The 72,089-nt window shown below is 36.1% G+C and overlaps 1 protein-coding gene across 1 annotated transcript; it reads left to right on the top strand.

The window, feature by feature from the left end:
• The first annotated feature begins 45,385 nt into the window (after window positions 1-45,385).
• LOC143624991 (uncharacterized) lies at window positions 45,386-46,339 on the top strand. The gene has a single exon (XM_077095470.1). It carries the CDS (start codon window positions 45,386-45,388, stop codon window positions 46,337-46,339), a length of 954 nt encoding a protein of 317 aa, XP_076951585.1.
• Window positions 46,340-72,089: the final 25,750 nt, after the last annotated feature.

The raw sequence follows: 72,089 nt of genomic DNA, 5'->3' as shown, positions 1-72,089 counted from the left end.
CTCGACCTCAACCAACTCGCCCACAACTCAACCAACAAACCCCACCTACCACGAACCTCCGTGCCTGCTATGAATGTGGCAGTACGGAACACTTTCGGAGATACTGCCCCAATTTGAACCCGGGTGCAGTGAGAAGGCAGAACCAAGCACAAGCATCAACCTCCAACGCAGCTAAGGGACGCGCGTTTGTATTAGGACCGAGTGAAGCGCGTCAAGATCCGAATGTGGTGACAGGTACATTCTTAGTTTCGGGTCAGTATGCTTCAGTTTTGTTTGATACGGGCGCCGATAGAAGTTTCGTATCTGTTAATTTCTTACCTTTAGAAAATATGCCGGTTAGTGAACTAACAAAACCATATATTATAGAACTCGCTAACGGTAAGTCTATACTTGTTAACCGAATAGCCCGAAACTGTTCCCTTATCCTAAACGACCACCCATTCCTTATTGATTTACTTCCAGTAGAATTGGGAAGTTTCGATGTTATAGTCGGTATGGACTGGCTATCTAAGTATAAAGCTGAAATTGTCTGTAAGGATAAGACCATTAGGATATCTCTTTCAAATGATGAAGCTATGATTGTTCAAGGTGAGAAATCTGGTACGGTACTGCCTCTCATATCTCAACTTATGGCATTGAGATATTTACGCCAAGGTTGTACTTTATACTTGGCGAGTGTAACAGTTAAGGAACCCGAGGAAAAACGAATGGAAGACATCCCAGTGGTACACGAATATTCAGATGTATTCCCCGATGAGTTGATTGGTTTACCACCGACCCGACAAGTAGAATTCCGTATTGACTTGATACCAGGAGCAGCACCCATTGCTAAGGCACCTTATAGACTTGCGCCTTCTGATATGCAAGAACTGTCCAACCAGTTACAAGAATTACTGGACAGGGGTTTTATTCGCCCTAGTTACTCACCGTGGGGAGCACCAGTGTTGTTTGTAAAGAAGAAAGATGGGAGTTTTCGAATGTGTATTGATTATCGGGAATTGAATAAAGTGACTATAAAGAATAGATACCCCTTACCTCGAATTGATGACTTGTTTGATCAACTCCAAGGTGCGAAGTATTTTTCAAAAATTGATCTTAGATCTGGTTATCATCAAGTGAGAATTCAGGAAGAAGACATACCAAAAACAGGTTTCCGAACTCGGTATGGTCACTATGAATTTTTGGTTATGCCGTTTGGGTTGACAAATGCACCTGCAGTGTTTATGGACCTCATGAACCGAGTTTGCAAACCTTACCTTGACAAGTTCGTGATAGTGTTTATCGATGACATTTTGATATACTCGAGAAGTAAGGAGGAACACGAACAACATTTGCGGGAAATCTTAAAATTATTGAGGCAAGAGAAGTTATACGCAAAGTTGTCCAAATGTGAGTTTTGGCTGCAAGAAGTACAGTTTTTGGGACACATTGTGAACCATCAAGGGATCCAAGTAGACCCAAGTAAAATTGAGGCCATTAAGAATTGGCAAGTGCCTAAGTCACCAAGAGAAATTCGTCAATTCTTAGGACTAGCCGGGTATTATAGAAGATTTATTGAAAATTTTTCAAGTATTGCACAACCTCTAACCCTCCTAACTCAAAAAGATCGAGCATATGAATGGGGAGAAGAACAAGAAATGGCCTTCCAAACGTTAAAAAAGAAGTTATGTGAGGCTCCAATATTAAGCCTTCCAGATGGAACTGATGAATTGGTGGTATATTGTGACGCATCTCGTAAAGGTTTAGGATGCGTACTGATGCAAAGAAAGAAAGTAATAGCATATGCTTCCCGACAATTAAAAGTGCATGAAAAGAATTATACGACCCATGATTTGGAATTAGGAGCAGTTATCTTTGCATTGAAGATTTGGAGACATTACTTGTATGGCACTAAATGTACCATCTATACTGATCACAAAAGCTTACAACACATATTCGATCAGAAAGAGCTAAACATGAGACAAAGAAGATGGGTAGAACTGTTAAATGATTATGATTGTGAGATTAAATACCACCCGGGTAAGGCTAACGTAGTAGCTGATGCTTTAAGTCGAAAAGACAGAATCAGACCATTAAGGGTACGAGCACTCGGAATGATTGTTCAAAGTAGCCTAACCGAACAGGTTCGCGTTGCACAAGATGAGGCCTTGAAGACAGACCAGTTAGAAAAAGAAGAACTACATGGAAATGAAAGGAATTTTGAGAAGAAAATTGATGAAGTATATTATTACAAAAACCGGATCTGGATTCCAACACTTCATAAACTCCGAAAGCTGATTCTTGATGAAGCACACAAATCCAAATATTCTATTCATCCAGGTGCTGATAAGATGTATAAGGACGTCAAAGAATTTTACTGGTGGCCTGGTATGAAAAAGGATATAGCCGTGTATGTAAGTAAATGTGCAACATGTGCAAGGGTAAAGGCGGAATATCAAAAACCTTCGGGAATGTTACAACAACCCGAAATTCCACAATGGAAATGGGAACAAATTACCATGGACTTTGTGACACACCTTCCTAAAACCTCTAGAGGACACAATGCAATTTGGGTAATTGTAGACCGGTTAACCAAATCCGCACACTTTATTCCCATCCGTAACAACTACACCACCGAAAAACTCGCTCAAATTTACATCGATGAAATAGTATCTCGACACGGAGTACCTCTTTCGATTATTTCCGATCGAGACAGTCACTTTACTTCACATTTCTGGCAAGCAGTACAAGAAGCCTTGGGAACCCGAATCGACCTAAGTACGGCTTACCATCCCCAAACCTATGGTCAATCTGAACGAACCATCCAAACCTTAGAAGATTTCCTTCGTGCTTGTGTACTGGACTTCAAAGGGAATTGGGATCAACACCTCCCGCTCATTGAATTCTCTTACAATAACAGTTATCACAGTAGTATACAAGCAGCACCTTATGAAGCTCTATACGGGCGAAAATGTAGATCACCACTATGTTGGACAGAAGTGGGTGATACTCAAATTTCAAGATCCGATTTAATTCAGGAAACCACCGATAAGATCCACCAGGTTAAACAAAAATTGAAAGCTGCCCGTGACCGACAAAAGAGTTATGCCGATATTCGCAGAAAACCGTTATCTTTTGAAATAGGTGATAAGGTATTCTTAAAAGTATCGCCATGGAAGGGTGTTATAAGATTTGGAAAGACTGGGAAACTAGCCCCGAGATACATCGGACCTTTTGAGATTATCGCAAAAATTGGTCCCGTAGCTTACCGATTAAAACTACCCTTAGAACTGAGCACTATTCACGACGTGTTTCATGTATCGAATCTGAAAAAGTGTTTGACTGATGAAACGACAATAGTACCACTGGAAGATGTTCAGATCAACGAAAAACTCAACTTCGTAGAGGAACCGGTAGAAATTGTAGACGGGAAAACCAAACAGTTACGACACAACAAAATTTCATTGGTAAAAGTTAGGTGGAATTCAAAACAAGGACCCGAATATACTTGGGAACGAAAGGACGAATTCCGAAAGAAATACCCACACCTGTTCCCTAGAAAACCGATGACACATTAAATTTCGGGGACGAAATTTCTTAACGGGGGGAGAATGTGACATTCATGGCAAAACGAGGTACACTATATTCTTTACGTAACAAGAAAACGATAAATCGGTTAATTCGTAGTGCTTAAACGAGTAACCGACCGATACTAATTATGACCCGTATACATACTGAGGGGTCATATACGAGTTATATATATATTATAGAGGCTAACATATTGATATTTAGGCTCCAGTACGTTTAAAACTCTTTAAACGAAAAAGGTTTCGTTTATCGATACGCTATAAGCTTAAACGCAATCGTTAATGTCAAAACAAGCATTGTAGCATCCGTTAAGCCGAAAAAGATTTATAAAACACTTATATGACATGTTCTAAGCAATCCGTGAAAATATTTTGGAATTTTACAACGAGTCAGTACGTTTTTCTTATTTTACAAAAATAAGCTGAAAAACACGCGTTTTTGCGCTATCTCTCACACCCGAATTAATTTTCTTGCGAAAAACCGAACCCGAACTAAACTTGTAGTGGGCTTTTCATGTTTGGGCTTGTGTGATTGGAGTAATGGGCCAAAACAGCCCATTAAAGGGCTTCCAAGAGTTCCGATCGGAATCTGCCCCACCAAACATCACATTATTATTTTTCATATAACTTCACCCTTAAGCTCTTTTTATTCATTTTAACATACAAACTTTTCAAGTCCACAGCAACACCAGCTCTGTCCTTCCAAACCCTTGCCCAAAACCCTCAAGTAAGTCTCATTTACATGAATGTTTAACCATCCTTTAACTAAGTTATAATCTTATAAACATGTTTTAGTTAGTTTTAAACATGTTTAACCATCCAAAAACCCTAAAAATCAAGTAAAATTATGTTTTGATGTTAAACATGTTTACAAACCTGGAACATATATTTTTTTTGGTCAAAAACGCGGATTAGAACATGAATACAACGTTTTTACGGTTAGAAAGTTCGGTTTGAACCCAAAACCGAAACCCTAATTATCAAGACTGTTACATGGATGATTTATGCTTGGTTTGATGTTATATGATATGTAGATATACTGAGTTTGCAACCCGAGACCCGGAAAGTCGTTTAAGCTAGCAAAATTCATCGAAAACCGACAAGGTAAACCCGTAATACTCGTTTAGGGGCTGTTTAGTATTAGGTTGTGACGTGCTTGTTGTTAGCTTGTGAAAATTTGCAGGGACATTAGGGATCATATAAATGAGTCCCTGTTCAAATTTGGTAATTTTTCGATAAACGGAGAATATTTGGTGAATTTATTCCCGTTTATGAGCGTTTATTTGGGAAAAATAGCTAAACATATTGAAAAATTATGAAACTTGGTTTTGGAGTTTGATATGGGATGGTAAGATCACTGGTAAAGTTTGGGAATCATTGGAAATGTCTATGTATGGTTATGGTTTAACCGAGTTTTAACAGCTGAAAAACGCACAAAAAGGCATTTTGTCAAAAGAGTTAGGTTCTGGAAATTTTGTAGGGGCTATGTAATCACATTAAGGCCATTGGTAAAAATTATCGGATTTTTCGGAAGTCGTTTGATATAAACGGGCCATTTATTACACGATTATAACCTATTAAATGAATTTTTATAAATAAATAATTAATCATAAAATTTCTGGAAATATTTTTATAAAATTCTCCATGTCTTAATGTATTTTTACAAATATTTACATAATTTATATATAATTACATATTTAGTTATGATTTATCAAATATTTAAATCATAATTGTTTTAACGAAACCGGCAGTTTTGTGTTTAACGGACTGACTGGTATGTCAAAATATCAAAAGTGGTCAAATATCATATTTTTGAATGATATTAATAAAAACAAACTATTTACGAAAATTCCGGACAATTCGGGTGGATTGTGCGCGTTTTGTATAATCAAACCCGTGTGAAAACGGAAACGAGCCCTGCAATCAAACCAGATACCGAAACTTTAAAATTCTTTCATAAATCAACTTATTTTATCAATCAATATATTTACTTAAGTTTTATGTGATCTTACCTAATCCCGAAACGTATAAACGATCAACTGAGCTAGGCTCGGAAAACGGTGAAACTGAGCCAAATCCAGTTTTAAATATTTCATAGTACACAACGTCACAATCTAAGACTATGGTCATGTTCTGGGCCTAACAGCTATACCCAGATTATCTATACAGCCCGACTTAGCTTGAACACTGTACTGGTATTAACGATACGATACCGTTTATAGGAATCAGGCTATAAACGAGGCAATTGATTTACTGACACGTAATTTCTGTGCGAACTACAATAAGGTGAGTTTCACGACCCCCACTTTCTAAACTGTTTTACGAACTTTTGGGGTGAAAAGCATGTTTACATAAACTGTTATACTTGAAAACGTGTGATGATGTGGATTATCTAAGTACTAACACTTGACAAGTCCCCACAAACACAAGTGATTAACTTCGTGCCGGTGACGTGTGGATAGTACTATCGGTTTGACAAACCCAACTGACAGAGCCGGTGGGGTATGCCGGAACCTATGTAAACCCAGTTGCACATTGTCATTATATATTTACATACTGCTATGTGGTGTTAGACATAGTACATACATGGGGCAAAATTGGCTGTTAAATGCCAACAGGAGTGCATGGGCAGGAGAGGCCATGCAGTATAGCTCGTTTCGGTTTCACTTGTGGCTTAGTATAATGCATCATACACAGACATATATACATACACACTGTAAACTTTACGAACTCGTGTACTGATTTCATTGAAACTCGTGAAACTTGAAACTCACCAACTAAACGTAGTTGACCCGTTTTAACATGCTTTTCAGGTAAAGCAAAAGTGGAATGATTTGCTTACATGCTTGGTGTTAGAAAGACAAGTTGAATAGCTGTGAATAGACGCTGATATAATACTGTTTAAGAAGCTCGTAAACCGGTTATGTGTTTTTCACCTAGTTTGTAAACATAGTACCTACCCATGTAATATGATGTAAATTAGTTGTTGAATTTTCTTTATAAACAATGTGGTTGATACCAGTGTTATCTGTTACATTCCCGTATTACGCTTCCGCAACTACCTAGTCGGGGTGTGACATCAAACAAGTTCAGGTTTATCATATCTTCCAGTTATTCCCTCTTGAATCAGCAAAATCATCTTTAAAGATTATTTCTTTCAAATCACGACTATTCATTACAACTTTCAAAGTCTGAGCCACAGATGCATAAAATAGCTTCTTTGTTAGATCCACATCAGAAGATGGTCTATGTTGACTTGTAAGTTGAGGGCCTTGTAGGAACAGTTGTAGAAGCCATCTGTGCTCTTGAAATTGAGGGCCTTGTAGGAACAGCCTTTTTGGGTTGTGTTGCCCGCAAATATCCAAAGTTCTTCATAAACATAGACATGACCATCTCTACAGGCATGGCCAACAGATCGGTTAAGTTTTCACCTCTTTCATTTGCAAGCCTGTCAATCATAGTCAAGATTCTTTGATCACTAAGCTGACCTGCAGGTACAAACCTCACCCCACTTGGTCCAGCTTTTAAGTTTCTGGGATTTCTTTGTTAAGCTTCAATTCTTTCCCATTCAGCCTTTTTCTCATAGAAAAACTCTTTTAATTGAGCTTTTCCCAGAAGATTAAATATATTCTCATCCATGCCTTTGCTCATCATTATACCCTTTAGTGTCTTAATTCTATCTTCATTATCACAAGGGTCTTTATGTTCAGCAGGTTCATATTTGACTTGTACAATGATGGGAGTTTTAGTGGTCTTCGAAGCTTGAGCTCTCTCCTGATCATCTTTTTCAAGTTTAGACAAATATAGATCCACTTTTTCTTTTCTACTCAAACCTTGAATATCACTTAGTCTCCCTTTGCCTCCATCAGTCTATTCAACAGATTCAACTTTTCATCCTCCCACTTTCTTTTCTTCTCCTCCTTCTCTTTCTCGGCACAGTCATAAGTTTTGGTTTTTTCTTGTTGGTGATTGACTCATTTTGAATTACTATTGTCACTCTTTTAAATTCTTTTTCAGCCATATCTTTAGTCATAATTTCCACATCTTCAGTAGTTCTACCATGCTCTATTAAGAATCTGCACTTTCACCAATTTATTATAAAGCTTTTCAGCTTTTTCCATTTGGTTTGAAACTTTTGACATAAGTCTATCCCATTCCTCCTTATTCACAGCTTCTCTCATTGTTTTGTAAGCTTTTTCAAGTTCGTCATACTTAAAGTGACTCAAATCTTTTTCAGAGAAGTTGTGAAGTCTCAGATAATTTCGGAACCTTGGTGCTTCCCTATTCTTCATTTCCATCTTTTTCTTTGTTAACAATCCTCTCTTTATCCACCATCTTTTGTAACTCCTTATCGGTCAAAGAAGCCAGATCTTCAAATTTAGATCCATATCTAATCAAACTGACAACCAAAGTGTGATTTCTTCTTGCACCATCTAGACTCTGTTGTAAGTTCACCCTTTGTTCTTCAGTAATCTCAATCTGAGGGTGATAACATCAACTTTTTCAACTTTATCAGCTTGAACATCATCATTTTCATTGTCATTGTCATTATCTGCACTATCATCAATTTCAGTATCATCATCTTGTTCGGTTGAATTATCCAGTGCTTCAATTATCGGTTCATTTAGATCAGGTTCAGCTTCTGGTGCAACAACCTAAATAGGAACAACCATCATAGGGCTTTCATATTCCGTTGGGCTCTCAACAATGTATTCAGATTCATCATCCTTTTAGCCCTTTTTACTGATTTATCTTCTTTTTCATCAGTCTTTTTGTCCAACTTCCTCTTCCTTGTATAGATTTTTCCAAACTTCTTCTGAGGTTGTTCATCATAACTCCACTCATGTGGAGGATTATTCTCAAACTCCCCCTCAGCCTGTTTCACCCTTTTCTTTGAAGCAATTCTTTTTAATGATTCTCCAGCCTCATCAGTCACCATCTACTTACTTGAATCATCATCAGTAGGTTTAGCAGTGGTTGGAGATTTGGTTTTAGGCTGAGATTCATCTTGTGGCTGATTAAATTTGCTTAATACAAGTGTTAAGATATTATCAACCTCCTCAGCTTGTTTCAACTTGATTAGCACTTCAATGACATCCTGTTCAACTTCATTTTCTTGAACCAAAGTTTTGGCAATGTTAGCTTGTTCAATTAGTGTTTCTTGTTCACCAAACTCTTCTGTAGTCATGGATTGGGTAATAAATTCCCTCTCCAGAGTTTCATTCACAATATTAGCATGCCTTTTGGCAGCCAATTCATATTCATCTTCTTCCTCAATCACCAAATCCTGTGTATTAACAGGAGTTTCATCATCATCAGATTCAATTATTGTTTTCCCTTGCTCTTTTCTCCTTCTTTCTTCTTCTGACTGAGTTGGGAAGTTTTCAATATCATTTTTCAATTCAGTATCCTCCTTCCTAGCATCATACTCCTGTTTAACAATTTCAGACTGGTCTGCAAAGTAGTCAGTATCAACAGTCATTTTCTCTCCACTTCCCTCTTCATCATCACTATCATCATATAGACTTCATAGAGTCTTTAAAGCTCAGCATCAGTTTCCACTCTCACAACCTCCTCCTCAACTCCTACAGTGGCTTCATTGATATTCTCCCCCTGTTTTGGGACAGCTGAGGTCTTCTCAACCTCAGCTTCTAAAGCTTGAATTCTTTGTAAAGCTTGAGCCAACTGCATTTTCAATTCATGAAGTCCAGGTTTCTTTGAAACAGATAAGTGCCAGAGGGAGGGGTTTGTGGTGGTGAGTCAGAGAATATTTCAAGTAAAGGTTGAATAAGGTCAGTGGTTGGGTTTTGGGTACTGGTTGAGGTTACAGGGTTTATGGTTTGGAATGGGTTGGAGATTGATGTGGTTTGTTTGGGAAGTTTAGTAAATGAGATGGAACATGTTGTGGTATATAGGGTTCATGTATGTCATGGCTTTGGTCTTGAATAAAAGTTTGGGTTTGAGTTCAGGGTTGGTTTATGGTTTAGTCTTGGGTTTCAGGTGGGCTTTGGGTATGGGTAGGTGGTATTTGGATGGGTGGGGATTGGTTGATTTGGTTATGTTGTGGTGGTGGGGAAGGTGGTGTGGCTGGTGGTGTGGGTAATGGTATATTCTCCCTCTGAGCAATCCTTTTGTAAACATTAGGATTCTGTAGCACATGAGTTGTTCCCATCGTGGGCAGATCTTGTAGCACACGACTGAATATGATCTGGAGGAATCTGGGATAGGCTAAAAATTTATCTTTATTAGGTTTTCACAAGATACTTACCATCCCTTCAAAGATCATCCGTGAGAAGTTAAATGGAAGATAGTAGACCACGGCAACAGTTGTATTTGCCAAATCTCGACACATAAGAGTCCATGATCCCTTCCGAGGGGCAAACCCTTGAATAATGTGATAAATTAAAAACATATACAGGTTTGGGAACATGCCTTTTTGAAACTGTCCTTCTTTGATATTCCCTTGATAACCCATTGTTTGTTGAATAATCTTCAGTAAATGTTCAGTTGTGAAGTTGTGAAGTGAATGGGGTTATGGTCAGCATCGTTTAGTTGTAAGCATGTACGAATTAGTATTTCAGTAACCCTTATCTCATGAGTAGCTACGGTAGCTTCCAAACGCCTACCATCTTGATCATCAATAAGTTCAGCAGAGCGCCAGAAATCCAAAAGATGATTTATATATAGGACATGGCACTCTGTCGACGAGAATCGTAGATTAGAACGTTGGAGCCGTCTAATCATATATGCGACTTCCTCGTTATCTGGGGTCACTTTCAACAGAGCACACATGTTGTGCTTGTGCTCAAAAGGATATGTCGGTTCATCATCCGCCATATCTGTTCAAACAAAAACACATTCAAAGCAAAGATTAGTCATAAAGTTCATAACTTTGAATAGTTTTAGGTTATAATTTGAAGAAGTAGAGAAGAAATGACTTTATGAACCTGAGCTTCGATAAATTAATAACTTACACAAGAAATAGAGAGTTAGTAAAGATGAAGATTAAATACCCATAGTCACATAATCATTGTCGGAAAACACTTAATAGATGATTACCGAGTCAGATTGTGTGGGCTGATTAATTAGGGTTAGGATTTTGAGTTATTTGCATTAAGTTGGTTAGGTTTATGAAACGAGAGCAAAAGTGGAAAGAGAGAGAGATGAAAATGTTAAAATTTTTTCTAACTCCCTCTCTTATACCTTTTTGAAAGTGAGTTTTAAATGCATTCTGTCTTTTAGTAAGTAAATAGTTGTTAAACATTTAAAATGTTTTAAGGAAATATCATTCTTTACAAAACTTTGCTTGATAAAGTTTTCCCGTTTAAAACCTTGCTCGTTAAAGCATATTTTAGTAAACCTTACTCAGAAATCCACTTGTTAAAGCTTGCTCGTTCAACATTTATTTCAGAAATAATAAAGTATTTAGAAATAAAGCTAAGTAAATTACATGAAGGAAGCTTACTCGAAATATATGATTTCTTGAGAAACAAATCACAAGACAAATAATCAAGTATAAAGTATCAAATAGGCAACCTTGCTAGGAATCAATTAAGAATCCCAAAATAATATCTTAGACATATTTCTAATTGTCAACCTTGCTCGAACTTCTGAATAACACAAACCTTACCTGAAATTTCATAAACAGTTAACAATATTCAATCAAGTATACTTTGAACAATGTATGCTTGATATACTTCAAGAATACAAAGTGTGCAAGAGAAGGAATCTTAACACAAAGTGTACTCGAAAAGTAATGTTTTGAAATTACCAAGTATGTTAAAAGAACACTTGAAGATTTCAAAGTATGCCCGAAACATAAAGTGTGCCCGGAAAACTAGGTTTGCCCGAAAACACTTGTAATTTCAAAGAATCATATTCACAATCATGAACTATGCTAGATAAGAACTTATAACATTTAAAACATCAAAGTTTACCCGAAACAAGTATTCCAATCACATTCACAAGTAACAGATAATCATCAAGAATGTTTGAATTCAAAGTTTACTCGATGATATATGAAAAATTCACTTAAACACTCATAATCACAAAGCTTGCTAGAATGAGATCAAACAGTCAACAAAACAATTAAGTGTGCTAGAAAGTTCAAAAAAAAAAAACATTTAAGCTTGCTAGAAGTAACATATTCAATCACAAAGCTTTCTATAGTGACCTAACCAACCTATAAAACAGTTGAGTTTGCTAGAAAGTTCAGAAATCAACAAAGCTTGCTAGTGAACAGTGTAATCAAACATATCAAATAGCTTGCTAGAAACAGTTGTACTTTCAATCAAAACAACAAAGTATGCTAGAAAGTATAAACCATATAAAAGCTTGCTAGAAACATCATATTCAGACATAATCAAATATCAAACTTGCTAAGAAAGTTCAATTTCATGTAAAACAGTAAACTCTACCCGAAAGATTGTAAAAACTTCAAAGCATGCTCGAAAAGGATAAACTTAGGCCAAATTATCTATGTTTGCTAGAAAAGGTTATAAATCATCAAACCTTACCCGAAAATACATATTTAGACCTTTTGAAGGTAAAATGCAACTCTTTTTGTCTTAAACCAAATGTCAAACATTTTTATCTTTAAAGATCATTGTTTAAGAGAAAATGATGAATTAAGAGATCAAATGTCACTTATCTTTCCTTTCAAATTATTTTCTTTTCCTTTTACGAAAAGATCTCAAGATCTCAACATGGGATCATATTGACTAAGTTTCTTCTCAATACTTAATTCTCAGCATTATTATAATAGTTTAGACAAGTTAACAGCAGGTTTAGACTTAGCATAAATTTTATTTCTTTGGTGATATGATTAAGGTTCATTTAAGATGCATAATACTAAAAGGATAACACATATTACTTTCTGATGCTCCATATCCATTCTCAAGGCTTATTTGGCTTTTTCCATATCACCCCGATTTGACTCCGGCCCCCTGATATTTGGTAAACCTTTTTCATGACAGAACTTATGATATTTTTTATTTATTTATTTATTTTTAACATAAGATTGTGAACATATATAACAACATTGCGTTGTTTAATCAGTGCATTTTGTACACTTGTGTTCTTTGTCATACTCAAATAAATACTTCATTTTGGGGACCAAATACCAGCGAGCTCGTGTATGACTGGATATTCACTTTTCTGCCTATCATTCGAAAAGATGTATATTGGAACATAGACAACAATGTAACTCTACATTAAGCTTAGCAGTTTGTTTATGTTTATATCACCTTAGATTTTACACATCATGGGAAAGAACCCATACATGTCAATGATTATACTAAATGTCTTTTAGCCTAATAAATCCATATGATTGGCCAAATAGTCAATGTACTATCATTTTCCAAAATGTTGGATCAATTTTCATTGAAAACCTTTTTAAGTTTCTATAAAGCTTTGAACTTAATAATCTTATCATGTCTCTGCACCATTAATCAACTTGCTTTGTTTTTATTAAAAAAAATTTAAGCAAAATTCATTTGAAAATTTTCATTTGAGCATGTGATTTTTACACTAAAGCATATTTTGACTCTAACAGAAAGTAACATATTCAAATCTTAATCATGATAAAGTACACTTCACATAATGCATAGTCTAGAAATCCTAACAACATCATACTAGATAAATCACATAATCAAGATATCAGATAAGCACACATTCAAATAGATCAATTCAAAGTACTTATTAGGATATCACACATGTTAACTGATAGAAAAACATAAGCATCAAAGATACCTATGTTGTACAGATAATCAGTTAAGTATTCATCAGTTAACATCAAGATTACAAATTCACACATAAATCACTGATACCTAAATTATATAGATAATCAATTAAGCATACATAAGTGAATCAAACAGTAACATATTCAAACACACACAACAATCACTTAGACCTTTTATCAAGATAATCAATTAGCACATAATGGTACACATCATTAATTAGACCTCATCTGAATTGATCATTCCCAGGGTTTTCAAAAGAAAGTTGAACCTGGTTTTATCAAGTGATTTGGTGAATAGGTCACCCAAATTATCACTTGTGTCAACTCTTTTCATCTCAATTAAACCTTTTTCATTATAATCCCTAATGAAATGATGTCTGATTTCAATTTGCTTGGTCTTAGAATGTTGTACTGGATTCTTAACAATGAAAAATGCAGCAGTATTATCAATGAAAATAGGAGTGTTCAAGAAATTCAGACCATAATCCAGCATTTGATTCTGAATCCATAGAACTTGTGCACAGTAGGCAGATGCAGCAATGTACTCAGCTTCAGCAGTTAAGATGGACACTGTAGTTTGTTTCTTGCACTGCCTGGACACTAGCCTGTCTTCCAAAAATTGACATCCACCAGAAGTTGACTTCCCGCTCATGCTACACCCATCATAGTCACTGTCAGTATAAGCAATCAAATCAAAGGATTGGTTCTTTAGGTACCAGATCCCTAAATCTGGTTTTCCCTTCAAGTATCTAAAGATCCTCTTGACAACAGTCATGTGAGAGACTTTAAGACTTGACTGAAATCTTGCACATACACATACAGTAAACATTATATCAAGTCTTGAAGCAGTTAGGTACATCAAGGATCCAATTTTTTCTCTATATTCATGCTCATCAACAGGCTTCCCCCTTTCATCTACTATCATTTTCTCATGAGTGTCCATGGGCGTGGAAGCAGTTTTGAAATCTTGACACTTGAACTTGTTCAAACTGTCCTGCACATACTTAGACTGGCATATGAATATACCATCAGTCTTTTGTTGAACTTGCAATCCAAGAAAGAAGTTCATTTCTCCCATTGAGCTCATTGAGTACTTGGATTTCAACACTTCTTCAAATTCATGGCACATTTGTTCATTTGTTGAACCAAAAATGATATCATCAACATAGACGTGTAGTAGAAGCAAATCTTTTCCTCTTTTCTTGTAAAAGAAGGTCTTGTCAATAGTGCCTCTTGAGAAACCATTATCAAGTAAGTGATTAGATAACTCATCATACAAGTGATTAGATACCTCTTGGAGCTTTATGTAGTCCATACAAAGCTTTGTTTAACTTATACACTTTGTTAGGATAATCAGGGTCCTCAAATCATGGTGGTTGAGATACATACACTACCTCTTCTATTTTTCCATTTAAGAAAGCAGATTTGACATCTAACTGGAATACCCTTATATTCTTTGAGGCAGCATAGTCTAAGAAACTTCTTATTGCCTCAAGCCTTGCTACTGGGGCAAAAACCTCCTCAAAGTCTATCCCTTATTCTTGTAGGCATCCCAAAGCAACAAGTCTTGCCTTGTTCTTAGTCACAATTCCTCTTTCATCCTTTGTTTCCTGAAAACCCATTTAGTTCCAATAGTATATCTGTTTATTGGCCTATATACAAGTACCCACACTTGTAAATGCCTGAATTCGGCCAACTTCTCTTGCATTGCCTCTACCCAACAGTTGTCTTTCAATGCTTGAACAATGTTCTTGGTTCAATTTGGGATAGAAAGCAGGAGTACAAACAATTTTTTGCAGATTCAAAAGCACTTCTTGTAAATCTTTCATTTATATCTCCAATGATGTTCTAAGGTGGATGATTTCTTTTAACATAAGAGGATTGAACAATCACATTAGTAGACATAGTAAAATCAAGATTTGATTTATTAAGATCTGGTTCATCAATGATCAAATCAGTGGTTGCATCATGAAACTCTGGTGCTTCTTCATTGTTCTGTTGTTAGGTAGATGCACCATTGTTTTTCATATTCAAGCTTTGAAACATATCTTAAAATCTTTCTCTTTTTGCAGCCTCTTTTTCACTTATTTGGTTGCTTGGATCTTCCTCATTTTGAACTTGATCAACTTGCACTTCCTGATTGTCTTGATTACCATTTTCTTGATTTTGTTCTGGATTTTGATTATGTTCTTGATCATGAACCTGAACTTGAACCTGTTCAATTTCAACACTTGAGGGATCCTTTATAAATTTATACTCACTTCTTTTTCCAGCAACTTTGGACCATAACTTGTCCAAATCCAATTTCTTTTGATTATTCTCTTCAATCACACTACTCTTATAAAAGGAATCATCAAAGTACTCAGGATAAATCTTGAAGGACTTGATTAATTTCTCAAGATCAAACAGCCATGCAGCACCATCATCTGTATTGAACTGATTTTCATTGAATATTATATCTGAAGATTTAATCACACTCAAATGGTCTTTGACATATACTATGTATGCTTTTGAGTGTGTAGAGTAACCGACAAAGAAGCAATCCAATGATTCGGCTTGAAACTTGTTGAGATAATCCTTGTAACACAGTTCTTTAACAATTCAGTTGCTTCATCTTTGGTACTTAGGAAATAAACCCAAGTATATCTTGAAAAATCATCAGTTATCACAAGACAGTATCTCTTCTTACCTATACTTGGAACACTCACAGGACCAAAAAGATCCATGTGAAGCATCTCAAGCACTTGATCAATTGTGTTAATGAGTTTTGTCTTGTGTGAAGACTTGTGCTGCTTGCCCTTTTGACATGAGATGCAATTGTCATCCAGCTTGAACTCCCTTGTAGGCAAACCAATTACATGCTTACCCATCACAAGTTTGTTCATGTTCTTTAAGTTGACATGACAAAGCTTCCTATGCCACAATTTGGTTTCATTTTAAGTGGCCTTGGATACAAAACATGTACCACCACTTGAAACAACATCTTTCATATTCACTTCATACAAATTGCCATTTCTTGGAGCCATCATCATAATCATATCTGGATGAATTACAAAATCATGTTTGAGAATAAAGCAGTGAGAGTCATCAAACCCAACTTCATAACCTTTATCACACATTTGTGAGATGCTCAAAAGGTTATACTGTAATCCTTCCACATAAAAGATATTGTCAAATGTGACTTTTCCATTAGTCAAGGTCCATTTTCCAACAATTTTTCCACCATTCTCATCACTCCCAAAAGCTACTGGACCCTCAAATTTCTCTTCATAATTAACTAGTGACCTCTTGTCACACGTCATATGCCTGGAACACCCACTATCCATGTACCATACTTCATTCAGTAGAGTGGACTGTTCCTACATAAATCAAAGAAATTGATTAGTTGGGTGATGAAATGCAAGCTGAATCAACTTGCAAATCATCAGTTTTAATGACAATTGTTGCATTGGATGTGAGAGGAATAGGCTTAGGATCTTCATAAATATGTACACAATCATCAAATTCATCTGATTCATAGCAACTGTAAGTTGGGCTTTTAACATAAGGAATTATGCTTTTGCAATCTTGCACCACATAATCCTTTGTACTTGAATAATCTCTCATATCAATTCCCTTTGGCTCTTAAACTTCACCTCTTGGTTTCCAAAGAAACCCATAGGGTTCAAACCCATGCTTTAGTAGAAACTTTTTATCACCATTTAACTCTTTTGGTTTCTTTCTTGAGAAAACAGCCAATTTCCCTTTCTTTCCATCGTTTGGTGATTTTTGAGAATCATCATATTTAACTGATCTTGAGTCTTGATTGGGAAAAATTCTCAATGGTTGTGTGTTTCTTTTCACAGTTGCTTCAGTTTTGATGGGACGGTTGTTTCTTTTGATTTGATCAGTCATATTCTTCTTCGGTTTCTCATCAGCAAATCTATCTTTCTTCATACTGTTAACAACCTTTGGCTCAACCTTGTTCACTGTCTCTTTTCCACAAACTTTTCCTTTTCTCAAATATTCATGATACTTCTGTTTGTAAAATCCAAAGTCTTGACCAAACTTTGTTTCACTTGAGACATGGGTTGGTTTGGAGATGAATCTTTCATGACATGAGTCGGTATGATGTCCATACTCATTAAATGTTTGCACCAGACCTTTCCTTTGAAACTTTCACTGGATTTCCCTTTCTGAAATCTGTCACTAGGTCTTGGAGCATTAACACCAACGGTTTTCTGGGTTTTGAGGCCATCATAATCAATTGAGAAAGGTACAAACTCTTCAATTCTGTCTTTCAATTTTTCTTTTCACAAAGATTATTATCTTTAAATTCATAGGCTCTTCATCCAAGTTTCCCTTGTATCTTGACTCTTTTCTCTCATATTCTTCAACAGTTTCTACTTCCCGTATGTCAAATAGTTTTTGATTGGAGAACACAGGATACACTGGAATGAATGGAACATTTTCACTTGTTACTTCAGGCTTTTTGACATCAATAACCTTTTTCATCTAAAACAGTTCTTTCTTTGGTTGTCTAACAGTATTGTAGCTCACCTTTGACCCTTCACATATGCCAAAAAACACATGCTCTCTAATCATTCTTTATGGTTTTTAATCATCTTGGGAGTCATCTTGGGCATATTAGTAAGTTTGTCAATTGAGTTAGGTTTCTTTTGCCTTCTATTTCTTTCTACAGCTTGGATTTCTTCATTTGAGATTTGATCACTAGAGTCACTTAAATCATCCTTATTCAGGTCATCTTCATTGAAGTCATCTTTAGAAACTTGCACACCAATTGACTTATCATCTTTCTCATTTTCTTTCAAAACAAATTCTCCATTTTCATCAAATGTAACCTTTTCATAATGCTCAATGAAGTCTTCTTTGTCTTTGAACACTCTCTAAATTGATTGAGATAAGTCTCCATTTTCTCCTTGTCAACTTTAAGAGAATAGTTGTTGTTGAAAGGTGGAGGAACAACTTTGTATTTGTCTTCTTTTTTAATCTTGTTCAAAATACCACAAATGTTTCTAGTAGATACTAGATTCTTCAAAAACTCATTTTCAACTTGTAGTGTGGTATTTTTCACCTTTTCTTCAACTACCATTTTCTTTAGCCCTTCAGTTTCAGTTACATATCTTGACTGAATTCTGTAACTGTTCATTCAATCCTCTTCAAGGCTTTTGATCTTTTCTTCATTAGTTAAATCACTTGTTTGATACACATTTATCATGATTTGTTTTCTAAAGCATTCACTCTCCAACTTTCCTGCTTTCACATTCAATACATCAATAGTTTCAAGTAATTCAACTGTGGAGTTTGAAGGTACCTGTGAAGAAGAAGATCCAGCTTCATTTTCAAATTTTGCCATAAATGCAACATTTGCCTTGGTTATGTCTTCAGCATGATCACTCCAATCAAAACCACCTTCTTGTTGAGTAGAAAGTGCTAAATTTCCTTGGCTTCTAGGGTGGTTTTGGTTGTTTCTGTTGGTGTTGTTGGGAGCATTTGGAAGTTTTTGTTTGTTGTTTCTCTGGTAATTTTGGTTCTTAGGTACAACTTGTTGATTGTTCATTTGTGGTTGCTGGTAGTTGTTAAAGTTGGGTTTGTTGTTGAACTTGTTGAAGTTGTTTCTTGGCTGGTTTTGCTGGTGCTGGTATTGATTCATTGGTTGTTGGTTCTCACACTGATTCCCTTGGAAGTGTTCTGGTTGTTGATAGTTATAGCATATTGCTTTAGACTTGTCAAACCCAATTCTTTCATTTGGACCAGATACAAGAGACCTCCCAGTTCTATTGAACAACCTTTTGCTTCTTAGAGCCAACATTGCAGCCTGCCACTTCAAGTGCATGTCTTCAAGATCATCAGCATCAATTTGTTCTAATTCATCTTGAATGACACTTGTGTGGATCACATTTTTAGCTACAAACGCATTGTAGGAATCTGTGAACGTAGGAAAAATGCTTGAGTTTCACTTTCTTGAACACCATTTCCACCAGCATAAGGTGATTGTCCACTTGTCATTGAGGCAGAATCATTATCATCTATGAGTTGGACATTGAACCTTGATTGACTTCCTTGGTTACTTGAACTTCCACCAACAAATCCTTTTGGTGTATCACCACCATGTTCAGTGGGTTCTTCAATGATAGGTATTTATTGTTGGTTTTTGGTAGTTTAGTTTCCCATAGGAGCAATGAGTGCATTTGACACTTGGAAACATGGTTTTTCTTCCATTATCATCTCATTCTCTATCATTTCAATTTCGGCGGCTTGGAGAAAACATATCACATAATCAAGCTTGAGTTCTTCATAATTTGGTTTCTGAATGATGAACTTGCTTGTTGTGTACCAATCTTTTGACAATGATGACAACAGCTTTGTGTTCAGATCAGAACAGTCATCACAAATTCTGTAGTCCTGAGATCATTCATTATTGCTAGATATCTTTCAAGAATTGATTTCAGCCTCTCACCATCTTTGTATTTGAATCTTTCAAGTTGTTGCTTAAGCCTTTCCTTTTTGATTTTCTTCAACTCTGAGTTGCCTTCAAACATTTCAAGAATTGCATCATACATGGCCTTGGCAGTGGTATGATGTGCAACCTTTGTCAAAATATCCCAAGAAAAACCCAATTTTATCATGGCAAGAGCTAAATCATCCACTTTCCTCATTCTCACTCCCACGACTGGATTTGCATTTGTTCCTTCAGGTACATATGGTCCATTCTTGATGGAGTTCCACATGTCTACGCCATTGTAACAAACTGCTTCTTCAAAGAGAACTTTCCACTTTATGAAATTTTCCTGTCCATACAACCATGGAATCTTGTTAGTTGAGACTTCCTGCTCTTCGAATCCAGACATTTTGGTATTTTTGTGAAATATTTTTAAGGTGAAAACAAGGATTTAAAAAATTTATACTAAAACTCAATTTAAACTTTTTGAAAAATAATCAGATCTGAAGTATAATACTCAGATCTGATGAATCTGGACCGAATAAAGCAAGATTAAGAGTAAAAAAATAAGCAAGATTTAAGGAAACATAAACTTTTAAACCGTAAAACAAGGCAGATCTGAGCAAAGAAGAGCAGAGCTGCTGACGTCACTCTCCAATGGAACAGTGCTCAGCTGACGTCACCCTTCTTCCTCAAATCAAACATATTCAGTCAATAATCAACAACTTATTCTTCACCAAGGTAGCCGAGCCTTTTCTCTGATACCACTTGTCTATCCTGTCTGATCTCTTGATCTGTATATGTCGCAACCCACACTAATAGTGTTGACAAGAAGGTTATCGACGGGGCTAGATTGGAAAATAATAATAGTGTATTAAAGGCGGAATCAATCACACACTAATTGTTGCTATAAATGGCACAATAAAGACAGACGCACTCTTAAAATCAAAATATTTCCATTTATAGAAAGATCAATTACAAAGCAGAAATCATTAGGGTTCTGAGAAAGGAATGATTTGATTCTAAGTAGAATATCCATACAAATATATCAGCCGTCAAATCATTGTCAATCAATATTCAGGTATTGTATCTGTCGTCTGTCTCAGATCTCTCATAGGTGTGCCCTAAATTATTCTATTTATAGGCCTGCCCATACAGCTGTCATTCCTTCTAGAAACACTAATCATTAATACATATTCAGAAAACATATTACAAAAGATTCTAAGTGTAAAACAGGTCTTTAGGTAGACTTTGTGTCTTTTGTCTTCTTCGAGCAGACCTGTTAACCTTGAAGTGTGCTGGTGAACAGTTCTCATGGTAGACTTTACTTAAAGTATTTCCTTATAAAATACTCTGATAAGCAGACTTTAATCTTCTTGACCATAGCAAACTTTGCCCGATATGGTCCTACGAGCAAACTGTTCTTCATGAATCCTTTCAACTCTTTGTTAAATAATAACTTTTAAGCAGACTAAAGTGTGCTGGTAACACTGTTTGACTTGTGCTGGACGCACTGTAGCTTGCTAGGAGTTGAACCTTGGTAGAGGAATTCCTTAGAATATTTCTTGATTAAATTTCTTCAATCATGCTCGGACTACTATTTATTAATCAAACCTTGCCAGATCTTCCAAAATACTTGGCTTCATCAGCTTGGTTTAGTTAAGAGTTTGATGGTAAGCAAACTATGCTTGACTTGAATAACATCTATGCTAGACAAAGTGAACTATGCTCGGATTATCACTTAAGAAGACTTCAAGAAGATAACCTTGCCCGAAAGGCAAAATACCTTGCTAGGATAAGCAAAAAGTTTGCTCAGAGGCCTAAGTGTGCCCGATGTCAATACTTAGCCTTTTCTTGAGAGGTTGAGAAGATTCCAATCTTCATTTAAGCATTTTCTCATCCCAACATTGTGCTTATGTGCATTAGCGTTGTATGACGTATATGCATTAGTGTGCATTGTATACAATAAACAGTGTTGTATTTGCATATATTCAATAATGTGAATTGTATAATTCAATTGTGTTGTATTATATGCAATAAAACACTATTGTGCATATAAAATACACATTATTGCATATATGCACTACATCGACAGTTTTTTAGGAACAATATCAACTTGTTAGAATGAGCAAACAAAAAGAAATCAAAAAAATATTTTTTTTTAAAGTTAAAATAATTCTTTATTAGTTCTCTAGTTCTCTCTTTAAGAAGAGTTCTTTCTATATCTCACCCCTATATATATATATACACACACACACACCATAAAGTAAATGAGTAATCACGGACATAAGAATATATTTACAAAGTAAAAAACCATCAATAAGATTTAATCATTTTACAAAATAATAAACCGTCAAGGTAGTTTGTAAGGAATAAAAGATGTCCTAACAAATTAAACATAGGGACAGAGTTTCCTTACATACTAACTGTCAGTTTATAATTTTAACTTAGTCAGTAAATTAGTTTAACCTTTACTTAATTATTACTTAAGTAATATTAGAACCATTTCTTAAAGGGGTGTTTTATGCCATGATTCAATACTTTATGAGCTTAGCCCATCATGATCTTTATTAACTTAGAATAAAATATAATAGAATAAGAATTTCTTACTTGCACAAGAATGATAAGAATGACAAAGATACACCAGTGAGACTCCAAATCTTGAAGTTTTTATTAATAAGATGAATATTTTTGTAACACCCTCAAAATCCACTAACGGAGTTTTACCGTCAGAGGGTGTGAACTAACAGGATCGGAATCATTAGTTATAATCAAACCATAAAAACGTTTAAATGAAAATAAGTGCGAAAGCGTAAAAACCAAAGACAAAAGTTACGTCACGCAGGACGACTTAAAAACCCAAGTAATAATAGTTAAAACATGTTTGCATATCAGAATGTTCAAAAACCATGCATGATCCTATACCGCGCGCCCGCCTCGGCTACCTGAGAATAACATACTAAAAGTGTCAACACGGGGTTGGTGAGTTCACAAGTTTATATAAAATAAAGCGTTTTGCGTTCAGCCTTTTGCGTTAAGCGTTTTGCGTTCAGCGTTTTGCATTAAGCGTTTTGCGTTACCAGATAGTGTTATGTCAATTATATATCTATAGGTAGCTAGCCTATAAAACAAGTATTACAAAGTGTTCGACACCGAAGCTGACTGTTTATCATTTGCCTTGCCACCAGGTCTATCCCGACCATGGTATGTGTTTAGCCAGGATTACACCCACTCGACCTCCAGTCGAGTTTAGCGTTGGGTGGGGTTTGTCAAACCCAGTAGTACTACTCAACAATGACTCGCTATTATCCAATATTAAACGGTTCGATGTGAATGAAGGACTTTAGTTAACGCGTTTGCCACTTAGTCTTTACAAGTGATATATAATCTATATTAACAAAATCTTAAATGCGTTTTCGGAGTATGTTATCTCCCCCAAGTGAAAAGCGTTTGAAAACAGTTTAAAAAGGGGTAAGTGAACTCACTGTTTGCGAAGAATTCCCAAAATAAATCACCAAGTGATGCGCGTCACAGAAAACTCTCTCTAGCGTTCTAAAACAACAAGGAGATTTTCTAAGTATCGGAACTAATATCGAGTCTCTAGACCCGGCACATAATTCCTAATCACAAGATACGTTTCGGGTTTGTTTGTGAATCGTGTGTGACTTAACGAGTAGATTTGTGATACGATACGTGTGTGAACAATTATTTACGTGTCATGTATTAATAACGTATATCACTAGAAACTATTCCCCGCAGGGGCAATTTGGTCAAAATACCACACTTATTTAGCAAGTATTCCCCGCAGGGGCAATTTGGTCAAAACATAACAATTAACTAGCAACTAGCACTTTTCATGCATTTTCACAAAGTTCGGCAGTTAACTTTACCGAGACAGAATTCTACTTGAAAGATTATACTATTCCACCGATCATAGCATCTCAATTAATTCATCAAAAATCAACACAAAAGCATACATGTATTAGGTTTCCAGAACATGGTTTATTTTATTTTTATTCTACATAGGTTTCTCACAATGATCAAAACATTACAGCAAACTCATAACAGTCAAATTCATGTGCAACAGAATGTTATTTGAAATTCCCGTTAAATGAAAAATCCAACAGATGCAAGACCACTTGAGTTAGGTTCCTAACTCAACAAGTCAACTTTCAGAAGTGGAACCAACCCAATTGGTCTCGTAGTTCATGAGATATAATATTTACAAAACAACCTAATAGCAGGTCTAACAACTCAGCTTTGCACAACGTTTTTGTAAAATCATAAAGGTTAACTTTTACACTTCCAAAAATTGCAAATTTATATTCTTTAGAAACTAGACTCAACCTAGTTTACTGTAGTATCAATAATGTCAACCAATTCTTAAATTAACATTTAGGTACAGTTGTCTAATCATAACTTACAATCTGTCCAGTACCAATTTTGACCTTTAATCGCATTTAAATCGTTTGACCAACCAAAACACCTCCAAATTAGGCGTGGTTGGACTTTCTGAAAACTAGACTCAGAGTACTACCTTGTAGACTCATAATTAGCTTAGTTTGCTTATATACTCAACAAGTTACACACCGTTCAATTTTAACAATCACTGCTGTCAAACTCAGCAAGCATAAACAATCATCTAACATGCATCCTAAGCATATGACATAACTCAAAACACGCAATAAACATTATTAATCATAAAAATCAGTAGTAACCCTTTAGGGTTTACAAACAATTAATGATTCATCAATCTTTCACCGTTCAAAATCACATATGACTATCAATATCAATCACTAACACATAATTAATCATCATCTAGCCATAATCAATCATAAAACACTTAATATATGATATTCAATAGTTAGGGTTTCATATATATACCTTAAAAACGCAGAGATAACCAAGTGAAACGCGAGGGGTGCTTAGAAACGAGTGTAGGATGCTTCAATTGTGAAAACCAAGATCAAACAAGGGTGGTATGGTGGTGATGTATGGCTGTCGATCGCAAGAGGGGAGGGGGGTGAGGTGCCATCGGGTTTTTGAGAGAGAAAGGGAAAGAGATTAGGGTTTTTGATTTATATTATTAATAATAATAAGTTACATCAAGGCCCCTCCACTTCTAAACATTATTTTTCTAGCTTAATCTAAGTTGTTTGCATCTTGAGTTAACGTTTTAAACAATATTATCACATAACACATAATTATCATATAATTATTGTTTTGACGTTTTTCGTTTATTCACCAATGGTTTGCGTCAATTCGTTTGCGTTTCGGTGCAATTCCCGAAAGACTACACATGTAGTAAGTGTCAAGCGTCATTTAAACCCTAGCTTAAATGTAATGAGGTGTGCGTTATAGATTCAATTATCTTTAAGTTTGAATTGACGGAGTTGGGTTAACGGAGTTAACCTGAAATTGACGATTGTCACATCATTCCCATGTTAAACAATTTTCGTCCCGAAAATTTGAGTTAAGTCGTGATGAGTGTCTGAAAAAGTAAGAAAAATTTTCAGTTTGTCATATCATCCCCAAGTAGAAAGAAATTTTGTCCCGAAATTTAATTCATACCTCCGGTGATTTCTGACGGTTTGTCGGGTTTCGCGGTTTCCGGTGTTTGGTCAGCCCTTCCGAAAAGGTGAGGATACTTTTTCATCATTTGATCCTCGCGTTCCCACGTGAACTCCGGTCCACGTCTTGAGTTCCAACGAACCTTAACGATTGGAATTTTGTTGTGCTTGAGTGTTTTGGTTTCCCAGTCCAAAACTTCGACTGGTTCTTCAATGAAGCGCAATTGTTCATCAACTTGCAGTTCGTCCAAAGGGACTACTTGGGTTTCATTGGATAGACATTTCTTCAAATTGGATACGTGGAATACATTGTGTACGCCACTGAGTTCCGTTGGTAAGTCCAGTCGGTACGCCACTGAACCAACACGTTCCGTTATCCGGTAAGGACCAACATATCGGGGGTTGAGTTTGTTTCGCTTTCCAAAGCGAACCACACCTTTCCAAGGTGAGACTTTGAGTAACACTTGGTCATTCACTTGAAATTCGAGAGGTTTTCGGCGCTTGTCGGCGTAACTCTTTTGGTGATCTCGTGCTGCTGCCATGCGATTTCGGATTTGAACAATCTTTTCCGAAGTTTCGAGTACCAGTTCTGGACCAGTGATTTGGTTGTCACAAACCTCTGCCCAGCAGAGAGGTGATCGACACTTCCGTCCGTACAGTGCTTCAAACGGCGCTGCTTTAATACTTGCGTGGTAGCTGTGATTATATGAAAACTCTACCAAAGGTAAGTGAGGTTCTCAAATTTTACCGAAATCCAACACACATGCACGCAACATGTCCTCTAAGGTCTGAATAGTTCGTTCACTTTGCCCATCCGTCTGAGGATGGTATGCTGTGCTCATATCAAGACGGGTGCCTAGTGCGCTCTGTAGCGACATCCAAAAGTGCGAAGTGAAACGGGAATCTCGATCAGAAATTATTGAGGCAGGCACTCCGTGTCTAGACACTACTTCCTTCATGTAGACGCGAGTCAGTCTTTCCATTTTGTCCGATTCCTTAATCGCAAAGAAGTGTGCAGACTTAGTCAACCGGTCAACGATCACCCAGATGGTATCGCATCCCGTCGGTGTTTTAGGTAATCCTGTGATGAAGTCCAGTGAAATGTGTTCCCATTTCCACATTGGAAGTTCCGGTTGTTGCAGTAGACCAGATGGTTTCTGGTATTCTATTTTGACTCGGGCGCAAGTCAAGCATTTGCTCACGTAGGTGGCAATGTCGGCCTTCATGTTTGGCCACCAGTAAAGTGCATTTTAGTCATGATACATTTTATCTGAGCCAGGGTGGATAGAATATCGGGACTTGTGAGATTCGTCCATCACTAGAGTTCTCAACTCTCCGTATCGTGGAACCCAAATCCGGTTCTCAAAATATCGGACCCCGTCCGATTTGGTTTCAAGTTGCTTGTTCATGCCCCGCATGAGTTCCGATGGAAGATTATCATCTTTCAGAACTTCGAGTTGGGCATCGCGAATCTGATCGGGTAGGTTGGCATGAATGGTGAGTTGCAGTGCTCGCACTCGCCTGGGTTTATCTGTTTCTTTTCTGCTGAGAGCGTCGGTCACTACATTGGCCTTGCCAGGGTGGTACTTGATGGCACAATCATAATCCTTAAGCAGCTCGACCCAACGACGCTGTCGCATGTTCAGCTCCTTCTGATCGTAGATACGTTGGAGACTCTTGTGGTCGGTGTAAATGGTAAACTTGGTACCGTACAAGTAATGCCTCCATATCTTAAGGGCAAACACCACAGCTTCGAGTTCCAAATCATGGGTCGTGTAGTTCTTCTTGTGAACCCGTAGTTGTCGAGAGGCATAAGCTATAACTTTCTCGAGTTGCATCAGCACACAACCGAGACCTTGTATCGATGCGTCCCAATGTACCTCAAAATTCTCTGTTCCCTCGGGGAGGGCTAAAATAGGGGTGCTACAGAGTTTGGTTTTCAACAGTTGAAAAGCAGATTCTTGCGCGTCACCCTAATTGTACTTAATGCCTTTGTGAGTCAAAGCGGTGAGGGGTTGAGCAATCTTTGAAAATCCTTCGATGAAACTCCGGTAGTAGCCGGCCAGTCCTATGAATTGCCGCACCTCAGTCGGAGTCTTAGGTGCTTCCCAGTTTTTGATGGCCTCTACCTTACCGGGATCGACATGGATACCATTCTCATTGATCACATGTCCTAAAAAGTGAACTTCGCGAAGCCAAAATTCGCATTTTGAGAGTTTTGCGTACAGTTGTTCCTTCTTCAAGAATTCCAGAATTACCCTTAAGTGTTCCTCATGGTCAGCCTTGTCCTTGGAGTAGACCAGGATATCATCAATAAACACAATCACAAACTTGTCGAGGTACGCCTTGCACACTCGATTCATGAGATCCATAAATACGGCTGGTGCGTTAGTTAGACCAAAAGGCATAACCGAAAACTCGTAGTGACCATACCGTGTTCTGAATGCCGTCTTTGAAATATCTTCTTCGCGCACTCTTAGTTGATGGTAACCAGATCGCAAATCGATCTTCGAGTAATAACTCGATCCTTGGAGCTGGTCAAACAGATCATCAATTCGGGGTAAAGGATAACGATTCTTACTCATCACCTTGTTCAACTCTCTGTAGTCGATGCACATTCGGAAAGTCCCGTCCTTCTTTCGGACAAATAAGACAGGGGCTCCCCATGGCGATGAGCTAGGTCGGATAAAACCTTTATCCAACAAATCTTGCAACTGAGTGGACAACTCCTGAAGCTCCGCCGGTGCGAGCCGATACGGGGCTCGTGCTATGGGCGCTGCACCGGGGGTCAATTCGATTTGGAATTCGACTTGTCGAATAGGAGGGAGTCCGGGCAAATCCTCCGGGAAAACTTCCGGAAAATCTCGCACAATCGGTATATCCTCGATTCGCTTCTCCTTTGCGGGTTTCTCGACAATATGCGCTAAAATTTCCGGATGACCCTTTCGTATATACTTCTGAGCCTTCATGAGGGTGATGACGCTGGTGGTCATGCAGCTTTTCTCGCCCTGGATCGAAATGATCTCACCGGAAGGGGTAGTAATGTGGACTATCTTGTCGTGACATATAATCTCCGCTCGGTTCTCGGATAACCAGTCCATATCAACCACGACATCGAAACTACTAAGCGTAAAAGGAATAAGGTCGATATCAAAAATATGACCTGACAGTTTTAACTTACATCCCGCAAGTACATGAGTCGTTACTATAGTCTTACCGTCAGCTAATTCAACAGGAAACTTAGCATCTAACGGAGTTGGAGTTAGGTCTAAGAGTTGACAAAAGGCTTTCGACACAAAACTCCTATCAGCTCCAGTGTCAAACAATACAGAAGCAAAACAATCGTTCACAGGGAACTTACCAGTCACCACGTACGGATCATTGCGGGCTTGACCCGACCCAATAACAAAAGCTCTTCCTTTTCCATTGTTTCCACCACCACTGCCACTTCCATTACCTCCATTGTTGTCGTTCTGTTTCAGCTTAGGGCAGTCCTTCTTAAAATGTCCTTCTTGTCCACACTCAAAACATCCCTGGGTTTTCATGGGTGGTTTAGGAGCACCCTTTGTCGCAAGGTCTCCTCTACATTCCTTTGCTTGGTGACCCATCTTTCCGCATCTCTGACACTTGACACGGTCACACGGGCCAGCATGATGATAGTTGCACCTGTTGCACTTCGGATATTTCCCAGCATATCCGCTCGAACCCTGCCCGCTACCGTTGTTATTGTTGTTGTGACCCTGATTGTTGAAGCTCCGAGTGAATTCGGCCTTACGGTAGTGTTGTTGCTGTGGGGGATTCGAGGATGAGGATCTGGTGTTGTCAAACTTTCTTTTTCCGCTGCTCGGGTTGCTGTTGCTGTTGTTGTCAGTACTTGGGTTGCCACGGGCTTTGATGGTTGAACCCCTAGGTGGTAGCGCACCTTGGGTCACTGCTTGATCCGTTAGTTTGTGAGCTAACCGAATCGCTTGTTGAATCGTGGCTGGTCTGGAAGCGTCACCATGCCCTGAATTTGCGGTGCTAACCCATCAATATACATTTCAATCCTATTACTCGGCGGATCCACCATCCGCGGACACATCACAGCTAACTCGTGAGAACGGGTAGTGTAGGCTTCGATTTCTGAACCCACCATCTTCAATGACCAAAACTCGGATTCCAACTTTGCAATCTCCTCTCTCGGACAGTACTCTTCTCGCATCATGTTCTTGAACTCCTCCCAGTTCATCGCGTTACCCAGTTCCAATCCAAGGATCTGCACATTTGCACATCGTCTGGGGAGACCTCTGAGTGTGCCTCTGGCTCAGCCGGTTCTTCCCCCGGTTCCTCTTCGGGTTCCTCCTCGGGATCTTCCTCGGGATCCTCCCAGGCTCCTCTTCGGGATCTTCTTCGGGTTCCTCTTCGGGCTCTGCCTCAGGTTTGGCTGCGTTCTGAGCAATTTGCATTTGTAAGACATCACAACGCTCTAAAGCTATCTCGGTTCGGGTTCTTGCTACTTGGAGTTGCTCTTACAAGTCTATCATCTCGGCTTGCATCTTTCTCATAATCTTCATCTGTTGATCACTAGCCTCTTGCATTTCCTTCCTGGCCGCTGTCATGCGGGCAATTTCCTCCTTAGTCTCGGTTCCATCTTTTAACAGTCCGGAAACGTTAGCTCTCGTGTAGCGCATATAACCCACGTCACGCTCCAAACAAGAAACAACAGCTGCGAGCACACACTCTACAGGTTCGGTTATGGGTGGTAGGGTGTTGGGGTAAGCAGGATGGTTCGGGTGGGGTAGCGGGGGAACTTGTTCGCGATAAACCATACGCCTAATCATATTAGGGTACCAATCCCAGCTAACTTCGTTTTCGTACATGCCTCCGGATAAGCGATACCTCTTCGGTGCAGGAGCTTCGAGTTCCGGGACTACCCGGGGTGGCGATGAGTTAGGTAACTGTGGTTCCTTCCCATGAGCATGAGTCATCTGATCGGATAACGATGATGGTGGCGTCGACATCCTTACAGGTAAGTCGTGTATGCGACGTATGAGTGAAAGGGGTAAAGAGATAAGATAACAAAGACTTCACAAACATATGCAGTGCGTATCATTATAACTAATGGGTCGTCGCGGTTATAGTCTAGTATGCATGCAGCTTCTAGTTCGCTATAACCAATGGCTCTGATACCAATCTGTCACACCCTCAAAATCCACTAACGGAGTTTTACCGTCAGAGGGTGTGAACTAACAGGATCGGAATCATTAGTTATAATCAAACCATAAAAACGTTTAAATGAAAATAAGTGCGGAAGCGTAAAAACCAAAGACAAAAGTTACGTCACACAGGACGACATAAAAACCCAAGTAATAATAGTTAAAACATGTTTGCATATCAGAATGTTCAAAAACCATGCATGATCCTATACCGCGCGCCCGCCTCGGCTACCTGAGAATAACATACTAAAAGTGTCAACACGGGGTTGGTGAGTTCACAAGTTTATATAAAATAAAGCGTTTTGCGTTCAGCCTTTTGCGTTAAGCATTTTGCGTTAAGCGTTTTGCGTTCAGCGTTTTGCGGTAAACGTTTTGCTTTACCAGATTGTGTTATGTCAATTATATATCTATAGGTAGCTAGCCTATAAAACAAGTATTACTAAGTGTTCGACACCGAAGCTGACTGTTTATCATTTGCCTTGCCACCAGGTCTATCCCGACCATGGTATGTGTTTAGCCAAGATTACACCCACTCGACCTCCAGTCGAGTTTAGCCTTGGGTGGGGTTTGTCAAACCCAGTAGTACTACTCAACAATGACTCGCTATTATCCAATATTAAACAGTTCGATGTGAATGAAGGACTTTAGTTAACGCGTTTGCCACTTAGTCTTTACAAGTGATATATAATCTATATTAACAAAATCTTAAATGCGTTTTCGGAGTATGTTATCTCCCCCAAGTGAAAAGCGTTTGAAAACAGTTTAAAAAGGGGTAAGTGAACTCACTGTTTGCGAAGAATTCCCAAAATAAATCACCAAGTGATGCGCGTCACAGAAAACTCTCTCTAGCGTTCTAAAACAACAAGGAGATTTTCTAAATATCGGAACTAATATCGAGTCTCTAGACCCGGCACATAATTCCTAATCACAAGATACGTTTCGTGTTTGTTTGTGAATCATGTGTGACTTAACGAGTACATTTGTGATACGATACGTGTGTGAACAATTATTTACGTGTCATGTATTAATAACGTATATCACTAGCAACTATTCCCCGCAGGGGCAATTTGGTCAAAATACCACACTTATTTAGCAAGTATTCCCCGCAGGGGCAATTTGGTCAAAACATAACAATTAACTAGCAACTAGCACTTTTCATGCATTTTCACAAAGTTCGGCAGTTAACTTTACCGAGACAGAATTCTACTTGAAAGATTATACTATTCCACCGATCATAGCATCTCAATTAATTCATCAAAAATCATCACAAAAGCATACATGTATTAGGTTTCCAGAACATGTTTTATTTTATTTTTATTCCACATAGGTTTCTCACAATGATCAAAACATTACAGCAAACTCATAACAGTCAAATTCATGCGCAACAGAATGTTATTTGAAATTCCCGAAAGACTACACATGTAGTAAGTGTCAAGCGTCATTTAAACCCTAGTTTAAATGTAATGAGGTGTGCGTTATAGATTCAATGATCTTTAAGTTTGAATTGACGGAGTTGAGTTAACGGAGTTAACGGAGTTAACCTGAAATTGACGATTGTCACAATTTTACAAGATTGCAGAAAGAAAGGAGGTGCTAAGAATTAGCGTATCTCCTACTACAAACTAAACCCCCTTTTATAGGGAAAGCACACCGAAAAGAAACAAAATACAAAAAAAATAAATTAGAAAATAAAATATTACATAAAGACTAATGATTCCTTATGGGAAAAGCATAGCCATTTAAATTGGCATCCAAGGTCTGCCTCATGGGGCTTTATCAGAGATTCTCATTATGAAGATGATTTATTATCTTTTGTAGAGATTTCCACTATGAGTAGGGAAAGTATTTTGTCACTTTTGATTCTTTTCTTTTCCCTTGTCTGGATTGCTTTGGGAAGATTCCCCTGGTTGATCTATGAACTCAACCTGGAGTTTTTCTAAATATTTATCAAAGTCTACATCTAGGCATGTGATGTCCTCTGTATCCTGGGTTTCTCCTGCTAATTCTGAGAATTCATTATAATATCGTTGACTATTTGACGAAATAGACATAGCCTTAGAGGAACTTGTTGTGGAAAAATGTTTTTTAGTTCCTTCTTCATTTCTTTCATATAGGATTTAATAATCTCGGACTTCGAAACTTCTTGCTTGCCTTCTATAAGTCTTTTCGAAATATGTTCGAATGGACTAGTGAGCTATTTTTGTTGCTTCATTATTAGCTGGGTTTTATAATATTCTATTCTTGAATTGATTACATTCACCGTGTTATGTCCTTCAATTTGTTTGGTCAACACATTTATCCGGGTCATCTTTGTCTAAAACTTTGTATAATAGGTTGTTTTAGACATGGGAAATTGTCCCATAGGGTATACCCTGTGGTCGGTTTCCATTTTCAAATCCATGGAATAGAAAATTCTATGAAAAAATACATTGAGGCTATTCCCTCAAACCAAAAACTATTAGTTTTTGCTTCTATAAGATTGGGAGATATTTCAACCCATTCTAGATATAATCCTCTAAATGGTTCAGGAAGAATTCAATTGTTGGTCCATATAAAATAAACCATTTTTGAAACCAACAAGGTATGCCTTGTTTAAAGATATTATCACTAATTTTTATGAACCATGAATGTTTTCTTTTTGGATTTTCATAAAATAAGCATTTATAAACCCTTGATATAATCCCAGTAATTATGTTTATAAACTTGCTTGCCACCTGTCCCGGGATATATGAATTTCTTTTCCTTTAATGTGCTTAATCCCCATTTTTGATGTGGTATAATTGCTTTTATAAAAACTTGGCTAAAATTATACATATTTTTCTCTCTTTCTCCTGGATAAAAATATCATATTTATGCTGTTTCAGTAAGCTGTAAAAAATTTTCATAGTATTGTTGTGTTTTATAAGATTACTAGCTTTTAGCCCGCGTGTTACGCGGGTTACTTTTATTATTATTTTTTAAAAAATAATTGTGAATATATATTTTTCATGTATGATGTGTTTAGATATTAAAATTAAATGTTACGTGAACGAATAAAGTATCTTATCTTTATTAGTTGGAGTTAAAGTGTAGTTTGTTTGTTTTATTTTTTCGTTTGTATCTAAAATAGGGTCTCATGGGTCTTTCAGTTAATGTAGTCCAACACTATGTTGTTTAATATGTGATTTTTCTTCTTAATTTACATGAGTGCATGTTATATAGTTTGTTCTATTTATGTGTGTATTGAGTAGTTAGCGTTAGTTGGTGATGTGGAATGTATATGTTATTCAATTGATCAGATCAAATGGGCTCTCATGGGTTTATAAATTAATGTAGACCAACACTTTTTATTTAAGATATGTGTTTTGGGCTTTAGTTAAATTCAAGTATTTGATTCCTCTAGCCCAGTTTTAGTTTCACATCTATCTCAAACGGACAAAACAAAATAATGTATATGTGTTTATTAAATTTTTGCACATTCTAATTATGTATTTTAATTTTTAAAATTTTATATTTGTTTTTTTAATTTTAAAATTGAAAAATAGGTATAATTATTTGTAGTCGTCATTATATATCATGCGTGTTAAGATATTAGAAAATCTTTTAAGAAACCTATCTTTCGTTTCTTAGTGTCGATTGTTCATCTTATTAGAAACCCTAAGTTAACCATTGTTGGTAAATCAGAATAAATAGTTTGAATATCCGATGGTTAATGTTTTTCGATGGAAGTATTGTAGGGTTTTGGGCCGTTTTGGGGTTTTTCTTAGTTCTTGATTGAAGATTGAGACTTCGAGTAGGCACAAAGTTCTTTCTGTGAGTTACAAATTTCAATCGCAGATTTATTCAATCGGATTAAAGAAAGAGCTTCCATTTGTTGAGGAGGCATCACTGATTAAAGACCTTACTTTGAAGTATGAAGATCAGAGTGAAGATGATGACGAACCAATCATGTACAAAGATGGTTTTATTTTGAAAGACTTGATAGGACTTTTGTTGGGGGGGGAGATGGTTGTTCCAAAACTTATATTCAGTATGAGGTGGAAAATTAAACATACTTCGTGTTTTTTAGAGGTTTAGATAATTTGAAGATGGCAAATGCAAGGAAGCTAACAGTACATTTGGAGTTCGAAGAGAAAATCAATATATGGTTTAGAGGATTATTGGACGCTTTGAACCCAAAGTTTGATTTTGATGACATATAAGATGGAATGTATAATCATGATGATTAATGTAAGTTTATTTGAATATATGAAATTTATGCTTAATAGTTGTAATAATGTTATGTGTAGAGTTATTAGATGATAATAAGATGTGAGTTAGATTAATTTAAAGATAAAGTATTATAAGTTAAATTCAATGTTTTAGTTAGTTTTTATTGTGAGTAGGTCTTACATGATTTTTTGTTTTAAATGCGGTATCAAAATAAATTATGGTTTATAGTTAGTTAATTGAAATCAAGTTATACCCCGCGAATTACGTGGGTTTTTTGTTAACATTTTATCTTAATCTATTGCAAGGAAACTGTAATATTTATCTTTTATTGAGTAACGATTGTTTTCAACTTTTATGAAACCGTATAGGTATCGTTCAACTTTATCCCATTCACCAGCTTAAACTTGATTCTCAAAAATATTTCATATTAAATCTGGGTTCCAACCAAAACACATGTAGTTCACATGTGGAAGTTAGTACCATAAAATGCACGGTTATATATATTGACTTGTTACAACACTATATGAGAAGTTACATGCATTAAGTAACCATATTGTTTCAATGTTTAGTCATTCTTAAATCATATTTCATATTTTGATAAACATTATGTTCTTCTTAAGATTGTTAAAGAGGTAGGCATTGTAGGGATGTCAACGAACCAAATTGTAGGAAGCCTTGTTGGTGTTCGTTTGTTAATTAACTTTTATCGAATAAAAGAACGGTTCACGAACACATACGAAATTTTATGTCAGTGTTCGTCCATAAACGAAATGAACTTATCCAACTTCGTTTGTCAACTTTCTAAATGAACGCAAATGAACACAAACGAACATACATTAATTTCAAAATATGAAACAACAACATCGTTAATCACAAACATTAGAGAACCATCCAAAAGATAAATCATGTTTAAATTAAAAAAGACTTAACATAATAATAGTTATTATTATTATAACACACAAACGAACGTAACTGAATGTACATTAACGAACGTAAATGAACGAACACGTAATCGGACTTTCATAAACATGAATGAACTAACACGACATTTGTTCATCCTCGTTCATTCATATAAGCGAATGGAATTTAGTGTTCAAGTTTTAAACGAATGACCGTAAACAGAGTTACCGTCGAACGTTTCACTAAATATTCAGTTCATTTACAAGAGGGAAGCTATCGCTCCTTTTTTAAGTTATAGTTTTACTTACAAAAGTCAAAATATCATTTTCAAATAAACAATAGTTCTATTACCAACAATAAATTTAGTAAATACCTCAATGCCCAAGGTCCAAACATATAAGCTTGATAAGCAATACCAACAACATTAAAAAACGTGAAAAGGGAAAATTGATCATGTTGGATTGAAAACTTACAACAACCCAAAAACATTGAACTCTCCAATTGGTATCCCAAAATTCAAATGCAAGTAGTGACAATTTTTTGGTTTATGAGCATGAGCTGTTTTTATCACTTCAGAAGATATTTGACTTATTGAAGCATTCAAGTGTTCAACCATTGAAAGTACTAAGGTATTATGTTTGACGGGCTTTGAGGCTTTAGCCTTTTAATGGTTTAACCACCTACGTGATCAGATGGTTAATAAATATGTTTTTATAAGATTTTTTAGTAATTTTTTATTTTTATTTAAACGTTATGCATAATGATGAATTTCATATATATTGTTATGTAGCATTCTATTATATTGATTTTTGAATATATTAAATAAAATCCAATAATTAGTTTCGAAATATGTTCTATTACCATAATTAGTTTCAAAATATTAAGTTTTTTATTTTTTATTTTTATGAGTATCCTATTAAAGAAGTTCCAAACTAAATCTAATCTATAATATGTATAAACGAAAGCTTTAAAAGCTCTCTGATTGCTCTATACAATAACCTTAAACTACCAGATTGCATTATTTGTAAATGGAGGCTTATCATGTATTTGACCCGAATTCACGGGTATAAGTCTCACCAAACCCAAATATTCGTTAAACGGGTTATAACATCTCATTAAATAAAAATTTAATATCACCAAATATTTGATATGAAAATCCTATAAAAAAGGGATATACTAAAAACTAATATGTGATTTCTTTAAAAAATATATGTATTATTTATAATTAAAAAAAATAAGCGGGTCATGGGTCTCACCAAACCCAATTAACTTTTAAACCAGGTTATAACATTTCATTTATTTGTGAAACTATTTCATCATCAAACATTAAGTATATTCATTAAACGGGTTATAACATCTAATTAAATTAAAAATTAATCTCACCAAATATTTAATATGATATGGATATACTAAAAATTAATATCTGATTTAAAAAAAAACTATATTATTTATAACTAAAAAACAACTTTATAGTAAAAAATAAGCGGATCATAGGTCTCACCAAACCTATATAGCTTTTAAATCGGGTTATAAGATCTCATTTATTTGTGAACCTTTTTCATTATCAAATCTTAAATATATTATTAATTTTTTTATGATAAACAAAGCAAAATCCTAAAAATATATATAAATATTAGAAACGAATAATATAAAACACCCTCAAACGCTTTCTATAATAGCAATGAGATCAAGCTACAGCTCACTTAACATTCAATCTAAAAAAAATTGAAAACTTAACTTCATCAAGAAAGTCAAAACATTTCTCATAGTTTGACCTATTGTACAAAAGTCAAATTGACCTATAGTTGTCATGCATTTTTCTAAATATTAGTTAATATTTAAACCATAACCATTCAAAAGAAATTAAAAAAAAATTCAAGTTGTAGCATCAAGAAAGTAAAGTAACCAGCATGTGTTGACCTTTAAAGGTCAAATGAGCCATAAATGATGTACCTCCATCCTTCTATTTTGCGTTAATTTGATCGTTATCGGTGAGTTTACTCGACTACAAAGTAGGTATTTTGCGATTTTGTTAGTTCTTCCTTTTAACCGTTCACAATTTTAAATAGTATGGATATTTAGAGGTCAAATAATCAGCTGCAACAAAACTGGTTAACATAAGAAAGGAAAACAAAATGACTTTTTTACCCTTTTACGATAGAAGAGTTTAACCAGTTTAGTTAAACGGAATATAGTTAGACCCGTTGGGTTCGCGTCTTGACCCGATAACTCATTTATTCAATTTGATCAGCCATAGCTAAAACACAACCTAAACAAAGCAATCCACAAGATAGTTTGAAAATTTGGAGATGACCAGAATACAATAAAAAATAAATTGAAGTTTGAAAGTACCAAGTGAAACTGAATGATCAATATGAGATAAGTCACTTTTAATATGTTCTTGCTTCATGAGATAGTGTCTAAATGTGATTTTGTTAGCAGCAAAACTCTGAAGAACATTAACAAAAAAAGGTACTATAAATAAACATATTTTAGATAAAGACATTAAGTGACAACATACATGCAACCAGAATAATAAGTTAAAAAATACACATGTTAAGGTTCTCATAATAGAAGAAGGTTTCATAAAAAGTAATTCTACACTAATGACAAAAATAATTGGCACCAGGACCACCAGGAGGTGTTCATGGGTGCTTCAGAAAAGCAGCTACACATGTAAAAGTAAAACATTAATAAAGAGAAACCACATGAAAAAATAATAACCTGCAACTGTAGGCTGCACATGGCTAGGAGGTCCAGCTGAAATAGGACTATGAGGCATGAAAGGATTATCAATTGCCATCCACCCAGCAATTGCACCAGTAGAAGGAGAAACAACATGTTGAAATGGCTGCACATTATAAAATTTATGTTAAATATACTATATTACTGTGTATAATAATATTATGTGTCATAGTTGTTGGTATGTTGCCTCGATGAAGGTTTCATGATGATCGATTATAAATGCAGCAGTATATAACACAATTGATATAGTGAATGAAACAAGAAACAATCTGATGTAGAGATAATATTATTAAACATAGAATACAAACTTACAACAATTTTTTACATCGACCCATATATACATGTTGATAAGAACGGTTTATTAACTGTATCCCTAACCGTTCTTCTCAACTGTTTTGACAACGTTCAATAGTTCAACAATACGTAACATAAAATATTTACATACTGACTGGGCTAACAGGTCGTTACACATTAAACATAAATATTAGCCTTTCAAATAAGTTCAGCCCATATAAAACATAAACTAAATAATATTTTGTGACCCAATAACAATAAAGTAAACGTAAGTATCTTGAGCAGCTCCAAGAAATGTTTTTGATAAGACATGTGATTTGATGATAAAGATTACAATTTCAACATGCCCCCTTAATCTCTTGATCATCCGCTGCTCATTCCCTTGACATTATTAGCACATGATTTCAAATGAGTCGGACTCAGTTGAATCTTTCTCGGTTGCATCCTCAACAGCCTCGTCTTCAATATTTGTTGCAAAGTGGCTGGCTGACGGTCTAGATTGCTGGTAATATGTACTTCTTTTCTTAATAGGCAGGGCCTTGATCTTCTCTTTGTTGCTACTTGTTTCGCCTATGGTATCAACAAGTTCTTTCAAATCTTCATCTTCAAAGTACCCTCTTTTGGTGATTGTTTGATAATACCATTCGAGTGTGTTTAAGTACTTGTAGTAGACCATTTGAATATCGCTACCTTGATCAATTCGAAAACCCAACTTGACTTCTAAATCGGTCCATTTTTTACCCTGAGTAACCTTCCTAAAACCTCCAAGCATATGAACTTCCATATACAAATCAAGTAGATCAACAATAACACCATCTTCTAACTTAGGGGGAAACTTTTTTCCCTTTTCATTTTGAAGGTTTTCTATAAACCATTTAACAAGATCTTTGAATTCGGTTTTAAGAAAGTTTCTATGCTTAAGGAACATATTGTGAACTTGTATCTTATTCATAAACATGATACATATGTCCCAATTTACACCAATCTGTAACATCCTAAATATTCTAATAATAAATAGAGAATGTTGCGTTAAATTTTCGTGCGTTTAATGTTACTAATTAACGTCTAATGAGGAAAAGATCATGGACTTGGACTAATTAAAATGGATTAAAGGAAATGGGCCTTAGGTCCATGGGCTTTAAGGGATATAAATATCCCCTAAACCAACCTTAAACCCTAAACCATCATTCATTTCCATCTTATTCTCTAACACACTCCAAAACACACACACACCACACACCGCCATATACGGCTGGCGGCCGAGAGAGAGAAACGAGCAAGATCCGAGAGAGAGTAAACGATTAGTTGTGATTAAACAAGCAAACCAAGATCGAACGAGCACAAAAAGGTATGTTCTTGACCTTTAAAGTTTACGTTTTATTGAACGTTTAGCCTTGAAACTTGAAACGATAATAGATCGGATCTAAACGAAGCGTAAAGTAGCAAACTTGATGCTAGGACGAACCTAATAAACCCATAAACATGTACGGTTCGTTTAAGATAAACCATAGATCTTGTATTGAACGTCCTTAAGCTTAAAGGTCCAAGCTTTATAGTATATACGGGATATATATACGAACGAAAACGGTTAGGGAACGTTAGTGGGTGATGTCGAACCATAACAAGGGTATTAAAATCGCCAAAATGCTTGATAAAAACCAAACCCGTAGCTGAACTGAATAACTTCGCCTGCAAAGCATAACTTCGCCTGCAAAGCATAACTTCGCCTGCAAAGCTTAACTTCGCCCGCAAGCTTAGCTTCGCCTGAAAGCTTAACTTCGCCTGCAAGCTTAACTTCGCTTGCACGCAAGTTCGCCTAAATCTAAGTTCGCCGAGCCTTAACTTCGCCTGGTGATAAGTTCGCTCAATGCTTAACTTCGCTTAATGTTAAGTCCGCTTAACACTAAGTTCGCTTACAGTAAGTTCGCTTAATGTTAAGTTCGCTTAACACTAAGTTCGCTTACAGTAAGTTCGCTTAATGTTAAGTTCGCTTATTGTTAAGTTCGCTTAATGATAAGTTCGCTGGAGTTAGCAAATTAGAAAATAAATTAAAAACCAAATGAAAAACGTGTTAAGACAGTTAAGACAGCTCGACCCGAGCCAGAGGCTCTGCCCCTTGGACCCTGCTAGGGGCTGCCGCCCCTAGACCCCGCTGCCAGGGGCGCTGCCCCCGGACCCCTGTTCGTTGTGGGTTATATAAAGATAGAAATACAACATGAGTAGTAGTAATTAATTGATACATGTAAATATTATACAGTTAGCCGTGCACAGCTCAAGAAGGGAATAACGATTAACGGAGAGCGTAACAGGATTCAGGTGAGTTTCTAGCCCCATTTATGTGTTATGTTTTCGGGGCTGTGTGCATACTCAATATGTTTGTTAATACGCTTATCCTAAGAGATAAGTGTATGCCTTATGTGAATGATGTGATATGTATGAATGATGGCTTGATGGTACGTGAACGATCTTCGGATATTGCACGTACCGTCAGGTTGTAACGCTATGTATAAGGTAAGTATGATATGTATGCTTATGTGTATGAATGCGATAAATTTAATAAAAGAAGGAAAGGATGGTTGTATGGTTACGAGGAGGGTACCGGGCCCTAATAATACTCGAGGTATGATGTATGGTTGTATGGTAACGAAGAGGGAATCGAACCCTACTAATATTCAAGAACTAGGGAACCGAACCCTACTAATATTCGAGGAAAGAGGGTACCGAGCCCTAATAATACTCGAGGAAAGAGGGTACCGAGCCCTAATAATACTCGAGGAAGGAGGGTACCGAGCCCTAATAATACTCGAGGAAGGAGGGTACCGAGCCCTAATAATACTCGAGGAATGTAGGGCGTAATGCTCTTTATAACGTAAGATATGAAAGCAAGTTAATACAAAAGAAAGTATGAAAGTATGAAAGTATGAAAGTATGAATGAAAGAATATAAGTTTGTGTATATGGTATAATGTATGATTAACTAGAACTCACTCAGCGTAGCTGACTTTTAGTATGCACGCAGGTGAGTAGGATGAGGCAGCTCGCTTGAGGAGACACGTGGCACTGAATAAGAGGCTGGCATCGGAAGACTCAAGACGTTTAAGTTTAATGATTCGGTTATTTTGAAAGACAAGATGATGTTTTAAGACAAGATGTGTTTTGTTATGAAATGTTTTATGAAAGCTTTTATATTCCGCGAATGTTTTAATTAACTCTGATATTTAGAACTGCGTTTATGAGTAAATCCAACACGAAAGTAGGGCTACCGGTAACGGGGCCTTACACAATCTTGTTTCCCTCTTTTACTTCTTCCAAATAATCAATTATATCGGCCTCATGTTGATGGAATTTTAACAAACATAAGGAACTAGCCTTTACAATTTCTTTATCTTTTCCGGCCTCTAAAATCCCTGAATTCCCATTTTATCAACATTTGAAATTTCTTTAAAAGTCTTTGAAACAACACATGTAGGCCCATCAAAAACTATATCAAATCCTTGCAACATCAATTGTTCCTTACTAAAAATATTTTTTGTAGATTTAGGAACATATTGAATATGAGGAATCCTTTCTATCTTATCATCCACAAGAATTTCGGTCAACCCTAGCCCGTAAACAAACATCGGTTTATTTTGGCGATCTTTTTCCACTTTATATGTGGATTTAAAATCACAAAACAAAGTCAGACTACTTGTTTGATGTTTCTTTATACTAGGGTTTACAAACCAAATGTTATTCCAATTGCCATAATCCGTCCCCTTAACAAGATCATCCATATCTTCTGGTTTGGATTCAGTAGGGAAAATAAACTTGGATAACTTACTTGAATATGCATAAGCATAGTGACCAAAATTCTGACAACGATAACAATGAACTTCTGAGAGATTTTCCAGACTACTCGTTTCCATATCGTCTTTACCGCAAGTCCGTGCACCATGGCCTTCGTTCCTTCTTCTGGGTGCATTTGCAAGACGATGTCGGTGGAATTTCGCCCGGTTTATAATTCTCTTCGCTACCTGATGTTTGAAACGATTATGTGACGAAACCCTAGGCAAATCTGCCTGCAACAATAACCGCGACAACGCAGTCGAAAAACGTCTCACAAGTGACGTCTTCCTGCCGTTGCCGAAACTCCCACTCGTACGGATCGATTCGAGCCCTTTGGCTCTGATACCACTGTTGGTATGTTGCTTCTGAGTAGGTTTCATGATGATCAATTATAAACGTAGCAGTATATAACACAACTGATATAGTGAATGGAACAAGAAACAATCTGATGTAAAAATATTATTAAACATAGAATACACACTTACAACAATTCTTTACATCGACCCATATATACATGTTGATAAGAACGGTTTATTAACTATATCCCTAACCGTTCTTCTCAACTGTTTTGACAACGTTCAATAGTTCAACAATACGTAACCTAAAATATTTACATACTGACTAGGCTAACAGGCCCGTTACACATTAAACATAAATATAGGCCTTTCAAATAAGTTCAGCCCATATAAAACATAAACTAAATAATATTTTGTGACCCAATAACAATAAAGTAAACGTAAGTATCTTGAGCAGCTCCAAGATGTGTTTTTGATCAGACATGTGATTTCATCAGAGAGATTACAATTTCAACAATAGTATCCTATAACCTGAAAAACAACACTAAAATTTCTTGAAACTAATCGATGAAAAGTAATAAGAGCATGTCAAATAAATGTTTAAACATGGATTCGCAAGTACAAGTTTTTTCTAGACAAGAAATACATCGATAGAAAAAAATAGACATTCATAGCAAACATTGTATTACATTTGATTAAATACATGTCTAATATGTAAAACGTCAAACAAAAGGTATCAAAGTACCAAATAAAAACATTGTTCAACTCTATATGGGTCGTTTAAAAACCTAAACCTCACTATGTTCATGATGATAAAAAAGATTTTGAATTTTCGTTATCAACTCTGTCTCCTTTAAAAAACAGTAGGGGCAATTCCTAGGATTAAACGAGCCAAACTTCACTTATTGAGCTCAACTTGGCTCGCGAGCCTATTTGTATACAAGCTCATTTCATATATTAAATTTATATTGACAAAATAATAACTATTCAATTTGAGCCCACTGAATATCAAAATCTATGATTTTGATCACCATCCGTCTTTCTCCTCCGTCTTGCTACTGTAATCCACCGTTTGATTTCGATTTTAAGCTTAGTTTGGGAATCGGTTACACTTTCTTTCATTATTTTAGGGTTTTTTATTCAAACTTTAATAATAATAATAATAATAATAATCAACCTACTACATTCATCTATCTTCTACTTTATAATTAAATCAATTCCGATCTCTACAGTGAGTTCGATTTGGTGTTAACATTTGATTTAGTTCCATGAATTGTTAATAATAATTATTATTATTCTCTCTCACTCATCATCATCACCTGATTGTTTTATCCATGCCCACCAAGTATTCGATCATTTGCCTCAATCGAAAGCTTATTATTATTATTATTATTATTATTATTATTATTATTATTATTATTCACTTGTAACCACCGTTCCTACTATTTGTTGAATTCCAAGATCTTGCGATTCAAGGGACCGGAGGCGCATAACCCTAAATGAAGGACACGGCTATCTTGCATTCAGCTCCTATTGTTTGGTGAGATCGTTCTTTACTGTTTTGTTTTTCGTTTCTCATTAGGAATTGCATTAGGCATCTGTTGTTGATACCAGAAGAAAAATGTATGGTTTATGTTTGCATTAGGCAGTTTATGTCTCTTTGTGTATGTGCGCAATAATTACCTATTTGTTAAGTGTACATTAGGCAAATTTTTATAAGACTTGTTCATCAACGTCTGTTCATGGTGTGTTTGCGTTGGTTCTTTGTGTTTTGATTTGCTTTAAATAGTTACAGTTAATTGTAACCATAGACGACAGTAGTCATGTCAGTCCGCTGAGATTGTGTCCAAGGACGAGGGGTGCAGGAAAGGGTATGGGGGTATAGTTTGCGCGTGGCATCATGGAATGTAGGGACTCTAGGTGGTAAATTGTTAGAGGTGATAGATTCTCTTAAATGTAAGGTCCATATAGCATGCCTCCAAGAGACTAGGTAGAAGGGGCGGAGAGGGGTAGAGCGAAATGGGTACAAGCTATTGCATTCGGGGGCGGATGGAGCTAAAAATGGAGTAGGCTTTCTAGTCGCTATAGAATTGCATAAGAATGTGATTGAGGTGAAAAGATACAACGATAGGGTGATGGTATTAAGGTTAGTGCTAAGAGTCGAAGTAGTGGCTGTGGTTTGCGCTTATGCACCACATGTGGGACTAGGAGACCAAGAAAAGAGGGAGTTTTGGGACTGCCTAAATGGAGTAGTGAGGGTCGTATCTAGGGATGAGACCATTTTCGTAGGAGGTGATTTCAATGGTCATATCGGTAAGGATAGTGATGGCTTTCCCATAGTTCATGGAGGTTTTGGTTTTGGGGATAGGAACGAACCTGGTAGGGATCTTATAGATTTTGTAGTGGCCCATGACCTAGGTATTCTGAACTCTTTCTTTAGGAAGAGGAACCCAAACCTAATCACTTTTACTAATGGGGGAAGAATACACAAATCGACTATCTCTTAATGAGGCAACACGATCGAAGACGGTGGGGAGACTGCAAGGTGATACTGGGGGAGACCACAGCAGCTTAGCACCATTTACTGGTGGCAGATGTAGTACTGAGAGAGAAAGTGACTACGATGGAGAGAAAAGGGCAGTCTAGGATAATATGGGGAAATTTGAAGGGCACCAACATTACGATGTTCAAGGACAAGGTCATCTCGATGACAACAATTCATCTTGTTGGGGACGCAAACCAGATGTGGGAGGATATGGCAGCTTCCATCACTCAAGTGGCAAAGGAGACGCTAGGGGTCACGAATGGCAGGACAACTGGGAACAAGGAATCTCGGTGGTGGAATAAGGATGTGCAGAGCAAGATCAAGGATAAGCAACAGAATCTTAGGGATATTTTAAGGTGCACAAACGAGGGGGAGCGTTGGAGGTTGAGGGAGAAATACAAAAACGCTAAGAGAGAGGCGAAGAAGGCGGTGACAGAGGCAAAAAACACGGCGTATAGACGGATGTATGCACGTTTGGAAACAAAGGAGGGGGAGCATGATATGTTCAAGATTGCTAAAGCTAGGGAGCGTAGAAGACAGGACCTAGGAGTAGCGAAATATATAAAGGGGGAGGATGTGCGTGTCTTAATCAAGGAACAAGACATTAAACAGAGATGCCAAAATTATTTTAACAGTCTTTTTAATGACAGACAGAACTACCAACGAGAACCAGAAAACCCTGTTGCGCAAAGACAACAAAGGAATAACTCCTACTGTAGAGGTATCACACAGGGAGATGTGAGGATAGCACTTAGGAAGATTGGAAGGGCTAAGGCGGTTGGTCTAGACAACATACCGATTGAGGCTTGGAAGTATTTAGGTGATGAAGGCGTTCAATGGCTCACTACTCTATTCAACCTTATTTTCAAAAATGGAAAAATGCCAGACCAGTGGAGTAGTGGAGTAGTGCCCTTATACAAGAACAAGGGAGACGCACAGTGTTGTCGAAATTACAGAGGACTTAAGTTGCTAAGTCATACTATAAAATTATGGGAGAGAGTAATTGAGACTCGAATTAGGAGAGAAACGTAGGTTATGGTTAACCAATTTGGTTTCAGGCCAGGATGGTCAACCACGGAAGCGATACACATACTGAGAAGATTAATGGAGAAGTATAAGGAGAAAAAGAGGGACCTACAGATGGTATTCATCGACCTTGAAAAATCATATGATAGTGTGCCACGTAGACTAATTTGGGAAAGTTTAGAAGGTCAAGGGGTACCTGGAAAGTATATAGACTTAATTAAAGATATGTATGACAAGACTAAAGCTAGTGTTCGTGCGCCGGTAGGAGATACAAATTTTTTCCCGGTGGAGATGGGACTTAACCAAGGATCGGCGTTAAGCCCTTTTCTTTTCACGGTAGTCATGGATGAGTTGTCCAAGTCGATTCAGGAGCATGTCCCATGGTGCATGCTCTTTGCAGATGATATTGTGTTAGTGGCTGAGACTAAACAAAGTTTGAACGAAAGGCTAGAGGAGTGGCGTGTAGCTTTAGAGGATAAAGGTTTAAGAATTAGTCGCTCTAAGACAGAGTACCTTTGTTGTGACTTCAGTGGTGTTGGCGATAGAGAGGACACCCAGATCACTATTGAGGACTAGGTGGTTTCGCAGATAACGAAGTTTAAATATCTAGGATCGTTTGTCCAAAGCAATGGAGAGATAGACGGTGATATAACCCACCACATACAAGCTGGCTGGTGTAGGTGGAAAGTAGCCACTGGGGTTTTGTGCCCCAAGCAGTTCCCATCTAAATTAAAGGGGAATTTTTATAGAGTCGCAGTTAGACCTGCAATGTTGTATGGAATAGACTGTTGGGCCATCAAGAAGACACAGGCGCACAAGATGAAGGTAGCAAAGATGAGGATGCTGAGGTGGATGTGCGGACACACTAGATTAGATATGATTAGAAATGAGGTCTTTAGGGAAAGGTTAGGAATAGTTAGCATATCAGAGAAAATATAGGAATGAAGATTGAGATGGTATGGGCATGTGAAGAGGAGACCGACAACAACGCCAGTTAGAGTAGTGGAAACCTTCATTGTGGACGGAAAGAAGAGTAGAGGCAGGCCTAAATTGACTTGGGATGAGAGAATTAGACATGACTTGATAGAGTTGCACCTCTCTGAGGACATGGTCTAGGATAGAGATTCGTGGAGACATATGATTAAGGTTAGCGACTTCTAGGGGAAGGTACTTAGTTAGCTTAGCTTTGTACTTATGGTCTCGTTGGCTAGCCTGGCTCCTTGTTGTTTATGTATATATTTTGTTTCGTTTGATGCTGCTTTTTGATTCTTATGCCATATTCTTAGTAGATTAAAGATTCCTTGCTATTTTGGTAGTTTGCTATCTATGTATTGCTAAGTGTTTTTTCTTGTAGGATGTATGTTTACTCTGTTTACCTGTATGTAGCTTTCTAAACCAGGGGTCTCTCTGGAAGCAGCCTCTCTATTCCCACGGATAGAGGAAAGACTTTCCTTCCCACCCTCCCCTGACCCTACCGATACGTGCTATGCGGTGAGATATACAGGGCTTGATTGATTGATTGACAATTCCTAGAAAATTTACCCAAAAACTTATAGAAACATATGAAGTTGACCTATATTCGAATTTTACCTAAGTGTATGAATAATGACAATTATGCAGGGAAAACAAATTTACTAAATCAAATATGCACACTCAATAAAAAGGATTAAGATCAAACTAATGCATTAGATCACTCAAAAGTGTACATGAAATACTTGTATCAACAATGCATACCTTCTTCAACTGGAAGTCTTCTAAGGAACCTTAACAATGCAGGTTTGGGTCCCTTCACTAGTGATCTAATAAGAAACATGAAACTTGTTGAGTTTAGCTTCTTTCAAAAATATATTAAACAAACCATAAAGGTGGTTCAATTGTTCAAACCTTCTAAGATATAGGATTGCAAGTGAGCACAAGCATTCTTAAAGTTGTCATCAAACCTAGGTAATAATAATATTTGTAAACACTATAACTGAATCTTAATTTGTTACAGAGATGTAATAATTTTGCTACAATATATATGGAAAACAATATAGTAATCGTGTGTTAGTGAATACTGTTTGTATAATGAATAATATGCTAACCTTCCCAATCTCAGGGGGAAGCCCGCATAGTGAGTTAGTTGATAAATCTAAAACTCAAAGCTTTAATTTGTACGTCTCCACTGGATACTCCTAATTTATAAGTTATCTTAATTCTGATAATACCTAGCCAGCAGAAAGTCAACTTTTTGTCACTGAAAATTACAGCCAAACAAACCTTGATATCTAATACAAATGTTAAAGCTAAAATAATACAAGCGATGAAATCATCACAACCCCACCCACTTGAATTTCATCCAAAAAATCAAATTAAACCTGAATTCATCAATTCAAGTACCCGATTTCACATCAATTTCATCCATAAACATCAAACTAAACCCAAAACTAAATTTGTAGCTTTCTAATTCAACATGCAAATAAGCTAAACCCTAAATGCCGTTAGCGGATTGGAACTCCAATTAGGGTTCCAGTCTAACCTGGTAGTGTGGCAGATGATATTGAGCAGAGAAGATTTGAGATACCTGCATTCAGGCATATTTAAAGGTTCCAGTTAGGGTTTGTAGAATGAACTACGATTAGAAGTTAGATTATGGCTAGGGACGGTGGAGTAGTGGAGAAAAGGAGGCTAAAGAAGGAAGAGTTTCAGTTTGAGAGGAGATAATCAGCTTGACCATATCGATGTGAAGAAAGTGGTATTTGAGATGTTATGACCCGTGTAAGAGTTATTTGGGTCAAAGTGGGTTAAATCGATGAGAGTTCACCACTCAAAAATTAAGCAATCTAGTGAGTTTCATAAAAGGGGGAGCGACCACATCGCGACACATAGGATTTTAGAGCTTTCGTTTATATATATAGATAGATGCTTCATATGAAGCCGGCTCAATATATTTTTGCATAAGAACCCATGGATCATCGAAGAATTCGACATCCTCTTGATTTAAAAGTATTATTTTCTTTTGTCTCTCGGTTATGAACCAAGAATCTTTTTCATCGTTGTCCTGAGCTACATAGGCATAAGTAGGAGCTTTTGAAGCTTCTTCTTCTTTTTGGGCCTTTATCATGGCCATAACCTTTTCGTATAATGGGTCATTTGGATCAATCTGAATTTCAGTATAATTTGTGTTGTTATGAACGACACTTGAGCTAGAAGCAATATCTAAAGTTATAAGCCTTCTTGTACCCACTTGAGTTAGGACTATATCCTGCCTACTACTAATACTTCTGCCTCATCCTATATTAGGAGAGCCTCTTCCTCTTCCTCGAGGAATCATTCCTGAAAACATAAAATTATATCGAAGAGGTTATTTTCTCTTTTTCTTTTAGGAATTTATCCTTTCTACAGAATCATGTATTATTTTATAGCAAAATCTTATGGACTTTTCTTTATTATATGGATGAATGGTGAAATCATCTCATATACTAGAAATTTTTTGCATTTGGTCTCTTATAACTTGACTATGTAGGTTTATATCCCGTGATACATTATTGAACGAGACTTTTAAGGGACCTTTGATTTTGATTTTTCTCCTCATTTATGTATTCCCTGGAAAGAAAATCAGGAACACTATTATTAGTTCCTTTCTTGTATAGAATTTCAAAGTCAAATGGGGCTAGCTGTGATTGCCATCTGGCAAACATTTGTTTAGAAAAATCATATATAAAATACTTTTTAAACATAAATCTAGCCGCTTGACAATCAATTTTTATTATAAACTTTTTTGTTATATAAGTCATCTTGAAATTTTAAAACACATTTTAAAATTTCCAAAATTTCTTTAGCTATAGTAGCATAATTTTTCTGGCTATCAGACCATTTTCCTGAATAAAATCTAACAAGATATTCTTATTTAGTTTGGGGAGAGATTTGTTTTAGTATCCTTCCAAAACCTATATCTAAAGCATCTGTCTCTACCACCTTATCCCAATTTGGATTAACAATGCTTAAACATGGGAGGTTAGAGACGTTTTATTTTATTTTTATTACCGCTATTGTATGATTTTCACCCCATGGCTTAGGATTCTTCTTTAATCTATCATATAATATGGACGATTCCTTTGCCAGGTCTTGGTAATATGGAGCAATATAAATCAAACTTCCTAAAAACCTTTGTAATTTTGTCAGGGAATTTATTTGCGAATGCTGTACTTCTATTAATAGGAATTATTTTTCCCTTTTCAATCATATGTCCTAAAAACTTACCATTTGTTTGGAATAACATTATTTTTTACTAGAAATAACTAGCCCATTTTTTATAATAATACTTTTAAATAAATTTAGATGCTTAAACTGAGTCTCAATATCTTTTGAAAATACTAAAATATCATCTATGTAAACAATTATAAAATTCAGAAAAGGAATAAATATATCATTCATAATTTTTTGAAATTCCGAATGAGCATTTTTAAGATCAAAAGACATAACATTCAACTCATATTGACCAAAAGGAACATTAAAAGCTGTTTTATATCTATCCTTTTGGTCAATCTGAATTTGCCAGTACCCAGATTTTAAATTAAATTTTGAAACGATTAATGAATCATATAGTCTATCTAACAAATCTTTTTTGTTTGGAATTGGATATCTAATCCACTTCAGAACCTTATTAAGAGGCTTATAATTTTTTACTAATCTTGACACACCTCTTTCCTTTTCAGAATGCTTATTTACATAAAAGGCCATGCATGACCAAGGAGATTTTGAGGGATGTATCAACCCCTTTTGTTCAAGTGAAGATATTTCTTTTTTACATAACTCTAAATATTCAGAGTTCAGTTGACATGGCATTGCTTTGGTTGGAACATTACTTTCATGAAAATCCTCTTCGTATGGAAGAGAAACTATATGTTGTTTTCTGTCCCAAAAGGCATTTGGATGATCATTACATATATCATTCATAAATTGGGTTTTTAAGAGCTCAATTTTTATAAAACTTTTGGATTTTATAGGTTTTCTTCAATTGTATGAATATTTATTTCTTCTTTAAGGAAATCAATTTGGCTACTCTTTGCTTGGATTAATATTTCATTTATCATTTTCTCAATGGGATGAGTTATAAACTCAAAGTAATGGTTTTTCCATTATATGTCGCAGTGAACCCCCTTTTATTGACTTCCTTTAATGGAAATATTTTTTATAAAAAAGCAGTTCCTAGTATAACTTCATTTGATATATTTTTAACTAGCAAGAATGAAATAGCAATACACTCTCCATTATTGCATATTTTTGCTTTTGGAAGTATATATTTTACTCCCATATCTTGGTGATTTGCTGTCCGAAGGATATGTGTGGTTTTTTCAAAGTGTATTGTGGGTATAAGTCATTCCCTTAAACAATTTAAGTCAGCGTCTGAATCTATTAAGGCGATAAAATCCTGTTTTGAATTTGTTCTCTATTTTTGAGAAATAATATTTTCTATAGTATGAATATGTTGATCTTCTTCATTAAGAGGAGGAAATATCTCTGAATAAGTAGGGGATTCGGCTGAAGTCTCTCCTATAGTATTATAAATACTAGTTTTTTCAAGATCTAGGATTCTTGTTTCAAAGTCATGACCCTGTTTTTTTAAATATACTATTAACCCTTTTAATTTTGTGACTTCGATCTTTAAATCTTCAGGAGTTGAAGAATTATGTTTTTTTATTATTCTATTTATCATGGACTTGTTTCATAGTATAAGGACCTTCTGGTTCCTTTATAATATCATTTTTTTTCTTCTTCTTGATAAATTATATAGAGAATTTTTATCTTTTCTTCGGGATCTCTTATCCTTTTAATAATATCTTCTAAATTTTTACTATTTATAACATTAAGATCACTTTCATTAATATCATTATCTTGGATTTGGGATATGATTTTATAAATCTCATCATCCGACTTTTTATTTTTACAACAGTTTTCGCAGTCTTCAGGGTTTGAATTTGGATCAGAATCATAGTCTTTAGATTCTTCTGTTTCATGAATTCTACATAATTCTTCTTTAATATTTTCCTCTATATTTAGGTTATTAATTTTATTTTTCATGTTCTTTCTCTGGTAGCATCTATTTGCTGTATGATCCTTCTTCTTACATATATATAACATGTTGGGGTCCATTCTTCTGTTCTTTTGACTCCTTCTATAACGTTTTCCCCTTCTTTTAGCAAAGTATTTTTTTCTCTAGAAGCCTGTTTATAATTTTTATAAGTAATTTGTTCTTTATTCTCTTTTTTACATTCCATTCCAAATTTCTCATAGAATTGACCTAGTTGTCTTTTTTCCGTTATATTTTGTTTTTTTATTTGGTGATTCAGTTTTAGTTCATTGCATAAGGCTAGTCCTTCTTGAACATAAACCCCTATGAGCCTTCCATAAGTATAATTATTATAAGGGATTTGAATACTATCCCGTCTAAGGGTTTCCTTACTCTTTCGGCAAATAAAGGTGGAAGACCATCAATAAATTTTGACTTCCAATGAGAAATGTTATTTATAGGGAGTTCGTAAACCCTGCTTAAGAAAACATCTTTGTACCACCCGAATGATTTCAGGGTAGTACATCTTAGCCATTTAACAAAGTTCTTATGGTTTCATAATTATCTGACCATCTTCTAGTAAAATCTTTTATAATTGTGAGTATTAAAGTGTAAACTCCATCTGAAAAATTTTGGCCATCTTCCGTTTTAATATGATTATAAATATGGGGTTGGTTTTCGGGTTTAATATATGTCACACCCCCATTCTAGGCCTAGGAGTGTGAACAATAGTTAGTACCACATTTGTAAATAAATCAGAGTAGCGGGTTATAGCGGAAGTCATTATATAAAACATAAGGATCATATTTATAAAATATTTACAATACAAAAGACGAGACGAAAATCTCGATTAATTTTACTTGTTTATAAGTTTTACAAAACTATCATATTTTAATATTTACACACAATTATCCGAGCCATCGGATTCTTGAGCTTCTTCGTCCTTCACGCTCTAATCTTGGTTACCTGCAAAATGTTATATAAAAAAAATACGTCAGCAACAAATGCTGGTGAATATGCTGACGCTAAAAATATTTTCTTTACTTAACTACCCCTCGAGACTACGTAAGTTCCGGCCCATCTTGGCTTAGGAATAATCAAGTTAAAACAAACATCGTTATAAACTCGAGTCTCTACACTAGGTCACCTCAGCAAAACACCGCAACGTTTCGCCATAACTTAGGTACCATAAATATACACATGGTCAGTCTCACTCGGTCATAACTTAGGTCCGGCCCATCATGGCTGGAGGTCGTGACCATACGTGGTGCGATGTGCCCACCGCGTTCCACATATGTAAGGATCCAAACAAACGTATACCATAGCCTGAGGGCTGGCTTATACTCTTATTTATAATGTTTTTAGAGACACGTAGCCTCATGTAAAGTTTTACACAGAACATGTTTATTTGTTTGAAAAGAATTCTGTAAAAGTGGGGCGTATTCACCTTTTTAATAGGATCGACTTCCAACACCGTCCGTAGATCTCTTCTTGCTATCTCGCACCGATAGTACGAGTATAACCTTTGTTAGTCGGATACACGATCCGGCTTAAGACCTTTAGTCTTATTTATCTCGATGAACCTTTAGTTTATTATCTCATTTTACTTTAAAACCTTTAGTTTTAATAGTAATTTATAAACCTTTAGTTTATTCATAAAAACCCGACGTTTCTTCTTCTTTAAGAAACGTATTCTTTTCTTTATTATTTAAGTATACTCATTATACTTAAATAATATATTTTATAACAAAGAATATTTATACACATATATATACTCATATATATATATATATACTCATATATATATATATATATATATATATATATATTTTATTTCTCTTTCTTTATTTTCTTTGTTATTCATTTCTTTGTTTATCGAGAATAACATCGACTTGGGTATTAAGCCGTTGTAATATTTTATTATTATTTTGGTCGGGCATTATGCCTATCTTGCTCGACTTAGAAATACCCTAGACACTTGGGCAGCACTTCGATGCCGCTTGCTTTTCAACACTCACTTCAATCAACACTTTCGCTTCGACACGCTTATTGAGACACCAACACGTACTTCAAGGTAGTTATCGGGATGTCCGGCAGCACCTTCTCTTTACTCGGGACGTCGTCGGAAAGTGGCACGTTTATCGAGGTGTAGGGCACGGAAAACGAGGTAACAGGGTACGAATTTTGAGATAGATCAAGGGCATGCTTTACGAGGTTTAGAGAGAGAGTAATGTGTGTGTTTTTGGGATGAGATGGAATGAATCCGCAACCCTCCTATTTATAGCCATTTTTGGACCCCATCGCGATACGCGATGGGTCACTTGGCAGGCCTATCGCGTACCGCGATATAGGCCTGCTGAGTCAGGGTGTAGACCTGCCGTGGCGACACGTGGCAGGCTCCAAGCCATGTGGCGACACGTGGCGGCAGGTGTTGCCACCGTGTGCCACGTGGCACACGTGTCATTATCTGTCAGACACCCCATCGCGGTACGCGATGGGGGTCTATCTTGACCTGTCACGTAGCGCGATAGGTCAAGAAAACGGATTTTTCACTTTTAGTCCCTGGAGTTTGGAAAATGGCATAATTGGTCCCTATACTTTGGAAACTTGACATTTTGGCCCGAAATTTACGTGATGTTACAATATAATTATCCCACCATCATTTTAATTGTCCTGTAACCCCTGCAATTATCATTTTGCATACAGTACTATCATTATTTTTATTATTTTTTGCTATTGTAGCGTACATCATCATTCGATGTGTCATCATGTATATTTGCTTATCTGTATAGCCATCTAACTTCCATTCATATATGGACTTCCCATTATAAGAATTGGTAATTTCATATTCTTGTTCTTCATGAAGAACATCTTGAGGAGTGGGTCTAGAGTGATAAAACATTTTTTGTCTCGGTTTATCAGCAAATTTTGTATTATAAGATTCTGGTCTTTTTCTCCCACCCATTCTATTTATTGAATCTATTGTATAAGCTTCAAAAGTTTCATCACTCATGTTTTCTTCTTCCAAAATATTTAGTTCTAATTTGGAAACTATTCTTTTAAAACTTCCATTAATTGGTTTATTGGTTTTATTTTATAATTTTCAATTTCTAGGGAGTTTGAATTGTAGGTTGGATCTATATAAGGTTATTATCTTTTGTATTACTTGTTTCTCCCTCTTCTTTATTTCCTGAAATGAATTTTTCTATCTTATTATTTGTTACTTGGAGGATTTCTGATAAATTATTTAAACATAGGTTTGTATAATTATTTTTCTTTATTAGTTGGTTGACATGAAAAACAGTTGCTTACAGAGATTCGTTGGTCATTGCCTTTTTAAAAAGCAGAGAAATATATTTCTTCGTTTTCTCTTTTCATTTCAAAGTCTTTTTTTTTGGGGGGGGGGGGGGGGGGGAGGATCGATTTAACAATGCTTCCTGCAGTTAATTTATAATTTTTTTCATATTATCGAAACATTTTTTTGAGAATATTTGTTTATGAACCAAACCGGAAATTCTACAATTTGTTGTAAAATTTCAAGATCTTTATAAAACTCATTTCTTAGTCTTATCCTTTCGTCTCTTGTAAATGATTCCATAAACCATTTTACAAAAGGTTTCCACTTTTCTTGTTTATATTTTTCACATATATGCTTTCTAATAGCAGATCCTGGACTAAAATCTAGTCTTTTGTATTACATTATAAGTTAAAACTCATATGAAGAGGATATCTTCCTCTCTGACTTGTTGGTGATAGACACATGAGACTAAATTATCATGATTGATATTTAAATTTTCTGCTTAATTGGTTCTTATTTGAGAAGTTGATGCCCTAGAAGGTTTAGGAAATTCTACTTTAAAATCTAGAGGTGAAATATAGGACTTAGCAGATGATGACCTAGCAAGCCTTTGTGATATTGATTTAATTATTATCTTCAAATTCTATTTCTATATTACCTTCAGGTCTTTCTATAAGTTTGTTTAACTTGTGTTTTATTTTTGGTTGCTTTATTATTGCTTTATTTATGACCCAATCCTCTAGGAATGTTATATCTTTTCATTTAACTGGTCTTCTTATGGAAATATTTGACTTCCCATAATTTGTTTCAATTAGAATTGTCTCATTAATTTGTTTGTTTTTCTTTTGCATCTAGCATTCATCGTTGTTAATAACCTATAGTATATCCTATAACAAATACAAATTATTTTTAAACCCTGAGCATAATTATATCCATGAGTTTTACATATAAAGTTAAACCATCATCTATGTATATATATCATTTCAGAACTCCAAAAAAGTTAAGAACCTGTAGAAACTCATAATAACCAAACATTTTTTTAAATATTCATATATTAACATTGTTTGAGACTAGTTTAACCATATTTTATATATAAATTTTTGATTACATATACAAATCACAAGTTTCTAGATGTGTAAATTTTATGTAATAAAAGATTTACATATATGTAAAAAAATATTTGATATGTGTAAAAACTAATTTTCATAATTGTAATCGTAAATTTATATATAACAAGTGATAAAATTACACTCGAATAACATTAACATATAAAAATTTTTATAAAATACGTTAGTTAACAAGAGTTCCTTCAAGTTCTTAAATAGTTTAAGAGTTCTGAAATGATACTCATCCTATATATATATATATATAGGATAAGTATCATTACAGAACTCATAAACTATTTAAGAACTTGAAGGAACCCTTGAAAATTAACGTTTTTTATAATTTTTTTTGTATGTTAGTGTTACTTGAGTTTAGTTTTATTATTCTTTTATATCTATCTTTACGATTATAATTTTGAAAGTAAGTTTTTATACATATCCATGTTTTGTTTTACACATATGTAAATTTGTTAGTACATAAATTTTACACATATGTAAACTTGTGATTAATATATGTAATCAAAATTTTTTATATAAAATATGATAAGACTACTCTTAAACAATGTTAATATATAAAAAAAATTAAAAAAATGTTTGGTTGTTTAGAGTTTTTAAGAGTTCTTAACTTTATTAGAGTTCTTAAATGATACCAACCATATATATATATATATATATATATAGGTGGGGTCTAGAGAGAACTCCTTTTAAAGAGAGAACTAGAGAACTAATACAGAATTATTTTAACTTCTTTTAAAGATAATATTTTGTGATTATTTTTCTTTCATCATTCTAATAAGATGATATTGTTTCTAAAAAAAATAAAACTAAAAAAAATTGTCGATATAATGCATATGTGCATTAATGTGTATTGCATATATAAATAGTGTTTTATTGCACATAATACAACACAAATGCATTATATAATACGCACTATTGAATATATGTAAATACAACACTAATAATTGTATGCAAAACACACTATCGCATATATGTAATATAACACTAGTGCACATATGCACTATATCGATTTATTTTTATTTTGTATATAATACTACATTATTGCAAATATACAATACAAAGAACTGTGTATATGTTATTCAACACTATATCAAATATTAAAATGCACACTATTGCACATATGCATTATAAAAAAGTCGATGTATTACACAATATTAAAAAACTTTAACGAACCATACTTTAGTAAATTTTTCACTCGAAAACAACTAAACGAGCCGTTTTTTAGTATACTTTTCGCCCGAAAACAACGAAACGAGCCATTTTTTAGTATACTTTTAACCCGGAAATAACCAAACGAGCCGTTTTTTTAGTAAACTTTTCGCCCGAAACAACCAAAAGGGCCGTTTTTTAGTAAACTTTTCGCCCGAAAATAACCAAACGGGCTGTTTTTTAGTAAACTTTTCGCCCGAAAACAACAAAACGGGCCATTTTTTAGTAAATTTTTCGCCCGAAAACAACCAAACGCGCCGTTTTTTAGAAAACTTTTCGCCCGAAAACAACCCAACGACCCATTTTTAAGTAAACTTTTCACCCGAAACGACCCCGAAAACAACTAAACGGGCCGTTTTTTAGTAACATTTTTACTAAAAAATGGTTCGTTTCGGTAAACTTTTAACCCGAAAACAACTAAACGCGCCGTTTTTTAGTACACTTTTAACCCAAACGACCCTGAAAACAACCAAACGAGCTGTTTTTTAGTAAAATTTTCACTAAAAAATGGTTCGTTTCGGTAAACTTTTAACCCGAAAACAACCAACCGGCCGTTTTTTAGTAAACTCTTCGTCCGAAAACAACCTAACGACCCATTTTTTAGTAAACTTTTCACCCGAAACGACCTCGAAAACACCTAAACGGGCAGTTTTTTAGTAAACTTTTCGCTCGAAAACAACTAAGCGCGCCGTTTTTTAGTAACTTTTAACCCGAAACGACCCTAAAAACAATCAAACGAGCCGTTTTTTTAGTAAACTTTTCACTAAAATCTCCATCCTTTTCCTCTTAATCCTCTCAGCCTCCTCCGACCCACGCGCCACCCCCGCCGGCAACCTCACCTGCTCCGGTGACCGTTCCACCTCACCTGACTTCATCCAACAACCTCAACAACTCCAATAACAACTTCGCTATCTCCGATCATTCTCAATCTCGGTCCCTTTCTACGTCATAATCCAATGCCACCACTTCCTCTCCCGCGCCGACTGTCTCGTCGGCTACGCCGTCAGCCGCATCGCCGTTCCCGGCTGCCTTCCTTGTACAAGCCGTTGACCCGACAACAGATACCATAAATTGCACTTCCAGTTTACCAAATAATAATAATTGGGATGATTTCCAAGGTGGGATTTTGGAGTTTAATCGGAGTGTGGGTGAGTTGGTGGAGAATGTTATTAGATTAGTTGTTAATAATAGTGGGTTTGGTGTGTTGGGGTTGAACGGCGATGACCATCAGATGTGATGAAGATCATCTGTTATTATTATTATTATTATTATTATTATCTATTATTAATTTATTATCTGTTGTTATTATTATTATATTATTTATTAAGAGATTACCAAAATGCCCTTATCATCCGTCAGTCAACTATAGTTTGACTAACGGAAGGAGTAAGAAAAACCCGCCGGAGAAACATAGTGGCGCAACATTCGCAAATTCTTTTTCAGTGGTTATTCCATCCAGCGACGATATAACCCAGGGAGGCAAATTGCAGATTTCTCTAGATTAAAAATAAAAATCACCGGATCTGACAACTCTTCTTTCAATGCCCAAAAAGATGAAGTTAATCTGAAATGCGTCTCAGGAGATGAATTTCAAAAAATCGTGGAATTCGATGACTTTTGAAAACTCACAGGCCAGATAGAATTAATTGGAAAACCATGGTTTTTGTGGGGATGATTTTGGATTGAAAATTAACGTGAAAGACAGATTTCAATGGAAAAGTCACGTCACCTTTACACGTGTCATTAGCTGACTAGTTAACGAAATCGTAAGTCACGAATTCAAATGTGTCGACGTAGATGTATTTCTAAGGACTAAAATGAGGATTTTGCAAAGTTTTGGACTACTATGGATTTCTCTCTCGTGTTTTAGACTATTTTAGAAATTTTCGCTTTAGTTAATTATTTTGTTATTATGGAATCGGTCACTTGTGACTTGACCATTCTTTACCTTAATTCGTTAATGTGTTCGAATTTCAAAATAAGATTTGTGATTGGACTTAAAAGAGTTATTGTTTTCATCAAAATTAGGGAGAATTTTTAACCATGTAAAATTCTTACACTATATATACAAGAATTTGTACCTATAATCATACTTGTAAGAGATAGGTAGACACATATACCACTAATCAACTATACCAACTAATGAAGAAGGTAGACTAACGTTCTCAAAAAATCAATATTCAATAAGTTATTAGTCGCAAGGGTCCAATCAGTTTGAAAAATGGATAATAATAGTGGAATTTTAATTATTACATAAAATTTAACTGGCCATTAATGAAATACTAGCATAAGTGCCCTCGTGTTTGGTGTGGTGTGAGCGCACGTTTATGTGTATTGTGATTTTTAATCAACGTGAGTGTTTTGGTTAAAAATTACCGAAACAATAATTGAGCAAATTAGTCAAGTGCGGTAGGGTGTTTCTTAACAATGAACTAGGTGATATAGTAGACGAATGCGGTAAAACAAAAGTGAACATGACGATATAGCCTAGGATCCTGGTAAGGATCTTCGGAAAAACATCGAGAGGGGAAAACAATCCCTTACCTCAATATATTAATAACGAAAACGATGATTATAGCTCGAGAGCTTGTTGTGAATGAAGACTAGAGTACAAGTATAGTGCAAAGAGTGAGTGAGAAGTGTCCTACAACGTTCACAAAGATCTCATTATATAGAAAAAGTAAATAAAAATATTCCCTATTGTTTTGGTAAAAAAATTGGTTTCAAGGATAATGTAACCAAATTAGTTTTGTGAGGTAGGGTTCTTGAATGACAATGGTGATTATACGAGTAAAAATGGAAAGGAACACAATGATTTTGCTACGAGGAAAAGCCCTTGATCAATATGAGGTCGTCGGCATAAAAACCCTGGGTGATGACAATCGTCTATCACCAATATTATTAGTGAACAAAGAAGTGTAGTACAAAACGATAGATAAGGCAACAATTACAAGAGAGAAATCTAAGTGTGTATGTTACAAGTGTGTATTTTTCATATATATTCTATATTACTGCCATAGCCTCTTTATATAGATAAGATACAAACTAATAACTAAAATCCCTATTTTCTCGTCCCTAATCAAGACCATTACTCCATATAGCCGTTTCATGCTTGACCACGTCATTTTTAATGACTTTAATGGCGAAATAATGGGTTGGACTCGGTCATTAGCTGTTTTACATGCGTTAATTAATCTTGACAATATCTGGAATACGTTCTAAGGATAACTGATCCAGAACATGTGTTAAGATAATATATCCACAACATCAAATATCTGAACCCTAACAATTGCCCCTCAAAATGGCGGTTGTGATAAGATCACAGCTATCATTTTGCCTTTAAATTCAAATCCCTGCAAAATAGGTGAGATTTGACATTATAAAAATAGTAATCATCATATAGTTACGATATAGGGTTTTATCGAGAACTCCCCTTCCGGTTATATATATGCCGTTTATTATTATTCATTCTCCAAAATTCAGTGGAGCGAATACTAGGGATCCTTCTTCTTTTCTTCTTTCTTTTAACATTCTATCATGTCGAAGAAGCATGTTCCTTCCTCTAAGAAACCGGACCCTAACAATCTACAGTCTCAAAACCTGCTCACTAACCCTTATTCCGAGATTTGTAAGTTCACAGATCCGGAGATAGATGCTCTAATCCTTCTTTTTCTGGCTGTCACCATTTTCAGTCCCTTCGATTCTTCAAAGAGAAGCGATTGCTGTTCTCGGACGTGGGTTTGATGCCCCGCTCTCTCTTTTCTTCTTGGACATTCATTTCCTTTTCCGGTGTTCACTCAAAGCTTCTTTACCTTGACCGGTATGAGCTATATTCAAGCTATGCCAATGCTATGGTGAATGTTGTTTGCTTTAAAGGAGATCATTGAGAGGGAAGGTGTTGAGTTCGGTCTCTCGCATCTTTCGTTCTTGTATTCCTTTAGTAACCCGTGGTTCCAATCACTTTGTTTTAAAATACAAGCCTCGTCAACTAGTTCCTATACATAAAACCACCCAGAATGGTTCTTTTGGAAGAACCGGTTCTTTTTCGTGAGGATAGACTCGATCCCTGGTGGGGATAGTTTACCCTTTAAGTGGATCAGGAAGGATAGGATCATGGATCATTTGATAATTTCTTGATTATAACTTATCCTTTTTCTGATATGTATCATTTCTTTTTGCAGTGGACAACTTTACTCTATTCTTTGATCTTCCTGGTGTCAAGGAAAGAGTAGTTACATTTTTGGCTCTGGATCCTGCTGATAGGACTTTCAAGGCTAAAGCTCAAGATATTTACTGAGAATCTACCCAAGAATTAGAATCAAGCCAGATGTCAAGTAAGTCATTTTATTATTTTGTAATAATAAATAAAAGTAATAGACTGAGACTTATCTTTTTTAATATGTTCTGTAGTTGCTCAGAAGTCAACCAGTAAGTCAGCGACCAGGTCTGTGTCCAAGTTTCTTTGAAGGATATTTTCAGCCTTATCGTCAAGAAGGAAGCTTCCAAGGCTATCACACCCTATGAACCGCGAGCTGTGACTACGCGTGCCAAGTATGGAGCCTCTAAGAGAAAGAAACCTTCAGAGCTTGAGTAACCTTTCGAAGCCGAGGAGCAGCTCCATGAAATTCTGACTATGGTAAGGATCCTTGATCATATTTGTATCTACTTACATTCTAGCTTTGTCTCATTTTTTCTTTATGCGTAGGCCATAAAATCTTCAAGAAGGTATCATGAAAAGGTCATCAAGGAGTTAAAGGAGACTCTCACAGGAATGCGGACCATGGCTGCTGCCAAAGACAAGGTTGTGTCCAAACTTATTAAGGAAAAGAAGCAACTGGATGTTGAGTCAAGCATTTTACTTGAAATGACTTAAGGAAGATTAAGGGAGATTGGAATCTTCTCAACACTCCTTTGAAACGGCTAAGTATGAAAACTGAGCACACTTGGACATCCGAGCAGGGGTTTTACTTGTCCTAGCAAGGTATTTTGCCTATCGGGCAAGGTTATCTTCTTGAAGTCTTCTTAAGTGATCATCCGAGCAGGGTTCACTTTGTCTAGCAAAGGTGTTCTTCAAGTCGAGCATAGTTTGCTTACTAGCAAACCCTTGACTAAACCAAGCTTTTGAAGCCAAGTATTTGGAAGATCTAGCAAGGTTCGATTAATAAACAGTAGTCCGAGCATGCTTGTTGAAAGTGAACAAGAAATATTCTAAGTACTTTCTCCAGCAAGGTTCAACTCCGAGCAAGCTATAGTGATACCAACAGAGTTCAAACAGTGTTACCAGCACACTATGGTTTGCTTAATAAGTTATCCTTTAACAAATAGTTGAAGGGATTCATGAAGAACAGTATGCTCGTAGGACCATATCGAGAAAAGTTTGCTATGGTCAAGAAGATTGAAGTCTGCTAGGTGAGTATTTTCTAAGGAAAATACTCAAGTAAAGTCTACCCAGAGAAATGTTCACCAGCACACTTCAAGGTTACCAGGTCTACTCGTAAAAGACAAAAGGCACAAAGGCTACTCGGAGAAGACAACTGACATAATGTCTACCCGGAAGACCTGTTTTTACACTTAGTATATTTTTGAATATGTAATTTGATTATGTACCAATTATTGGGGTTTCTAGAAGGAATGACAGCTGTCAGGAGGCTGTCCTATAAATAGAATGATCTAGGGCACGCCTCCTACGGAAGTTCTAGCCATTTTACACTTTTCTCTAAAAGAATATTCCTGATTGAGTGTGACGGCTGTCCAAGAATAGTACGGATAATACATTCCTTACAAGAAACCCTAATCGATTAACATTTGTAGGAATCTTTTCTATAAATGGAAATCTTTTGAGTTATTGTTTGTGTTTGTTACATTTATTAATCCTTAAGCAACAACTCTGTTTGTTTCTTATTCCGCCGTTAACAAACAGTTGTCCTTACCTAAAATAGCAAACGTCATTAACTTGCTTGTCAACACATTTATTGTGTGGGTTATGACATTATTGTGAGTGTGAGTGATCAGTTTGCGGGACCTGACACTGGAGGATCAACTGTCTGCGGTGGAGGTTCAGAACCAAGAGGAGGTGAAGCAGGCCACAAATGAAGCCAAGATGTGGGCGGCTGTGACAATCGTCAATTTCAGGTTAACTCCGTTAACGCAACTCCGTCAATTCAAACTTTAGATTTATTGAATCTATAACGCAAACTTCATTACATTTAAACTAGGGTTTAAATGACGCTTAACACTTACTACATGTGTAGTAGTCTTTCGGGATTTGCACCGAAACGCAAACGATTGATGAATAAATGAAACACACTAAAACACTAATGACGTGATAATTATGTGTTAGGATTATGTGTTATGTGATAATATTGCAAGTTATGATAGAATGTTCTAGAAAAAGGAAATACTTAATGTTAACTTAATGTGCAAGTTACGATAGAATGTTCTAGAAAAAGGAAATACTTAATGTTAACTTAATGTGCAAGTTATGATAGAATGTTCTCGAAAAAGGAAATACTTAATGTTAACTTAAGGTGCAAGTTATGATAGAATGTTCTAGAAAAAGTAATACTTAGGAGTTGAGGGGCCAAGGTGTAACATATTAGTCTATAAATACATGATAAACCTAAACCCTAACTCCCATCCCGTTTCCCTAACCCCAAATCGGCCAGCCATCCCCTCTCCCCTCTCCTTGTGATCGATCAATATACACACACACACACTCAAGATCTTTCAAGTTTGATTGAAGATTAAGGTGCTAGGAAGGTATAAACAACTATTCTATGCATCCTCTATGTTTAATTGTTAGTTTTATTGGGTGTAATTGATATGCATGGATATTGTTTATGGAGTCTAGAGTGTTATGTGAATGCATGATAGTTCATAGATTGTTAAATTGTTGAGTTTGGATGCAAAAAGTTTCTGGACAGATTGTGTTGTTGATGTTTGAATGACTGTAACGGGATGTTAAAGTGGAATTTGATTGAGATAATTGATATTACAGTAAACTAGGTTAAGTCTAGTTTCTAAATAATATAAATTTGTAATTTTTGGACGTGTGAAAGTTAACTTTTATGATTTTACAAAAACGTGGTGCAAAGCTGAATTGTTAGACCTGCTGTTAGGTTGTTTTGTAAATGTTATATCTCATAATATACGAGGCCAATTGGGTTGGTTCCACTTCTGGAAGTTGACTTATTGATTTAGGAACCTAACCCAAGTGGTCTTGCATTTATTGGATTTTTCGTTTAACGGGAATTGCAAATAAAATTCTGTTGCGCATGAATCTGACTGATATGAGTTTGCTGTAGTGTTTTGATCATTATGAGAAATCTATGTGGAATAAAAATAAAATAAAATATGTTCTGGAAACCTAAGACAGGTATGCTTCAGTGTTGATTTTTGGTGAATTAATTGAGATGTTATGATCAGTGAAATAGTACAATCTTTCAAGTAGAAATTCTGTCTTGATGAAATTAGCTGCTGATTGTTGTGAAATTGCATGAAATATGATAGTTGTTAATTGATTGTCATAAATTGACCAAGATGCCCTTGTGGGGAGTAATTGCTAATTAATTGTCGTATTTTGACTAAATTGCCCTTACGGGGAGTATTTGCTAGTGATGTACATTGTTTATACATGACACGAAAGTAATTGCTCACACACGTATTGTATCACAAGTGTACTTGTTTAAGTCACACACGATCCACAAAACGAAACACGACACATGTTATGTGCATAGGTATTATGTGCCGAGTCTAGAGACTCGTTAAACGTTCCGACACTTAGAAAATCTCTTTGTTAATTTAGAACGCTAGAGAGAGTTCTACGACGCGCATCACTTGGTGATCTAATTTGGGAAATTCTTCGCAAACAGTGAGTTCACTTACCCCGCTCTTTGAACTGTTTTCAAACGCTTTTCACTTGGGGGAGATAACATACTCCGATAAACGCATTTTTGAGATAAACGCATTTTTGAGATTTTTTTAATAAATTATATATCACTTGTAAAGGCTAAGCGGCAAACGTAACACTAGAAGTCCCACACATCGAACCGGTTAATATTGGATAATAGCGAGTCACTGTTGAGTAGTACTACTGGGTTTGACAAACCCCACCCGACGCTAAGCTCAACTGGAGGTTGAGTGGGTGTAATTTTGGCTAACACTTACCATGGTCTGGATTGACCTGGTGACGGGCACTTGATAAACAGTCAGCTTCGGTTTCGAACCACTTAGTAATACTTGTTGTATAGATTAGCTACCTATCGATATATAATTTGACATAACACTATGTTGTATAGATTAGCTACCTATCGATATATAATTTGACATAACACTATCTGGTAACGCAAAACGCTTAAACGCCGTAACGTGGTTACGCAAAACGCTTAAACGCCGTAACGTGGTTATGCAAAACGCTTAAACGCCGTAACGTGGTTACGCAAAACGCTTAAACGCCGTAACGTGGTTACGCAAAACGCTTAACGTAAAACGCTGAACGCAAACGCTAAACGATTTATTTTTATATAACTTGTGAACTCACCAACCTCGTGTTGACCCTTTTAGTATGTTATTCTTAGGTAGCCGAGGCGGGCGCGCGGTCTAGGAACATGCATTGTTTGAATCATCTTTATTTATATGGTTTACGCTTCCGCACTTATTTGCATTTAAACGTTTTTATGGTTTGATTATAACTAATGATTCCGATCCTGTTAGTTCACACCCTCTGACGGTAAAACTCCGTTAGTGGATTTTGAGGGTGTGACAGCGGCCAAATTCATGTTATAGGCAAGGATCAAGATTGCTATTGAAGCTGGTGATCCTGCTTTTGACAAGTCAACATGGGAGGTGGCTAAGTGGAGGCAGGCCCTGGTTACGCTTGGCGGGAGTGAGGATGAGGCTGGTGAGAACACTGTGGCTACAGCTGATGGGACTGCAGCGAATGGGAGCGGAGCTGGTGAAGGTGATGGTGTAGGTGACGGTGGAGGTGTGGCTGAAGAAAGAGCCGCTAATGTGGGTAATGAAGGATGTTGAACCTAGGCATGGGCCCACTTTTTATATGTTTTTCTGTTTTAAAGCATGATGGTTTGTAATAAGACAATAGATAATTAGGGTAAAGGATCCATGACAATTCTAAGGGGTAGCAAAAATGGAGGGATCCTCTTTTTACAATCCTTTGGTTCCCCTTCTTTTAATTTCCCTACAAATCATGAACATCTAGTAACACATGCCTTAATCCGAGTGGATAGGCCATGATTTGATGGGTAAGTCCGGGTTAACAATTTTGGTCAATCAAAGGTGGTATAATAATAAATTTTAGTTTTTTACTTATTTGTTGACCGTTTACTATTTTGAAAACCTAGTTGTTATGATTTATACTTTGAAAGATTTAAAAATAAATTATCCTTTCAAATAAATATTAAGGATCCTAGATCTTTGAAGATAATAGTTTTCAAAAATATAATTTGTATTAAGTATAGCTTGTTAAAAATAGTTCATACCAGAAAGTCTGATTAGATCTAAGTTACCACAAACATTTCGATTATACTTGTGGTTGCATTGGGGATACCTGCGGTCAATATCTTAGAATTAAAACCGATTAACCATAAAAACTGGGGTCAAACCCAAAGAAACTGGTGTCAAGCCCAAAAATACTGGGGTCAAGCCCGAATTAGGGTTTGGCCCAAACCAGGATATAGCCCAAATGTAAGTGACGTGAAAACGGGAAAACCTTAGCTATCATGAGAATGTTAGAAACCTTGGGTAACATGAAAATGTTAAAAATCTTTGTATGGTACATCTACCATTTTTTGTAAGATCCTCCATATAGCCAACAACAATGAAATTGTCAGCCAGTAGGCGTGTACTGGTCCCATTGCCTCGAACTATACTTTGGATAGCGTGCGATCCAGGCAAAAGTGTCAAAACTCTATTCATATGAAAGGCGAAAACCTTTAAACCTTAGAAGGTATAATCATTTAAGAATATACCTTAAACGTGGGAGAGAGGTGGCCAACCCCTTAACCTTTGTAAAATCACTTGAAATCTGCATTTTCAACATAAACTCAAAACTTGGTGAAAGTAGATTTTAAGAATACCGATATCTTTGATTAGCAATAAGTAAAAATAAAATAGTAGGATAAGATTTTACCGATTTCAGGATCCTTGAACCTTTAAGGATCCTTGATCCCGATTACATAAAATACTTTTTGAGGTGGATGGCATTCCAGGCTCTTGGTAGTCGATCAAGTAAGGTCCTTCTCACTTGAGTGCTAGTTTTCCATCTACCAGATTAGTTGTATTTTGAAAGGCTTTACTTAGGACCAGATCTCCTTCTTGAAACTTTCTGATCCTGAAATTTTTGTTATATGCCCCAGCCATCCTATGTTGGTATTCAGCCATCCTGATTTTTGCTAAGTCTCTGAGTTCATCAACAATGTCTAAATCTTGAATAAGGCTGTTTTCTGGAGAATCACGAATGCTTGTTTTGGCAGTGGGAACTACCATCTCTGTAGGGATTACAGCTTCTGCTCCAAATACCAATGAGAATGGTGTTTGACCTGTTGCATTCTTGGGTGTTGTTTTATCAACCCAAAGAACATAAGGAAGTTCTTCAACCCATTTGCCTTTCTTAGATCCTAGCTTCTTTTTTAAGTTATTGATGATCATTTGTTGCTTGATTATGCTTGACCATTAGCTTGTGGATGGACTAGTGTAGAGGTGATCATCTTTATGCCCCAGCTGTCACACAAAGTTAGTTGTTCTTTTTCCAATAAATTGGGATCCATTATCACAAATGATTTTAGATGGGATACCAAATCTAGTTATAATGTTTCTTTTAATAAAGAATATAACTTCCCTTTCACGGACTTAAACGAATGCTTTTACTTCAATCCATTTTGAGAAATAATCCGTCATGGCAAGCATGAAGACTATTCCACCTGGTGCCTTAGGTAACTTACCTACAATATCCATCCACCATTTCATGAAAGGCCATATAGAAGAGATAGGGTACATAGGTTCCACTGGTTGATGAAGAATGTTGCCATGTATTTGACAAGCATCACATTTCCTTGAATATTCCATAGCATCCTTCTTCATTGTTGGCCATAACTAACCTACCCTAAGTATTCTAGAGAATAATGTTGGGATAAGAATATGTCATATGAAGATTGAAATCTTCTCAACCTTCTCTGAAAATGGCTAAGTATGGAAACCAAGCAAACTTAGGCCTTCGAGCAAGCCTAAACTTAAATCAAGCAAGGTATTTTTGTAACACCCCGTAACCGCAGCGGAAACGTAAACTGGATGCAACAGACACATCTGATATCAATAGCATTGCTTATAAAGAAAACACCACTACATTAATTCACATCATATTACATTGTTCCAAGTTTAGTTCCCGTCTAGGCGATAGCACATAAGTTTTACCAACATTACATTATCATATTTAATACAAAACGATCACTAAACTTCCACAAATAGCACGCATCAGCAAGCATGTAGTACTTACTCCAGTTTGGGAGTACCTAGAAAGCATGTAAAGAAAATGGGTCAAATACGAATAGTTGGTGAGTTTCACTAATTTAAATAAACAGTGATAAATCATTATGATAATCATATATTAGAGACATCTGGGGACACTGTTAACCCAGTACTGTACCCATTCCGGGGGCAATGTTAACCCAGAAACACTTCTAAAGACATCTGGGGACACTGTTAACCCAGTAATGTACCCATTCCATACGATTCCCGTACAATCAAATATTTATAAATACACGCAAATCCATGCGTTCAGTATGTACTTAATGTAACACCCCGTAACCGCAGCGGAAACGTACACGGGATGCAACAGACACATCTGATATCAACAGCATTGTTTATAAAGAAAACACCACTACATTAATTTAAACGTATTACATTGTTCTGAGTTTCATAACCATCTAAGCGTTATCACATAAGTGTTACCGATAGTACATTAACATTTTTAATGCAAAATATAGTTCTCTAAGCTTCCACAAAATAGCACACAGCATCGAACACAGATCACTTATTCCAATTTGGGTGTACCTAGAAAGCATGTAAAGAAAACGGGTCAACTACGAATAGTTGGTGAGTTTCAATGATTTGTAACATCCTAAAATTTTTATAATGTTAAATAAAAGAAAGTTATGTTTAGTGATTTCACGTTTTAGTTATTTAATGTCGAGTAAGGAACGGGTCATGGGCTTAGATTACGTAAGATGGGTTAAATGAGAATGGGCCTTGGGCCCGTGGGCTTGAGAGATATAAATACCCATCCCAAGCCCAAGATATCATTTTATTTCCATCTTTCTCTTTTACACACTCAAAAACACACACATAACCGACCGAGATCCGAAGTCGAGACCCGAGATTGTGCTGGTAGATCTGAGTTGGAAAGGTAAGAACTAATCCCGCAAAGCTAATATTACTGAAAATGGTTAGGATTTGACGGGTTAATCGGACCCGAAACACAACTGCCCAAATCGGACCCCTAAAACGTCGATTTTAGGCCGATTTGATGGTTGGGATTTGTAGGCGCCGATCATACGATTCCGTGGGTACCAAAATCGAGTTATTTGGCTAAGAAACGAAGGAGATATGGGCAAACAGATCTGCAGCGCGACAACTTCGCCTTCATCTGGGCAACTTCGCCTTCAAGCGATGAACTTCGCCTGCAAGCTAAGTTCGCCTGATGAACTTCGCCTGCAAGCCAAGTTCGCCTGATAAGTTCGCCTGCAGCCAAGTTCGCCTGATGGCAACTTCGCCTGATGGCAACTTCGCCTAAATGGTAACTTCGCCTAAAAGCCAAGTTCGCCTGAGGTTTAACTTCGCCTAAAAGCCAAGTTCGCCTCAGGTTTAACTTCGCCTAAAAGCCAAGTTCGCCTAAGGTTTAACTTCGCCTGAAGCCAAGTTCGCCTAAGGTTTAACTTCGCCTGAAGCCAAGTTCGCCTAAGGTTTAACTTCGCCTGAAGCCAAGTTCGCCTAAGGTTTAACTTCGCCTAAAGTGAAGTTCGTTTATAAAATAAATTAAAAACCTAATGGAAAATGTGTTAAGGCAGTTATCGAAAATAAAATTTTTCCAAGCTGACCTGGCAGCTTAACCCCAGCCAGGGGCTCTGCCCATTGGACCCCGCTAGGGGCTGCCGCCCCTAGAACCCCGCTGCCAGGGGCGCTGCCCCCGGACCCCCGTTCGTTGTGGGTCATATATAGATAGAAATACAACGAGAAGTAGTAGTTAATTGATATGTGTAAATATTATACAGTTAGCCGAGCCCAGTTAAAGAAAGGAATTACGATCAACAGCGAGCGTAACAGGATCCAGGTGAGTTTCTAGCCCCATTCCTTGTTATGTTTTCGGGGCTGTGTGCATACTTGATGTGTTGTTAATACATTTATCCTAAGTGATAAGTGTATGCCATATGTGATATATGTGATATGTATGAATGATTGCTTGATGGTTCATGAACGATCTTCGGATATTGCACGTACTGTCAGGTTGTAACGTTATAATTATGGTAAGTAGGATATGTATGTTTATGTGTATGAACGTAATAAAGTTAATAAAAGAAGGAAATGACGGTTGTATGGTAACGAAGAGGGAACTGAACCCTACTGATATTCGAAAACAAGGGACCAGACCCTAATAATATCTGTGATGTTAGGGACCAGACCCTTATAATATCTGTGATGTTAGGGACCAGACCCTTATAATATCTGTGATGTTAGGGACCAGACCCTTACAATATCTGTGAGGATAGGGACCAGACCCTTCATAATATCTGTGATGTTAGGGACCAGACCCTTATAATATCTGTGATGTTAGGGACCAGACCCTTATAATATCTGTGAGGTTATAGGGCGAAAGGCTCTTTAAAACGTATGATTATGAATGTAAAGAAAGTATGTAAGTAAGAAAGAAAGTATGTAAGTAAGAATGAAGGTATGAGTACTTATGTGTGTATGAAAGAAAGTTATGAGGTTAAGTACGTATGTATGTAATAAGGTATTGTATGATTAACTAGAACTCACTCAGCGTAGCTGACTTTTAGTATGCAC

This window comes from Bidens hawaiensis, unplaced genomic scaffold (assembly GCF_021521415.1).
Source record: "Bidens hawaiensis isolate Kalapana, Puna unplaced genomic scaffold, B.hawaiensis_p1.1 tig00004007_1, whole genome shotgun sequence".
Lineage (NCBI taxonomy): Eukaryota > Viridiplantae > Streptophyta > Magnoliopsida > Asterales > Asteraceae > Bidens > Bidens hawaiensis.
Note: the sequence above shows the minus strand (reverse complement) of the source record. Positions and strands in the feature narration are given on the sequence as shown.

What these genes read in the sequence shown, in the direction of transcription:
- LOC143624991 (XM_077095470.1), top strand. Translation starts at nt 45,386, where the DNA reads ATGGAGAGAAAAGGGCAGTCTAGGATAATATGGGGAAATTTGAAGGGC.